Genomic DNA, 72089 nt, shown 5'->3' with positions numbered 1-72089 from the left:
GGCTCATGTGCCCCAACCTGCAATGCCACAAAGAAGTGCTTGGCTGCTCGGTTATTGCAACAACATGATCAAATACCCCTGATACATGTAAGGGATACAAAGTCCCACACTTGGCACCTCTGAAAGCCAAAAGTGGTTTGAAAACCAGCATCATCTAGCTGACCCACTGAAATAAGTCTCTTGGTCAACTTAGGCACATGTCTCACATGTTTCAAAACAAATGCAGACCCGTTTGCAAAAGAAAACTTTGTCACCTGCTCCCACTATGTCACATGCATAGTCATTTCCAAGATGCACACAACCTGTCTTTCCACTGTCATAAGTGGAGAACCATTTCCTATGGGCAGTAACATGGAATCAAAAACCAGAATCCAAAATCCAATCCTGGGAATATGCATCATCTGAAGTGGTAAGCAACTCTGCAGATAAACTAGACATGAAGAGAACATCATTGTCACTATCATGTGTGACTGCATTGATCTCCTCAATCTTCACTTTTCCTTTCTCCTCCCTTGGACTCTCTTCCTTTTGATTTGCACCCCAATTTGCATTCTTTTTCTTATCCTTTTGCTCTCTTTTCAGCTTGTAGCAATCCTTTTTCATATGGCCCTTCTTGCCATAGTGGTAACACTCAATGTTCCGTGCCCTGGATTTGCTACGAGACTTCCCTCTTTCTTGGGACTTCCCCCTGAACTGTGATCTGCCCCTTTGCACATTTAAGGCTGCATCCTGCTTGTTGCCATCCATAGACTTCCGTCTAATCTCCTCAGCCAACAAGCTACCCATAACATCATCAAATTTCAGTACTCCACTAGGTGCAGAGTTACTGACAGCTGTACAGAAGGTATCCCATGAGGATGGCAATGAACATAAGAGAAATATTGCCTTAATCTCCACATCAAAATTCATCTTCTGAGCCTGAAGCTGGCTGAAAATAATATTGAATTCATTCAAGTGAGAAGCAATGGAGACCCCTTCCTTCATCTGCAACTCAAACAACCTCTTCATGAGGTAAACTTTATTAGAAGCAGTTTCCTTCTCATAAGTGGCACACAGTTTCTTCCACAAATCTTCTGTAGTCTACTCATTTACTACTGTGAAATAAATTGACTCTGCAAGATGAAGTCTGATAGTAGACTTTGCTAATGCATCCAACTCATTCCAATCATCCTCAGACATTTGCAGGCTTAGCTTCAATCCCTGCCAAGGGTTTAATCTGCTTCTTTTGAATAAGCACATCCCTTATTTGTTCTTTTCACAAAGAAAAGTTTGTCCCATCAAACTTTTTAATGCTAAAAAACTCCTTTTCAGACATGGAAGAGGATGCCATGATGCAAATGAAACAAAATCCCAAATGCTAGTGCCTGCAAGAGAGAATCACACCAAATACCAAGTGCACCCAAATGTGTATGCCACAATAGAGTGAAATATCACCAAAACTCAAAGCTCAAAGCATCAAAAGATGCATCTGACTCATGTGCATATACTATGCATCCATATGAGCAAATCTGGCCCAAAAGAAAATGCCAATAAGTGCCAAATGACTCAAGCATAAACACCATCCACTAGCATATGCATCAATAATATCTCATCCAAGAGAGCATAGCACTATCAGTGCATCACCTGCAATGTGTCAAAGCTATCCCTCAGCATAAAATAGCATCCATGTGCAAAGCGTCCATAAAAAATAGCATCCCACAAGGCAATTTGGGCCTATCAGCGCATCCAATAAGGACCGTTATGCATCCAAAAGGCCTATAAATCATCCACTGCAACCCAATGCACACCACAAATGAGCGCACACTGCTCAAACTGCAACCAGAGTGATCTGCATAAGGTCTGCTCAAGAAATCATAGTCCCACGGTAATGACCGCTACTGAAAATAGAACCTGAGATGCCTCAAAACATGGGCGCCATTGCATAATCGGAATTAGCAAGAAAATCTGCAAATATCTCTCTTCTGCCAGAACTCCAAAATCCCAACCGATGAGTGAGAAATGGGAGTCAACACTTATCCACTGCCATGTGGCATAAATCTAAGGTTTCAAAACCTTAGAATGAAAAATGCATAACAGAGAGACGAAATCGAATACACAGAGATCTATAACTCTAAAAATCCTCCACCGAATCGTGCAAGAACTGACAGGTAAGGGTTTTTGGGTGTCCGGAACGCAATGGGACAGACAGTTTTGGAAACCGTGGTCTCAATCACTGGGTCCAACACACGGACTGAAAAACGTTTTTGGAAACAGAGCTAATTGTAAACTCCACCGGAGTGCAAATGATGAGCAACATAGAAGTCTTAGGACCTCCTGAGTCCACCGGAACTGAGAAATCTGCAAATGGTTGCTCCAAACTTGAGTTCCAACACCCGGGCAAAAAACGCAGAAACTGACACAGTGAGTCAGAAATCCAATGAAATGATCCCAGATTCAAGAATGAAGGTGTTTCCAAGCTCCTAAAGTGAAGTGGACACCAAAAGCAAGCAATAGTTGCCTCTACAAGTCAATACGAAGTCTCTGTCATCGAACGGAACAGGGAAAAGCTCAAAAAATGACTTTTTCTTTGAAACCACTTAACAGGCTCTCAAAACCACTTCACAAAGCCAAAGTGACTTTTCCAAAGGTTCCTCCAAGGTCTCTGCACACTCGGATGCAAGTAAAGTCACCCACAAAGCTTCCCACAGAGCTTCTCCTTCCTCCCACAGAGCTGTTGAGCTTCAAGCATTCACGCACGCTTAGCTAGTCACCCAGGCTCTGATACCAGTTGAGAGTGCTCTCAACGGAAGCAAGAACGGAAGAGGGAGCAAGAGAAACAGAGAGCCACACAAGTTTTGGTGGGTGCAGAACCACCCTAATCTTCTTTTTCATTCATTTATATATGTGTTTGAGTATTGTACATAACCGGGGTAAAGGCACAGTGGCCTTTAACCCCCACAGGTTTCCCATAACGAATGCATTCATCTTGTAATAATAGAGGCAAACCATAGTGCTGGTGACTATTCATATTCTAGTGCAACCAACTACCATATTGGCGATAACTTATCCTGCACTACTACCGTGCTATCCTAAAATTTTTTGCACAGTGCTAGTGCCCTTTAGACTGGTTATAGTTAACCGTCAGATTTCAACCACTGGGCTACTTAAAACATTTAAGTACTAACATGGAAGTAGGTTGATACAAAATCAAGTATTATGAGCACCATGAGAATATCCACAACATGGATGATTTTTTCCTATTAGATTCATTAAGAAGCGAACTTTTATATTAGTGTCAAAAGTTTGTATGCCCTTAAAAAATTAAAGGTTTGAAAAATTTGCCAAGATTTGAAACTTTTATGAGAAAAATTTTAAAGTTTCACCAGGATTTACAACTATTCATTTAAAATTCAAAAGAAAATATATAAAATTATATTATGTTCTACAAATATTGTGAAACTAGAAAAAGTAGCTCAATAAACTTTTGCAAGAACCACCAGCAGTAGACCGAACTCCTCCAATGGTGCTTGGGAGGATTCAAGATAAAGAAGAGGAAGAAGAGCCTGCAGAACCACAATGGCAATGACCATTCCCTAAGTGGGTAAAGTAGCTTTTGGATGGCAAAGAACCTCCAGCCATTGAGGAGGAACCATCCGAACACCACCGGTCCAAGAGATTAGAGGAGCAAAGAAGGGCGCAGGAACACTTGGTCAACTATGCTTTGATGACAGAGGTGATCCGTGTAGAAGAACCCAAGTGTCTTGAAGAGGGACAGGGTGATGATAGGTGGATGGAGGCTATGCAGTCAGAGTATGGCTACATAATGAAGAACAACACTTGGTGTTTTGGCTTTAGCAGCCCAAGGAAGTTGGCCCTTGTTTCAAATGGATATAAAATCCACCTTTTTGAATGGAGATCTCAAGGAGAAGGTATACGTGGAACAACCACCAGGTTTTGTGATCCCCGATTCAAAAGGTAAAGTCTTAAACTAAAGAAGACACTTTACGGGCTGAAATAGGCCCCACGAGCATGGTACTAGCGGATTGATGCCTACTTTCTGCAAAACAGGTTTAGGAGGAGCCCATCTGATGCAAATTTGTATATCTTCAGACAAGAAGGTAGGTGTATGATCGTGGTCCTTTATGTGGACAACCTTGTCATAACAAGGAACCATGAAGAGAAGATCTCACAGACAAAGCATTGGCTAGGAAGAGAGTTTGAAATGACAGATTTATTTCTGTTTGGGAACTGAAGTTTGGCAAGAGCCAAAACAAATCATCTCATAGCTGAAGTATGCTAGAGAGATACTGAAGGCATTTTGCATGGCTGAGTGCAAGACAATTGGCACCCCTATGGAGGTTGATGTGAAGCTCTCAAGGGTGTTAGATATCAATGCTCCACTCTCGTGTAACTACGTGGGAACCAGCTAACTCTCATTTCGTGTAACTACGTGGGAACCCCAATGTGAGGAGAAGGCATTTGAGTAGCTCGATTATTTGGTAGGTCTTGGTTTGGACACCAGATGGGGGCCATGTGTGGTCTGATGGCTGGACAGCTTCCAATAGAGTTGGCACACTACCAACTACGCTACATGCAAGTGCGGGAAGGCATCCCATGACTGACCACACTGAGGGTAGATAGAGCATTTCTCAAGGCAGCCCACTCTCGGGTTGCGGGGCCCGTTTAGAGCCCCAAATGATCTCGGATGGCTCTGGGCCAAACGGTGACCGTAGGTAAGTTGCTCTATTTTGCGCCATGATTCTATCATGTGGTCAATGGCCTATTTCAAGACCAACCCCCAGTCGGTCGTTTTGGGCGGACTAGGTCAGTCACCCAATTGGGTCTAACTAACTACGACTGGTGGCTATATAAGAGTAAGCCCGTGAAGCCCATATCATCACTGGCTATAGCAACCTTGATTCCTTAGCATCCAGCCTCTGTCCTCTACTATTTCCAGCATGCCATCGAAGCTTCTCACATAGGAGCACATGGCTGGGAGGCAATGCCATCTATTGTATCAGTTTTACAGTAATCAAATTTTTGATTCTCCATACTATCTGCTTTTCTCTCTTGCATACGAAATCCTATTATCTGTTGAGCACAGACGTATTGTTTTCTTACAGAAGCTAGCACCTCAAGCCAACATGAGTTCAAGACCAACCACAAAAGGGAGTCTAGTTGGACACTGTAGTTGACACACTCTGCAATGAGGCAGAAAAGGTATGTAGCTTTGCTAGCTTCATCATGTGATTCAAAATCATCAGTATAATTCTAGGTTTCATTTTAGCAACAAAAATCATTGCTTTTTTTTCAACTGGTAGGGAATAAAAGATAGGGTTTAGGGTTTAGAGTAGAAAACCCAACCAAATTTTATGATTTTAAACCCAAGACATTTTGCCAGTGCCTCTTGCCCCTGCCACTCCATTTTTGGAAACAATTAGGGTTATGGTTTTGTAATTTAGGAAAAAAATATTTTAAAAAAATCAAAGTTTGGGAGGCCATTGACACCCTAGCAACCATGTGCATCATTTTCAAGCCAAAACCCCCCTGAAAACCCTAAATCCGACATCATGCGTCTAGAGCCCTATTTTTACAAATCCGATATCATGCGACCAGAGGCATCTCTAGAAATACGCAAGGGAGCCTCCACAACTCTGCGCCTATAAAACCGAGACATTGGGCTAAGGTTGAGGTCTTGCATGACCTCACATACCACCCTTGCAAAGTTGGCGAGTTGGCCATCGGGATGAGCAGATAAATGGACTTCTGAAACTTTCTAATCTCTTGAAGTGCCACTATCCCTAGCTTGAATCTATATCGCCTCACTAGAGGAGGGCCTCTTTGCCCTTGATTTGGATGGCCTCTTCCTAGATGTTGAGGGCCTCCCTGACCTGCACTTGGAGCTCACGCACCTCTCCCCTGATGCCATGGACCCTGATTGTCTGTTCTTGCCTTGTCCTCTGCTCTGTCCTTCATTGTTCCTCTTTTGCACGCTCCTCCTCTATGCTCTCCGAGTCATCTGTCTCTATCAAAGGATCTTCTTGTGCCTTCCTCTGTCCCTCCTCTTGTGCCTTCCTCTATCCCTCTTGCTCCCTGTCTGGCTTCTAGATTAGCAGTTTCTCCCTTCGACGGGGATCATCAGGGGGAGAGGGAGGGGCTATCACTCTCTATCTCTAAGTCTGCTAGCTGTGCTAGTCTCCATGGTGTGTGAGAGATAGGGTGGACATGTTAGGGGCAAGTGGGAGGTGGTGTGGGAGTGGAGAGCTCTTTAAACAATGAAATGAAAATGAGGGCGCATTCTCTTATATAGGGACAAAAACCCTAATTTTTAAAAATATTTGTTTCAATAAAAACCCTTAAAAAAGTAAAATTAGCGCAACCTTGAGCTAAATACTTATAATTAACATCCAATAACACAAAATTTCTCATTTATATTGCAACTCATGTCCATTATACGTTGGCTTTATTGCAAATCACATAACTAAAATTACAAAAAAAATTTGAAACTTATGCATGGGCATCCACATTGGAAGAGTCTACACCATCATTTTCATCTGTCTCCACCCATATGCGCCCTTGTCTATGATGGGTTGCATGCCACCTTGCATGATTCTATCTTGCATTCGATGAGTTATATATTCTTCTTTGATGTTCCGCGTTAACATCTTGCACTACATGGGACACTAAGGACTCTTTGAATGCTAGTCTTGCAGCTACTCTTATTTTGATATGCCTATACCACCATTGAACCAATTAAACCATTGGGCTTCACTTAGTTCTACCACCCCCGTGTTGTGTCGCTCTATTATATGCACAACATGCTTGCCAATGCGATCTTTCCATGCCCTAAGTGGACCACAGTTTGATGCTTCCATAATTCCATGCCATGTATGGTGCATGAGCATATAAAATGTGCTACCAAATAGAAAAACAAATCAGTAAAATATAGGACCATTCAATATGCACATCTCAATGTCCAAGTTAGAGATTACCATGTGCTGTGTGAAATGATTCTTTCCCCAAGCTATCTCCATATTTTGGTTAAAGTCATTCATAGCATTAATGAAACACTGTGCATCATCTTCTTTGAATCTTTTCTTTTGTAGTAAAGGTACCAAGCTATCAAGAGCTAACCACACTTGTGCCTTTTCTAGTATTTTTTGTCCCTTCCCCCCTCATTCACAACAGGCATTGTGTAACTTTCTCCATACGTCAAACTCATTAGCACATTTGAGCTTGTCATCATTCTTCTTTGCATAAAGGAATTTTAAAGCCTTGACACCACCAAAGCTTGGCTTCCAAGGAACATTGTATGTTTTTCTAGATCTTTTGTCATCTTTTGTAATCTTTACTTCCCGAGAGTGTAGTCCCATATCTGAAAGAACCTTTTCAATTCTTGCAATCATCCTCTCACTCTCTTGTTGGGGCTTCAAGTTATATGCAACAATGATGTACAGATGCACCAACTTTCAATTATTCTCACAATAGCATGAAGTGCACAAATGTGTACTCGCTCAAGAGGAATTTTAAGAATTGGGCTCCATGATGGATCTTTCCCTGGAGCATCCCTATCTGGTGCCTTAGTTTGATCTATCTCTGCAAGTTCAGAGGCCCATTGCTTTTGATTCTTTTTACCACCCTTTGCAGGTACTCTCATGTGCATGCATAGTGGACAAGGATGGTGTGTATTTGCTCCATGTGCTACATTAAACATACATTTGATATTCTTGAGGTTAGCAGCTAGAAGCCATTCTACATGGTATGATCCATAGCCCTGAACTTCAAGTAGCTCACCATTACCTTTGATCACACTTGGGATATCAGTTTGGTCAAAAAACCACTTCAAAATTGAATGTGACTCTTTCGGCACCTACAAAAAAGCTCACCAACCACCAAATCTCCTATTCTAATTGCACACTGAACTATCTTGCATCATCAAGCTCAACTTCAAGGTCCAGTATTCTATTCATCATTGTCAAACTAACTCTTTCTAATTTTTGACCTTTGACCACCTCACTTTCATCAAGCTTTAGTACAATCTTCAGAGTACCATTGCATCCTCCATAGGCATATCATAAAACTTCACCATGGCTTGTAGAACTCTTTGAACATCCATCACAAAGTTATTATTGACTGTCAATTCCAATTCTTTAGTCTCTCCAGCCTTTGTTTTCAAAGTCAGTGTACTACATACATGCTGGGGCTCACCGACTAAATCAAGTACGCCCAAATTGAAAGCATGCCGGGCCTCATCAACATTAGTTAGTTTAGGAAGCGGGGCTTTAACTTTTGCTCCCACATAAAGAGATGTTGTTTTTAAGCTCTTAAATATGAGCCGATATGCACTTGTACTTATCCCTGCAGTATCACAAACTCCTTGTGCACTAGTTGCATTGAAATGCTCCACAACTTTGTTCATTGACTCAGATGTTATCTCTGATTTTTGACTTTTGAATTTTGGATGTTGCATAATAGACTCCAATATTTTTTTTGTGAACACTTCATCCATAGCACCATAGTGTTAATCATGGATAGACATGAGTTCTGAAACACTCCTACAAGCTCTCACTCGACGCTTCCAGTAACCACTTTTCTTAAATATTTCATCCATTGGACGCAATTTCCTCTTATGTAGTCTTGGACCCATTGGAGTATCCTTCATGAATTTTTCTAACTTCTTGATCTCATCCTTCAGAGCTGTATTTTGCATCTGCAATTGAATTGCATTTATTGTGCTCTCTCCCAATTGAGCATCTAATGTTTGAACCTTTACCTATAATTCCTAACTTTTCTTCTCTATGCCATCATATGCAAACATTTGAACACTTGTAGCTTGCATAGATCGTACCAAATGTTGATTCCAAGCCTCCAACATTGCGATCCTTTTGTCTCTTTCATTAAGTAAAGGTTGATATTGGCTGTGAAGGCTACTTGATCCATGACCAATCAACCTTCGATAATATCCTAACAAACCATTCTCACCCTTACATAAGAACTTTATTAAGCTGGTCAATCCATGGAATTGAGGAGTCTGACAAGTTTGTGGATCTACTAAATATATTTTCCCTTCTAACCACAAATCCATATGTGCTTTTCCTTGATTTTGAAGAGCTACTAAATCACTTTCACTTGCTAAGGAGAATTCATTCCTCTTTGAAAGTGGTGCATTCTCTGCATCTATTTGAAAATTGATATCCACCTTTTCTTTATTCTGAGTGGCTTGCATGATTTCATGCACTTTCCCCCTAATATAATATAACATTGACATCAACAAATAATATACAAACATGACATGTTTCAAAAAGTATCAAACCAAGCAAAAATGAAAACCCCAATTACATGCAAAATCTAACGATTGAAATCTACAAATTCAAAAAAACATTTACTTATCATCAAACACTGTTAAACTATGTGAATGAACAATGCCTCACAGGGATCTTTGAAGAAAAAATGTGATCAAACTTGTCCTCTTCAATGGTCCCTCTTATAATCCAAGATGCTGAAATTGATAGATTTTTCTCCAATACTAATTATATGCTTCCAAACAACTCCAAATCTATTTCAAACCATCTTCTATAAAAAAAAACTCAATAGTAAGAGTGTATCTTTTAAAACAAAAAAATCTTTCTTCCTCTTTAAATCATGTATTAAAAGAAAACAACAAAATTACCAAAACAAACAAATTAACTACTTCATCAAAGTTGCATCATTAAATCTCATTATTTTCATTGTCTTGCATTGTTCTAAATGTTTTCTCACCTGAATCTCCATGCCAGTTGCTCTGATAGACCCTGATTTGAGTTAAAAACTAAAAACATTCTAAAACTACATGAATGAATAGTACTTGATTCTTGGAGCAAGGTTCTTTGAAAGAAAATGTGATCAAACTTGTCCCTCCCAGTGGTCCCAAATGTGTTCCAAGATTGATGAAGTTGATGGTTCTTGCTTCAAAACAAATTATATGCTCCCAAACATCTCGAAATCTATTCAAGCAATATTCTGTAGAAAACCATTGATAGTAAGAGTGAAAAAGACTCATTTCTCATGGAATTTCTTATAAAACAAACAAATTTTTCAATGTTTTCAAACCATGAAATAAAACAAAACAACACAACTACACAAAATGAACTATGAACTATCTGTCTCTTCAAAGTTACATCATTAACAAATAAATCTCGTCATAATCACTATGTTGCATTGTTCCAAAGATTATCTCACCTGAACCTCCATACAAGCTATCTGGATGGACCCCAAACCTTCACAAATGGTTCAAAATCATGCACCCTTAGAGATTGCAAAGCAGGGAAAGTAACTAGTATTGAGAGATGGGCAAAAGAAAGATTGATTCTCATGCATCAGCACTGCAATGCCTGAAAGTCAATCTTCTTTGATCCTTTCTCAAAGAATCTCATCTAGTAGCTCCTTCTAAGCTCCAAACACCTTGCATCATTCATGGCTTGCTCAGAACATTGATTGCCTTGTCTTCCTGAATGAAATGATTTCAGATCATGGGAGAATCTTAGATGAGAGAGGAAGTGGCGAGATTTGAAGAAGTGCCCAAAATAGAGAAAGAAGAATGTAGGTTGTACCTCATTCAAAAATCTTGAACGTTTTAAAAGAATGATAGTAAAATGGGAGGGAAATGCAGGTAGAGAAGAGAAGTGATGAGATTTTGGCATGAGAGTCCATCCCATGAGAGGGAGAATAGAGAAAGAAGCTTCTTGCTCAAGAGCGAGCAGGAAATTTGAAAAGAGGACTGGAGCAAAGAAAAATTTAAAATAGTGCTCAAAAATGAGGAGGAATCAAGAGTAATGAGAGAATGAAAGGAGTGTGGTAGTTGGATGGGAGTGTGAAGAGAGTGGGAGAGAAGGAAGGAGTCTCACTTGTAGCTTTCTCACATATACAATGGGGGAATATACACAAAGGCGGAGGCTAAAAACAGTTTTCCTCTTCTTAGTTATGAAAGCCAAAAGAACTCTAAGTACAAAAGAATAGGTGAACCCTATATGTGGGTCTCAAAACAAACTCAGCTAACTAAGGTGGCATACTAACTGAGCCACTAACTAGAGTACATAAAGATAGCTGTCATCCAGCTATTATTCATGGGTGGTGTACCAACTGCATCTGTAGCTAATAAGTCAGTGACATAAATGCACAACAGTCACCCTGGCATATCAGGAGTGGAGCTCGATATCTCAACACTCCCCCTCGAGCTCAATCCCAATTCCTGCACACCAAGTAGGTCTCTGAACTTGTGTAGCTTCTCTGCACCCAATGCCTTTGTGAATATGTTAGCTACTTGATCCTTTGTGTTAACATAAACTAGATCAACAAAACCTATTAGAACCTTCTCCCACACATAGTGATAATGCACCTCAATGTGCCTTGTTCTAGCATAATAGAGTGGGTTATTTGCCAAGTGTATACTACTCATGTTGTCACAATAAATGACATCTGGCCCATCTATAGATTGATGCATATCATAAAGTAGCTTATGCAACCAAGCTACCTTACATGCAGCCATTGCTACACCCCTGTACTCAGCCTCTGTGCTCGACAAGGCAACTATAGGCTGTTTCTTATTGCTCCAAGTGACTGTAGCACTCCCAAAAGAGAACACATATCCACTAGTATATCGTCTATCAGAAATACTACCAGCCCAATCTGCATTAATGTATCCATGCAACTGTATCTGAACCCCAGTCTCATAAAATAGTCCATACTGCAATGTGGACTTCACATACCTCAATATGCGTCTAGCCGCATCCAAATGCAGTTTCCTTGGAGCCTGCATAAACTGACTTACCAACCCAATAGCATAGCTCAAATCTAGCCTGGTAATAGTCATATAAATCAAACTTCCTACTATGTGTCTGTACATAGTAGGGTCTTCCAGAAGCTCACCTACATCTGTGCTCAGCTTCACATTCTACTCCAAAGGAACTGAAATAGGCTTACAACCTGTCATCCCATATTTGGACAGCATGTCCAATCCATACTGCCTCTACAAGAGCCATATCCCACTGGTGGATCTAATCACCTCAATGCCCAAGAAGTAACGCAGCTCTCCCAAATCCTTCATCTCAAACTTTTGCAGCAATAGCATTTTCACATAAAGGATATCTTCATCACTATCACCTGTGATGATCAAATCATCAACATAAATGACAAGCAGCATAATACCTTTCTTTGTTTTTATCACATAAAGTGAGAAATCTGACTTGGAAATCTAAAAATCAATAGTGACAAGATATTGTCCTATCTTGTTAGACCATGCTCTGGGTGCTTGCTTCAAGCCATACAAGGCTTTCTTCAACCTGAAAACAAACTCAGGATGAACAGCATGAACATATCCTGGTGGTTGCCCCATATAGACGTCTTCGTGCAAATCACCATGCAAGAAGGCATTCTTTACATCCATCTGATGTAAACACCATCCCTTTGATGCAGCCATAGCAATGACTACTCTTATGGTTGCCATCCTTGCCACCAGACTGAATGTTTCTTCATAATCAATTCCATATGTTTGTGCATACCCCTTGACAACTAATCTTGCCTTGTATCTATTCACAGAATCATCTGCATTGTGCTTCACCTTATAAACCCACTTGCAGCCAATTGCATTCGTGTCTTTAGGCAAAGGCACCAATTCCCATGTAGCATTTGCTTCCAAGGCATCCATGGCTTTCTCCCATTTTTCTTTTCCCATGGCTTGCTTAAAAGAAATGGGTTCTGGCTCATGTATTACTTTGACCATATAGGCATAGTGAATGGTCATAAATCCATCATATTTTAGCCTATCCACAGGATACCTAGCTCTGGTAGACCTGTGCAAAATAGGCTCACTATCAGGTGCTCTCAAAACATCCCTTGTCTTCCTTACTCTAGGTGTAACAATAGAAGGAATACCCAACTCATCATCAAGGCTCTGTTCTGAGCCACTAGATTCACCATCCACATAAGAGTGATCTCCATTCACATCAACCATGGGATGATCTACTTTCTCTTTTCCTTTTCGTGATACTTGCATACCACTATCTGCATTGCTTTAAGGAGATCCTCCTGATCTCAATCTACCTATCCATGGTGAAGTATGTGAACCACTGCTAGAGGACACTATAGGTCCACTAATATTTTGTGATTATTGCTGTGAATTTTGTGTAGCATTACCACTTTGTGCATCTACGTCATCAATCACATGTACTGGTTTATACTAGCTGTTTATCTCATCAAAAACAACATCTCTGCTCACTATAAACTTAAGAGTAGAAGGGTTATAGCATCTATACCCTTTCTACTACAGAGCATAACCAATAAAGATGCACTTCTCAGCTTTTGGATCCAACTTGGATCAACTTGGATCTCAACTCATCTGGCACATGAACATAGGCAATGCAACTAAAAACTTTCAAATGAGAAATATCTGGTTTCCTACCAGTATACCTCTCCTCTGGCATCATGCCATGTATTGCTGCAGTGGGAGTCCTATTCATTATGTAGACTGCTGTAGCAACTGCTTCATCCCAATAATAATCTGGCAAGTCTTTTTCGTTGAGCATGGCATGAGATACCTCTCCAATATGCCTGTTTTTCCTTTCTACAAGTCCATTTTGCTGTGGGGTATGACTGCATGAATATTGCTGCTTTATGCCATGCTCCTACAGGAAACTTGCAAACTCATTTGAGAGGTACTCTCCCCCTCCATCTGACCTTAGGCGTTCTATTTGTAGGCCTATTTCTTTTTTAACCATAGATTTAAAAGCTTTGAAATGCCCAAACACTTCACTTTTCTTTTTCATAAAATACACCCAAACTTTTCTGTTGTAATCATCAATAAAAGTGACAAAATAATGACAGCCTCCAATAGATGTAGCTTTAGTAGTCCACACATCAGAGTGGATTAATTCCAATGGCCTCTTACTCTCTTGAACATGTCTAGGAAATGGTTTCCTTGCCTATTTTCCAAATTGTTAGGCTTCACATACCTTATGCATTTCTGCAACCTTGAACTTAGGCAATCTTGCAACAATATTTTGGGCCTGCATTAATTTAAGTCATTGTAGATTAACATGACCAATGCGTTTATGCCAAATATTAATATCTGCAACTACACCAGTCCCATGTGCAAACATTGCTGCACTCAATTTAGGCATGTCCACATCCAACGTAAACATCCTGCCCTTCGTTTTCCCTTTTGCTATCAAGCGACCTTTATTTTTCATATTCTCAACAAAGCATCCATGAGGATTAAATCTGACCTGCAAGCCCTGCTCAACCATTTGACCAACAAAAACCAGGTTCTTGGTGATATTCAGACATGAAATACATCAGACAAGTATTTCTTTTTTCCATCCTGCATAGACAAAGGAATTTTACCAATATGCACAATAGGATGTGCAATATCATCACTAGTCTCCACAAATCTTGGTCTTTCCATTTTCCTTGCATCCTGCATCCATTCTGCATGACTTGTCATGTGGTTTGACGCACCTGAGTCAACATACCACACATCATTGCTTCCTTCTGCACTTGTCACAGAATTGGTCATGTGCTGCACCATAAATAGATGCTCATTTCTGTCATCACCCTGTCTACTAGAGGATGCATAATTGCCTTGCTACAATTTTCCAATCATGATGTCATTCTGCTTTTTATAGCAGTCTTTAACCATATGACCCATTTTACCATAGTAGTAGCATTCAACATTGCTATTTGCATTTTGGCCTCTCTGCCATCCACCATGACCTCTTTGGCTCCCCCTGCCTCTAAAGTTACCATGTCCTCCTCCATAGGACTGGTTTTCTTGAATTTGCTGCATATTCTAATTTCTACCATGGCCTCCAAATCGGCCTACTCTACCTCTGCCTCTACCTCTTCCAGCATTTGAATAGAAGACAACTTCTTTTGAAGTTCCTCCTGAAGAAGATGCACCACCATTTCTCTACTCTTCAGAAATTAGAAGAGCAATCAACTCCTCAAAATCAGGAAAATTCTCACGAACAGCAATGGATGTCCGAAATTGGGCATAATCTTTTCCTAGACCATTCAAGGTCATAGAAACTAAATCATCATCTTCCACTGGTGACCCAATAGAAGCAAGTGCATCTGCAATCTTCTTCACCTTCATGTGTTAGTCATTGATGCTCATATTTTCTCTCTGCACATCATGCAACTCCTGCTTGAGCTACATTTTCCTAACTTGTGTATTTGTGCTATACATTTTTGTCAAACTATCCCATGCCTCCTTTGGCGTGCTTGCATCCTGAATATGCACAATCATAGAATCTGAAATACTGATAGAGACCCAATACATAACTTTTCTGGCTCTCTCATGCCAGCCTTTAAATGCCTACAACTATTGATTGGGAACATTAGGAATAACTGGTTCTTGTTCAACTCCAGTAAAGAACACCCAATAGCCTTTTCCCTTAAGGAAATTTGCCATTCTAAACTTCCATGCTTGGAAGTTGTTCTTGTCAAACTTTTCAGTGACAATCTGTGAAAGAGCATTAGACGCCATTACAGAACACTACAAAATATTCTGTCACTGCAAAAAAACACAACTTCTACCTCACAAGGGCAAATTTGCAAAACTGACGAAAGTGGTATTTGACCACATAGTCACTTCCTAGTGACGATTATGCATCAACAGGCAATAAGAATGATTCTGTCACTCCCAATATCTCTGCGCACAGGCATACAATGTAATTTTTGCAATAACTTTTCAGCGACCTGCAGAATAATGGTCGCATAGCAAAAATGGGACACTTTCCTGAGTGCTTGCGGAAAACTTCTGCCACCAAAACGGGCCCCAAAATGGCCTTGAATCAAAACGGACCCTTTTGCCACAACGCAAAGGGTGTCCCAATCTGAGACAGTGTACTCTTGCACTTTTCAGCTGTGCTACCTGTAGAGATTTGCTCCCAAACTCAAAAAAAAGGAAAGCAACAATGATCCTCTTACTAGGACACCGCGAACTTGGTTTGCTTTCTTGAGCTCCTTACCACAAACCGAGCTCTGATGCCATGTGAAGAGAGTGGGAGAGAAGAAAGGAGTCTCACTTGCAGCTTTCTCAATGGGGGAATATACACAAAGGTGGAGGCTAAAAATAGTTTTCCTCTTCTTAGTTGTGAAAGCCAAAAGAACTCTAAGTACAAAAGAATAGGTGAACCCTATATGTGGGTCTCAAACCAAACTCAGCTAACTAAGGTGGCATACTAACTGAGCCACTAACTAGAGAACATAAAGATAGCTATCATCCAGCTATTATTCATGGGTGGTGTACCAACTGCATCTGCAACTAATAAGTCGGTGACATAAATGCACAATGGTCACCCTAGCATATCACGAGTGGAGCTCAATATCTCAACAGGGAGGATTTGGTTTCAAGTCAAATGGTTCAAGTTTGGTTGAGAAAATAGGTTTCTTAGTTTGGTTACAATTAAAAAATGTGATGGGAGAGTTGAGGCAGCAAGTGGGTGCTCCACCTCATTGTTTGGGCCATTGAATAAAGAAATAGAGAAGTCAGGTCACTTCCAATATTCTATTGCCCTCCACCAGCCAATGTTCTATTAGGTTTTATTCACCTTATTCTATGTCACTAGCCTAAGGGCTCCCTTACAAGGGCCCTTTTTTAGTCCAAATTTTTTTTTAATAATCCTTGTGCTGTGCTCAAGATACACCTTGCCCTTTGTGATGAGGGCCTGAGCATCCTTGTGCTACTCAAGATACACCTTGCCCTTTGTGATGAGGGCCTGAGCATCCTTTACAAGATCCTATCCTACGTCCATAGCCAATTGATTTTTTTAGTAGAGTGTCTTGACAACTCTATTAACCTTTTCTAAAGACTCCTCAATTGATCCTTTCATTGGGTATTCAAATGGAGTTTTATCATCTGTTAATTCTCATAGCTATCTAGCTATTCATACCTATATAACTAGACATCAAATTCATTAGACAATCAAGAGGGAGAACCATATAAAGATTGATATTATCTAAGGCATGGTATTTTTGCTCTACTCATCTTGACCTTTGTATTTTACTCATCTTTTGGCTCTTGTCATCTTTTGGCTCTACTCATCTTTGGCCCATTCTCCTCACTGGTGATAGGCTTCTTCCTCCTTTTGGCATGCCTAGAGGCCTTTGGCTATCTTTGTCCCTACCGTGCTCATTGATCCCAAGATTTGCTCCCTCACTAGAGGCTCATCCTTTGGTAAATCAAGTGTACACTTCTAGTAGTTAAGTTCTAACCAGCCATGACTTGAATCCTAGGGTGCATTGCTCATGAAAATTGATGCAAGACTTTGTCCTTTCCTATATATCCATGGACAAATCTCATTATTGTTGATTTAGTGGAGCATTAATTGTAGTGATCTCTAGCTTGAAAGAAACCAGCTGCTGTTGGCAAGTGCTTGAAGTACAATTAACATTGTTTACCCTTGTAGCTACAACCTATGACAAATCAGACTAATAGTTTCATGAAAATCTCTTTTGGTGTTTGTACCTCCTTTCATTGACTTCTATCAAAAAGCATACGTTCTTTACTCAAAGCTAGCTTGAAAATGATACTTTTGAACTGTTAGAACATTTTCAGCATTTGGCAACTCTTGGCTAGCCAATCTCATCCCAAGCTTTAAATGCCATTGCTTTTTTTAAAAAATTGCTTCTCTATATTTTTTACAACCATAGCAATCATTCTACCATGATCATCTGTCTCTATCACTTCATCACACCTACATCCATAGTGAGTGGAAACCAAATAGGCAATTCTATCGAGATGCATATTATGTTGAGGAACCATCTCAACATCACATGTTCGATATGCACATAGCACTAACCCAATCGAGTGCTATAAAGGAAAGGGTTAGAAACCCTAATTCTAACCCTAAAGGGGTTTGTATATATTCTACATTTTCAACTAAATCTAATGTACGGTTAGTCATTTGTGGTGTGCTCTCTAGTTGTGCCCTCTCTCCTCATCTTCACTCTTCTCCTCTCCTCTCTTCATATTTGTTCATGGTATCAGAGCATCCTTGTGCTGGGCCATTGCCATCCTTGAGAGTGTGAGAGCGATTGAGAGATTGAGAGCAAGTGGTTGTTCTTTCTTTCCATTGATGAAAGTTTTCATTCTCTTCCATTCAGAGAAAATTTTTGTTCATTCCTTTACAAATTTTCTTCCATAATTATGTTCACTGTTCATTAAGAGTTCTCCATTCTTGAGTGAAGAGACTCAAAGATTGAGTTCTTGTGAGGATTTCTATTTGATTCTTTCTAAGAGAGATTTTAGAGTGATGTGATGATTCACAAACGTGGCAGCCCTTATCTCCATATGGTAGTAGCCAATCTTCATCTCCCACATTAGTAGACCCCGCCAAGGTGTTGCATCATCAATCAACATGCTTACATCACCATTGACAAGTGGATCAGTCATGTCATTAGCTGACTCAACCTGCCACATCCTAACTCAAAGTGCCACATCATTGCCAATCTACCACATCATCATCTGAGTTACCAGTCATGGAGAATCAAAAATTTGAATACTATAAAATTGATACAATAGATAGCGCTGCCTCCCAGCCGTGCGCTCCTATGTGAGAAGCTTTGATGGCATGCTAGAAAAAGTAGAGGATGGAGGTTAGATACTAAAGAATCAGGGTTGCTGTAGCCAGTGATGCATATGGGCTTCACGGGCTTGCTCTTATATAGCCACCAGTCGTAGTCAGTTAGACCCAATTAGGAGACCGACCCAGTCAACCCAAAACAATCGACTAGAGGCCACTGACCACATGTTAGAACGGTGGCGCAAAATAGAGCAACTAACCTACGGTCTCCATTCGGCCCAGAGCCATCCGAGATCATTTGGGGCTCCAAACAGGTCCCATAACCTGAGAATGGGCTGCCCTGGGAAATGCTCCATCTACCCTCAGTGCAGTCAGTCATGGGATGCCTTCCTACACTTGCATGTATCCTAGTTGGCAGTGTGCCAACTCTATCTGAAGCTGTCCAGCCATCAGGCCACACATGGCCCCCATCTGGTGTCCAAACCAGGACCTACTGGATAACCGAGCTACTCAAATGCCTTCTCCTCATATGGGGGGCTTACAAGTAGAGTTAGTTGGTTTCCACATAGTTACATGAGAGTGGAGCATTGATATCTAACACCCCCCCTCAATGTCCACCCGCAAGTGAACTTACTTTTTCAGCCCAATGCCAAGTCGATGAAGATGCCTCTCCAGCAAGTCTCTTCCAAGAGCCTTCGCGAAGATGTCCACAACATTCTCTGTAGTCAGACAATACACCAAGTCGACCTCTTCATCCATGATGAGCTCGCGTACAAAGTGATATTGAATCTCAATGTGTTTTGTGCGAGCATGGAACACAGGGTTCTTTGCAATTGCCATGCAACTCTGATTATCACATGATAACTCCGTATGCTTGTTCTGCACTGTACCCATGTCTCCTAAAATCCTCTTCAACCACACTGCCTCACAAGAAGCAAAACATGTTGATTTGTACTCAACCTCGATAGAAGAAAGAGCAACTATGGGTTGCTTCTTTCTGACCCATGACACAGCTCCTGATCTAAGTGAGAAATAGTAAGCTGTCACTGATCTCCTACTCTCCACGTCCCCTGCCCAATCCGAGTCACAAAATCCGATCAAGATGTTGCCCTTGGTATAGGTGATGCCATAATCAAGTGTGCCTTTAATGTATTTCAGCACCTGCATCCCTGCCCTCCAATAGTCCTCCCAGGGCTTATTGGAAAACCTGCTTAGTATACCAATCGCAAAACTGATGTCTGGCCATGTGTTGCACAAGTAAATAAAACTGCCCACAAGCCTTCTATACTTCGCTTTGTCTAGCAGTGGTGATGATTCCCCGTTTGAGAGCTTCACGTCAGTCTCCATAGGGGTGCCAATTGCCTTGCACTCAACCATGCCAAATGCCTTCAATATCTCTCCAGCATACTTCAGCTGTGAGATGAGGATCTATTTTGGCTCTTGCCAAACTTCAATCCCCAAACAGAAATGCATCAGATTTCAAACTCTCTTCCTCAGAACTACTTTGTCTGCAAGATCTTCTCTTCATGGTTCCCTGTTATGACAAGGTCGTCCACATAAAGGACGACGATCATACACCTACCTCCATCTCTGTAGATATACAAATTTGCATCAATGTACCTATGCGAATCCTTTTTCCATGAGTCGAGCCTTATACTTATCCAATGTGCTGTCGAACTTGTACTTGGTCTTGCATACCCACTTGGTGCCGATTACCTTGCGTTTTAGTGGTCGATCCACAAGGTCCTAAGTGTTGATCTTTATTATGGAGCCATATTCCGACTGCATAGCCTCCATCCACCTATCATCACCCTGTGCCTCTTCAAGACACTTGGGTTCTTTAGCACGGATCACCTCTGTCATCAAAGCATAGTTGACCAAGTGTTCATGCGCCCTTCTTTGCTCCTCTAATCTCTTGGACCAATGGTGTTGGGATGGTTCCTCCTCAATGGCTGGAGGTTCTCTGCCATCCAAAAGCTACTTTACCTGCTTCGGGAATGGCCATTGCCGTTGTGGTTCTGCAGGCTCTTCTTCCTCTTCTTTATCTGGAATCCTCCCAAGCACCATTGGGGGAGTTCGGTCTACTGTTGGTGGTTGTAGTGGATGGATATCCTGGTCTTGGTTGTCTGGAAAGGAAGCATCCTCCTCCAATTGATGCAACTGTTCTAAGAAGACCACATCGCAACTTACTATTACTTCTTGGTAACAGGATTATAGAGACGGTAACCCTTCGCCTCTTCACTGTAGCCCAAGAAAATACACTTCCAGCACTTCGATTCCCATTTGGTCCTATTAGCATCAGGGACATGCACCAAACAGTCACATCCAAAAACTTTGAAATGTGCAACTGAAGGTTTCTTACGAGAAAAGGCCTGTAGTGGAGTCATCCCATTCACAACCTTCGTGTAGCTATGATTCATAATGTAAACTACCGTGTTACATGCTTCAGCCCAAAAAGTCTTTGGCAAATCTTTCCCTTTCATCATACTCCTGCCCATTTCGCAGATGATGCGCATCTTGCACTCTGCTACTCCATTTTGCTGTGGTGTATGTGGCAGGGGTTTCTGCCTCTTGATCTTGTGACTTTTGCAGTAACTTTTGAATTCACTTGATGTGAACTCTCCACCTCTGTCTGATCTCAACTTCTTCACCTTCCTCCCCGTTTCTTTCTCGACCATTACATGCCATTCTTTGAACATATATGTGTATATAGTTCCAGGAGAGAGCATGTGTTCAGGCTGGATCAAGTGTTCCACATAAAGTATGATGTAGGAGGACAATTCAATCCATGGAAGTATCATTTGGGATGCTCCAAAATGAAATTATTGGGACATATAATGTCTCAAAATGGCATTGAACAAACCTGATCCAGAGAAGGTGAAAGCACTTGTCTTACTACTAGCTCCCTCAACATCTAAACAATTTCAAACTTTTGCACGAATTGCGATTGTGTTTGAGATTACAACTTTGCATGAAGGGTGAGGAAGTGAAGAGAGCAAGTGAGCAAGGGTATCAACAAATAAACCAACAAGGGAAAGGGAGGAAGTGGGTGAATGAACGGATAGTGACTGAGCAGGCTGTTCTGACACTAGAGTGTCACATACCAGCAACAACTATTTTTTACTTGGCAGTTCATGTATCTCTTAGCTAAGAAAGAAGCACCCAACACTTGCCACATCCAACTATGAGGCTGAGTATAGGGCAACCTTCACCGCTATAGTAGAGTGTGTTTGGCTTCTACAGTAACTTACAGATCTTGGTATCCACCAGACATCCTCCACTGTGGTCTACACTGATAGTAGCTAGAGTGCTTTGGCTATTGCATGTAATCCAATGTTTCATACATGTACCAAGCACATTGAGGTTCACTATCATTATGTTTGAGACTGGTTGTCAGTAGGAGACATGGAGTTGTGCTACCTTTTCATAGAGGACAACATAGGAGATATTTTTACAAAGGCATTTCCTCATCCCAAGTTTGAAGTCTTTCGACAAGCTTTACACTTGGTTCCCTTTGTTACATGATCTAGCATACCTTGTATATTCATAGGTGGCTATATCTCTTGGGATGAACATGTGCCACCATGACCAAAAAATACCATGTATTCTGAGACGTTTCTAGAATACTTCAGCCCATACCATGGAGGGGGGTTTGTAGGCCATCATCTCCCAGTCATATTGATGCCCTTTGGGCCCTGGTGTGTGCCATGTAGTTTTAGTTATTGACACTTAGGTCACTTAGTACTTTTAGTGTCTTATGACACCTAGTACTAGTGGTACCAATAGGACACTATGTCCTAGGGTTCCCTTTTATTGTAATTTGTACTTTCATTCTTTCATAGTTGATGTGACGGCTTTCAGCTCTTTGCTCCACTATTGTACCTCCTTCCGCTTCCTTGAGCCTATAAGCCTGACTACATTGTTAAGGTGATAACCACTCGGTGATTAGCCCAAATTTTGATTAATTCAAGGTGGCAATATTGACTTGCATGATAATGAGTGATTATAGGTGGTGGCATCTAAGATTCCCAGCCACATCTGTGGTGGCAGCCACTGGGATGGTAGATAATTACCAGCCACCGCAGTGGCCTTGAATTACTCACCTTCTAGTCACCACCATCGGGCTTACATGCATGATTACTACGAGTGTAATAAATTACCAATCACCGGGTTGCATGCTTAGGAGAGTACTAGAGTGCATGGTAATGAGGGATTAGAGGTGATTAGGCTTCATGAGTTACTTTTATGAAGAATACTACCCGGTGGTGGTGGCTCTCATCAGCCACATCTGTCATGGCTACGATTCCACGGGCTAGCAGTTAAAATTACCAGTCACCCCTCACCCACGATTGGACTTAAGCATGCATGATCACTACAATTACAATTAAAATTACCAGTCACTGGGCTCGCATGCACAGTAGAGTACTAGAGTGCATGGTCATGAGTGATTAAATCCACGTCTGTCATGGCTACGATTTCCCCGGGCTGGCAGTTAAAATTACCAGCCACCATCTCTCACCCACCACCGGGCTTAAGCATGCATGATCACTATGAGTGCAGTATGAATTACTAGTCACTGGACTTGCATGTGCAATAGAGTACTAGAGTGCATGGTAATTAGTTATTATAGCCAAGTCTATCATGGCTATGATTCCACTGGGCTGGTAGTTAAGCCACCGCTCACCCACCACTGGGCTTAAGCATGCATGATCACTACGAGTACAATAAAAATTACCATTCATCACCAGGCTTGCATGCCCAGTAGAGAATTAGAGTGCATGGTAATGAGTGATTAGAGCTTCATGATTTACCTTTGTGGGAATTACTCCCTGATGATGGGTGGCTCTCATCAGCCACGTCTGTCATGGCTAAGATTCCATCGGGCTGGTAGTTAATTACCAGCCATCGGAGTGGCCTGCTCACCCACAACATGGCATCTTCTTCATGATTATCAGATCATCTGGGGTGGCGCCTAACATTCCACCACGATGGCCTACAATTAATATGGATGGAACCCTAAACTCCAGCCACCACGGTGGCTTGAACTTTATAATATATAAGATCCGTGGGATTTGGCATTTTACTATGTTGCTCTCATCTGCTCCTGCTCTGCTACTTTTCTCCACATGCTTTGCTACTTTGCTCCACACCCCTCCTCTAGCTCTTTTTTGCCCCTGCTTTACTTTTCTCCAAGATCCCTCCTCCAACTCTCATCACTCATCTGCTCCCCTGCTCATCTGCTGCTCACCCACTCATCTTCACCATGTGTACTACCACCCCCCCTCGATGCTCTATGATCGCAATGTTATCTGCCTTCTCATATAAGGTGATTGTGTTGCACTAACCTAGAGTAGAAATGCTAGCACTAGTGGATACCCTTCATTCCCACAATTGATTCCCCCCATATCTGCATGTCACCACCTTAGATGACATGCTCACATAGGGCCTCTTAATGGCTATGTTGTATGGGTTCCCCCTAGATGTCAATGAAGGCCCTAGTATTTTTAGAGTAGAGTAATCTCGACTTGTTGGGGAGGTCATAATCTAAGTCATGGCAATGTGCATGGTCTTCGGCCTCTCCATCGTTTCCTCCTTTGGCTCCCTAAAACTTAATGCAACAAGCTAGATTGGTGGAAAACTGAGTTGTACAAATTCCCTCTTGCTTAGACAAGGCTCTCAGCAATGGCTCGATGTAGTCTTTTGGCCTCTAAGGCTCTCAACAATCTTTTGGTTCACTGGCTGTAATGTTTTGGTCTCTAAGGCTCTCAGCAATTGCTGAGTTTTTATTACATTTGTGTAATCTCTTTTTGTTCAATTTGAGACTCTTAATATGCACTATTGTTAACTTTTATATTTGAATGGTTATGGTCGCTAGCTATAATCTTTTGGCCTTCAAGGCTCTCAGCAATAGTCAAGTTTTTATAAATGTAAGATCCTTTGTTCAATTTTTTCTCGGTATATGTTGTTAATGTTTATATAACCTATTATAGGACATAAATGTACATTGTTATCTCTTTTGCTCAACTTTCACTCAATAAATTGTACTTTTTGCCTCATTTATATTTACTGCAAAAAGGATTGAAATACTAGGAAAGGACTACAATTTCCTTGGTTTATGACCAAAATAGCACTAAAATAACTCTAACGACCCACTGTTGTGGCTGCATGGAGATACGTCTAGAAAAATACAATTAAAGATCATCTTGCTTGAACCATGGTGGTGATGCACATGCTCCATCTCACTGCTCTCCTCATCCTATATAATGACACAAGGTTAGTGTGTGCAACAAGGACAAGCAATAGAAATATTCATGAATCATTCAAATATCATTGGTTTACCAATGATGCACCAGCATGTCGACCAATATCCTCTTCTGGTGCTGCCTCTCCATACATCTGCAGGTGGCACATGACAATATAGTGCTGATAAGGAACCCCTCACCTACAATGCATGCAAGGACAAGGCAATCTCTCACGAAGCCACTCCAAACTCTAGAGAGATGGCCCCCTATTCGATGAGCTATCACTACTCATCCTCTCCGTGTGAACACATTCAAAACCATACCCCCAAGTCAAGTCAAACACCCAAACACCCGAATCCCCCAAATTCCCTCAAACCCCCTCTCTCCCCTAATCCCCTCCCTTTCCCCAAACACCCTAGGGCCTAAATCCCCCCTAAATCCCTTAAAACCCACTCACTCTCCAAAATCTCCCAAGCCCTCCAAACCCCCCCAAAAGCCCTAAACCCTAAACCCCCAATAAACCCCTGTTTGGCCGATATGGGTGTCACTATATACAGATTCCCATGCTTTGATTTTACATACCCACTTTGATATCGACGGACTCTGGGAACTTAAAACCCGCGATCTTCGTCCCGTGATGCCATTCGATTTTTCATTTGTTCTCCTCCCTCGCTTTTTCTTTTAGCTTATGATTGCCCACAACCCTTGTCTCCTCCCTCCCCCTCCCACCTCTCCATCCTCTCCTACATTCTCCCTTTGCACCTACAAGGCTTGCTGCAGCTCCCTCTCCATCTCAAGGTATGAATTCCTCTCTTCTACTTCTATTTCAAGTTTGTTTGGTTTCTTTGTCTTTCTTTCTACCTCTCCTCTTGTTTCCCTTCCTCTTCTTCCCCTTCCTTTCTCTAAAGTTTCTCTCCTCCTTTCCTTTTCTCTCTCTCAAGGAAGAAAAACAATACATGAAAAACAATCATGAAATAGAAGAGTATGAAATCTCTACCTATTGTTTTCGTGCTTTCTCCTTGTTTGTAGGCTTATCTTTGTCTCCCCAATCCATACCCTTTGGAATGTTATTTCTCTAACTCCTCCTTTCACTAATTAGTTTTCTGAAAATGGTATGTTTCCTCTCTTTTATAGGGCAATAAACATGAAACACCTCCTCTTCTGAGCAAGATCATCTAGTGCCAAGACACGTACTTTCCAGGTAAGAACGTTCTTCCTCTCTTTCATGTTTTTCTTTTCATAATACATTGGCCTGCAACTAGCACCTTAAGCGCTAGCTGCAGTGATGGCCTTAGGAACTCTCCTCTCTTTTCCCTCTTTTTCCCATCTCTTTTTCTCTCTTTCTCTCCTCTTTTCCCTTGCTCCCCTCTCTTTTCCACTTCTCTTTTTTGTCTTTTTCCCTTTACTCTCCTTCTCTGCTCTCTTTTCCCTCCCCTCTTTCTCTCTTATTTCCTCTCTTTCTCTCTTTCTCCCCTCTTTTCCCTCCCCTCTCTTTTACTCTCTTTCCCCCTCTCTTTTCCTGTTTCTCCCCTCTCTTTTCCTCTTTCTCTTTCCTATCTCTTTCTCTCCTCTCTTTTCCTTCACTACTGTCTTTTCCCCTTTCTCCTATTTTCTTTTACTCTCTTTTCTCCTCTCTTTCCATCCTCTCTTTTCCCTAACATCCTTGCTTGCCACACTTATACTATACAAATTCTTAATTGAAGAAGCATAATGACAAAGTCATGCAATTTTAGTAGAACAACTTTGCATTCTGGCTCATATTTAGCCATGCCTGTAATTGACAATTTAATTTTTAAATCTCTCTATCTACTCCCCCCCATGCCCCCCCTGTGTGTGTTTGTGTGTGTGTGTGTGTTCCAACTTTAGGGCAAAAGGGGTTATACTCTTTAGTTGAGGTTTCAAATCAACCTTGGGTCAATTTGTAGTTCATAGCATGTGAATTTGACTAATCTATGTGTTTGATATATGAAGATCACGTGTTCATACTTTTGAAATTGTTGCAAGGTCGATTTGCAAATTCTCTCTCTCTCTCTCTCTCTCTCTCTCTCTCTCTCTCTCTCTCTCTCTCTCTCTCTCTCTCGATGTTGGCCAAGCTTGAAAATCGACCTTGGGTCGATTTGATGATCGCTCACACAAACACAAATAGATTCATGTTATGTTTTGAGTTGTCAAATTGACCTTAGGTCAATTTGTACTTCTTGTATTCACGATCACACAGACGCACACACACCTACCCCCACACACACACACACACACACACACACACACACACACACACACATACACACACCAACAAGTTCTAAGGCACACCCACACCTACCCACACACACACACACACCCCAACAAGTTCTAAGGCACACCCACACACACACACACACTAGCTTTGGTGCAATGTGAAATAGAAATGGATGAGTGAGCGTGCACATGCACCATGAGATAAGTATAGAGAGAGGAAATCATTTATAGTAGTTGAACAACATCAAGCTAAACAACAAACATCATCCCATATCACATGCTTTTGTCATAACTTGTATTCTAATCTGGCATGCCCATCCTCCTTGCAAAAGAAGCATTTCATTTTCCAAAAAAAACATTATCTTGGCCTCAATCTTGAGATGATCACACCAACATCTTGATCACCTTAGTCTTGGTAGTCAATCTTAGGTCACTTGAACTTACCCTCATTTTCACAAGATATTGATTTGCTTGGAAAATCAATTTTGAGTAAGGCAAGATGATTAGTCCATCATTAACCACTTGGCTTGAGCTACGACAAAGTGCAAAAACTTTCCAAATCCACCTTGCTGAGAATCATATCATGTGCATTGAGCCCTCTAAAATTCCCACTGTTGGGTGGCATATTCATCAAGATACAAGGGTTTATTGTGTGTTTTCTTGCCTTTTTACTCTATGTGGGATGGTCAGATAGTCACATTTCTTATGACATGACACTCTGAATGTCTGAAAGGAGGATGCAAGAAGAGTGATGAGAAGCCATTGGCGAATGTTTGCTTGGTAGAGCTCTCTCTCTCTCTCTCTCTCTCTCTCTCTCTCTCTCTCTCTCTCTCTCTCTCTCTCTCTCTTAACTCCACCTTTTATCTTCTACATTGAGATCACCTTTCATCTTCTGCATTGAGATTTTCTTTTTGGTCTTGGCGGTTGGGACACCTGATGATTTCAAAGAGGTACCCTTTCTAGCATTAACCATTCATGATGCAACCTCAATGCATGATTATAATTCAGTTGGCCATGTCTGCAAGCCACCCATGTGCTTGTAATGATTGTAGTGCTTGTAAGAAAGAGTTGAATAATGACCTAGTTGACTCAAAAGCTTTACATTCGTATCCTAAACTTCTTTGTATGTGACAAATTACAATGAAACTGTAGAAATTTTATTTTAATTGCACAACGATATTTTCCATTGAGGCCTGTCAAGTATGTAGCTGGTCAGAATTTTTCATGCTTTACATCTATGATTGAGTGTCACATGGAGGAATAATTGTGACAAGCATGAAGATCTACTTTTCTCGATACCATTGCAATGTGGGAAACTCAATTTAAGAAACAAAATTTTTCTTAAGTGAAATAATGAAAGGGGACAAAGCCCACCTGCATCCCTATTGGCCATGTTTCCATTAAGCCTTTTGATGTATCTAATGGTTATTTTTCCATGATTGACATCTCTTATTGACCTCTCACTCGTATTAAGAAAGCACAAAGAGTACTTTTTTCAACCGATTAACATGAGAATTGATGTATACAGCCAAAGCTTGTGGAAACTAAAATGTGGGACAGAAGTTTTATTAATGCCTAGAAAAGGTTTATGAGACAAATCGAATACAACTATAAAGCACGAATACTACTTTTTTCAACCGATTAACATGAGAATTGATGTATACGACAAAAGCTTGTGGAAACTAAAATGTAGGATAGAGGTTTTATTAATGCCTAGAAAAGGTCTATGAGACAATTTGAATACAACTATAGGCTATACCAACATGAGAGAATGGATATGCTTTGTCCCAAGCCTTAATGAAAGAAGTAAAAATTTGAAAATTCCATGAATTGCTAATGAGATCTCAGGTGTGGTCCTCTACACGAGAATCTACAAAGGGAGACGCCAATTGGGGAGAGAGAGAGAGAGAGAGAGAGAGAGAGAGAGAGAGAAAGATATATTAACGTCTTTGGGAGGCCTCACAGTCCTATGAGACAAAGTGCACACCAAAAAAAGGGTAGCTACTACATCTCTTGGAATCAAAGAGTTGAGGAGTGCCCATGGCATCTCAACTCGAAGTTATTTTAGCACACAACTATATTTCTAGTCTTACAATAAGTGGCCTTCATTACATCAGTTTAAGACTAAGAGTATTTGGGTTTGTATTTAAAATCCTTAATTAAAGCTTGCCCATCTTGATAGACTGCCCATTTGCCAATGTATTAATCATTCATTATAGTGGATGAGTGCATTATCAAGTGCTTAATAGTCTGTGCATGCGTGTGTTTGTGTCCATGTTTGTCTGTGACTGTGACTATGGCTGTGGCTGTGACTGTGACTGTGCGCGCGTGTGCGCACACGTGCGTGTGGACTATCATAGGGTCTAATGCACATCTCGTGTAGTCCTTAAGAAAGACACATCCAAAGCAATCATAACAAAAATCAACAAGTTGAATGACTTTTGTCATTCAAATGGCCTACCCTATGGGTGAAATAGTAAGTTGGGAGTCCATCAATAGTTGGGAGTGAAATAGAAAGCTGGGACGTGGAGAGGAAAAGAGCAAGAAAAAGGTGGAGACCATGTGGAAATTCAAGGCGTGGATTAAAAAAGGATTGGAAATTAGTTTCGCATCTCCAAGCTGGGCCGCCATCAATTAGGCTTCCTCGTGAGACATGGCAGGCCAAAAAAATTGAATCTTGTTTTCTTTTGCAACAACTTGGAAAGAAGCAAGTGGGATACTTCAAGAGGGGACTTCATTAATGTGGAATTTGTGGACTCTAGACTTCGTTCCCAAGAATGGAAATGTGGAATTTAGATAAAGCAATTAAATGGTCTCCTTCATTATAGTTTTATAGAATGGCAATGATTTATCGCATTTTTTCAATAATCTTGGAGTTTCTTTAATACGGTGCCTACATCTTGGAGCATCCCTTCCTTGCTTGGGGTCGAGACTCAGATGTAATGGGTGAAGGAGTGCCAACATGACATGCAATGTATAAATAGGTTCTATGAGGGCTTACAAATGACGAAATAGGACTATTTTTGTACCAATATTGGAGTGGGCATTTTCTAGGAGTCAATGTAGTGTGGATCCACATTTGGTTAAAAGCTCTTAGCTCGGTTGTACAAGGAAAATGGTCGCTATCTAAGATAAGAATATAAATAAAGTAACTAGCCTAAGAACTTCCTCTCGTTTGTTAGTAGGGTGTAGGTGGATGATTTTGCATTGCTAGTGAATCCCCTTGACTTCACTACTTGTTGGGGTCAGTTCAAATGTGTATCTCCAACTTTGTACAAGCGGCACCAATGCCACAAGATTTGCAGGTGGTGAGTAGAAGCTACACATAGTCGAAGACTAATGTGGTCTTGGCATGATAGACCATATCATGGGCTTGCAACCTGTGAGAGAGAGAGAGAGAGAGAGAGAGAGAGAGAGAGAGAGGCAAAGGCTATTATTTCACTTGAAGATGGATAGAATAAAGGACTAACTTTTTAACAGATCTCCTTTCATAGGAAATTGGGAGGCCGTCGTCCTCAATAACTACATGGGAAGGAAAAAGAAGGGGACTTAGGCAATTGAGTGTGTACACACAAACCTTCATGTTATAGCTTGGCATGTTCAAAGAGACAACTCTCAAATGGAGCAAAAGAGGTCACCCTAAGGGATAGAGACCATGTATTCGTGGAGCAACATAGCTAAGAGGGCAAGTTAGAGCAAAAGGGCACAATGTAGTATACCCTCAAAGAAAGCAAGAGAAGGCATGGGGTGATTTTGAAAGGCTGTGTGAAACCTAAACACTCCCCTTTGCATTCTATGAGAACCAAGACGACTTGGGAGACAACATTGCTAGGGTTTAAGGAGCTCCAAAAAGATTGACCAAGCAGCCCAAGAATCCAAGCAACACAAAGAAGTTTGAATCTATTCCACGGCAACGTTCGAATTGATCTTGAAAGAAACCTCCCATGAGTGATCTTTAACATTGTACTCGTTTGAAGACCAATGAGAGAAAAAGAAAGGGCAAGATGCAAAATGTCACTAAGCCATGAGCAATGGGAAGCATCCAAAATGGCAATCTCACCCATGAGTTGGAGTTCTAAGGTTGGAGTATAGGGATCTTTCAAGCCATTATCCAAATTTCGCTGGTTAAAACAATAAGATACTCAAAAAATCATACCATATACTTTCTAGAGGAGACTAAGAAGAGCAAGATGCAAGAAACATGTTAAATAACCCTTGGCAAAAGAAGACAAAGTCAGTTGACGACTTTGTGCTCTTAATGAGGGCTCTAGCTAAGTAGAGAATTATAATACAACCATGAGGGTTATTGAGTGGGTTGGATTTAGACTTAAGTTCCACAAAGATCTTGAATCTAAGGCTTATGAGGAGCTACGTTAGAGAGAAATTGAAAGTATATCCTTAAAGGAGGAACGTCACTTTAATGAACTCATTGCAGTAAGTGGTGTGCAAAGTGCACCAGACCTGGCCATTTAGCAAATGAACATCGAGTGGTGATGCAATATTTACACCAAGGTCGTGCATGCTATCGATGAGTGTTGATGAAAAAAAAGCAATACTACAGTTCAAGAGGCATGGTTGACTTATGAGAACATGGCTACAATCAGAAAATAGAGACTTACTTGACAAAGGGGGTTCCGTAACATAGTCAATCACACTGGTCCATGCAATTGGTGGGAAAAAGTGAAACTTTGAGATAAGAGCCACTGTTGCATTCCCTGCAAACAGGCTGATGGCTGATAGACTTTTTCTAATGTTAAAACTATTCCTTGTTTTACGAAATCACGTACAAAGAGATATTGCCATAAATATAGCACAAACAGCATGCCAAGCACCAGCAAATACATATCGTCATTTATTGGAAAGGCAAGCTTGCATATTACTACGACCACCACATCACTTTAAAATTTTATTTGCCTGCATGATAATCGCATGATAATCCTGAGATTTCATGAGAGGAATAGACAGATTTGTGAATTTCGAAGAGATACCTCATACTTTACAAAATTCTTTACAGGAGATTCGATACCAACAGAACCTTGACACAGCTGCTTGGTAGGGAAACTAGAATTCCTGAGCCTCTAAGAAATAATCATCTTGGAGACACAAGTATACGAGGATTACAAGCGTGTTGAACAATTCTATAGGAAACTTCGTAGATTGGAATTTGCTTGGATAACTAAGCTCCATTAAAAAATGTATGCCTGCTACATGGAGGAACTCCTTGTCTTTCTCTGCGGCAGTTTGAAGTACAAAATCTGCAAGAAAATACAAAGAGGAAACAAGCAAGTCAATTTTCAGATCTTCACAAGATGTGTAATGAATCTAACTATGTAATACCTGCTAACATGCTGTTTCGATGCTACCAGTCAGGAACTCAAAATTGCAAACATATCTTTCCCTGCAAAAGTAAACAAATCTTTTCACTTATGAGAGACCAGGTGAAATTTTTGAGTGTCTTGTCCTATTAAAGGTTTTGCTCCCATTAAGCCTCGACAAGAGAGCTTTTGACAAAACAAAACTCCAAATGCTACACCTACCATATTATGTGACTGCGTTTACACATACGCAACTGTTCATGCATCGCTCCAATCATCATCATCGTCATCTTCGTCACTGCCAGCAAATGCCTGCAAACAAGGCATAGTATCAGAAGTTGCTTGAACTCTGAGCACCAGCCAAGACAGAAATAGAATTTTGGGCCTGCAATCAATGCCAAAGTTCTCATATTACCATGGAATAAGGACATAATGGGAGGCTTTGAGATTTGGACAACAACAAATTCAGAGCACCACATGCACTGGAAGACTGAATAGGATGTCAAAATCTAGGGTATATATTCTAATAAATAATGAATCATAACATTATTATACGTTTAATTTATCACATGGCATGTGTTAGAATAGTCAGCATACCATCTCATGGTAATGTATTATGCATAGGTTAGCATGTGGGTAGAGTGGTTTTATACTGGTAACGGGATAGGGGGTCAAACCTTGTCTTAATAGAAATGTACATTGTAGGACTAAGCTCTTGCGTATGGACTCGTGTGGTTGTGATGCTCTACAGTTTCCTCTCCTTCTCCCTGTCTTCACATGGTATTGGAGCCTGCCTTGTACTCTTGTCACTCCTCTCAATAGTTGGTACTTGAGATGACCCAAGGAAAGAGTAGCTCACAAAGCTGTAAAAGTCGTGAGTAGAGCAGTGGAGAAGACTCGGCACTGCAAGCATCTACGGCTGAGAAGAACTGAGGCTCTCATGACCTTGGGCTGTAAAAGACAGTTGTAAGGGCATGGAGGCTCATTCAAAGGCCTCAAAAGCCTTGTTGTACATGTAAAGTCCCAAAAACCTTGTAAGAGATCGCACAATGGGCGCTGCAAGCCTGCAAAATGTCCACAGTGCTCAAGAAGGCCAGCAGCATAAGTGCCATAGAACAGAGGTCAACGTTGCCACCAACAAAAGGCCCAGAGCTCTAGCCTCACGGGCTACCTGGCTATACTTTAAGACCTTCTTACAAAGTTAAAGACCTTATAGAGATTAGAGTTACAGCAAAGGGCAGTGTGGATCACTCACATCAGCACTCCAGCTCACACTCCTGCAATACAGGCAGAGAGAAACACACTCAAAAGGTCACTGCTACAAAGTTGAGTGTAACCGCTACTTCAACAAAGTGCCAACAGCTCCCCACTGCATAATCTCCACCATAGCTGGTGCCTGAGGAGATATGAGGTCAAACAATCTCACAGAACATGCAGTCCAGAGCTCTATGTGAGGACAGAATAGCAAAGTAAGTAATCAAAGATGCTGAGCGGTGGCCGGTTGCAGAAAGAGCTAGTGAGGAACTTCTTACAGATGTTCATACAGCAGAAGTAATTGGCCACGCTGCATACGAGTTGATGTGAGCTGAAGCAAGCCAATGAGGTTGCAAGCAAGGAGAGTAACATAAGGTGCTCAAGGTTATAGAGGCTGCAGTAGCCGATACGCATAGCAATGGCTGGAAGGCCCAAGACAAGCTATGGGCTAGGCATCTCAAGCCAGGGAGGCATGGATTGCAGGGAGTTAATCGCAGGAACTAAGAAGAAGCATAACACCTGATTATCTTAGATCATTGAAGCAAGAAATCTCTATGAGGTTGAGAAAGCCAGCATATCCACATACATTCATGCAGAAAACTCAAAAGATATCTGCATTGTCTGATTGTTAGAAACATGGTGAAGGGAGACAAATAGAGAGAGTTAGTGTGTGAGGAAATAATGCTCAAATGAAGACATGACAAAGGCTTTCATTCATTCATCAAGTATATCAAGACAAGTGAAGTACAAGCCTTATATAGGCTACTCACTCACACACTAGCACCTAGTGCATATGGGATGAGTCCCATGAACCAAGAGAAGATGAAAACCAGGAAAGCCCTAATTTCTGAAAGTTAAGGTTTGCAAAAATTAGGGTTTTCTGCTGTAGGGCAGAAAAACCAGTGTAATCCATGAAAGAATGGCTTAGGACAGCTCCAAATGTCCTCAAAACAGGTTGGAGCAGCTGAAATGAAACCCCAAACTCTATCATGCTTCGAAATCTTTTGAATAGTCGACCTGTTGAAGTGCTCTTGTGGGCGTTCAGCAACTAGTCGATGGGTGTAGGTGTTCCAAAGCGCAACAGCAGGTCTGAAATCTGCAAAGCGGTAGCTGTAGACTGCTCCAAGTGCAAAGGTAAGTCTCGAAATCTGTAAGGCTGCTCAGTAAGGGACTCCGAATTGCTGCAGCATATCACCAAGCTGAAAGTCGGCTGGTATTTGTATGATCAAGAGCTGGAAATAGCTCGGAAGTGGCTCTGTTGAAGGCGGCTATGCAGCAGCAGCACATGAAACCCTAGATTCGGCAATAGAAGGCTTCAAAACGACCTTGAGGAACCACACGTGCAGGCACCTGTTGCAGAAAGTGCCGACCAGCAAGCAAAGAGGGAGACAATATGCCGACCAGCTATCCGAGAGGCTGCCAAGAGCCTAGCTACAGCTCCAAGAGGGCTTGAATGAAGGCGGCTGGCTGCAAGGACAGAAAACGGAGGTGGGGTAGCTATGAAGGAGGTAAAACAGGGCAAAATGGAGCAGGGCTAAGGCAGCTGCACATAGACTAGTACTAGATCACCTAATACTACACACCAACACACTCTTTGGCTATGATATCTCCAACAATGATAACAATCACAAGAAACTCATGTGATTTCAAAAACCTTGCACAAATTTGTCTGAGTTTCTTGCAAGATTTTAACCCAAGGTCAAACTGACCCAACCTCAGCCCTACTCAAGGGTAGCCAAGCTTAACTTCAACCCAACCCAAGGTTCCTTCTTAGGTTAGAGTTAACCAACCACAGCCTAGCTAACAATTGAGGTTGAGTTAAAGATTAAGACAACTAGTTAATGAACTATATTTCAACTTAACCAAACCTCCAAAGGTTCAATTAGTCAAGTTGCCACATCATTTAGTACAAGAGTATTCTACCATCAATTGAAGCCTATTTTGGTATCACCCGCATCGACAGCCTTCATCTTCATGGATGACGAGGTACCAATAGTTCACTTGGTCCTAGAGGGTTTACATCGAAGGTTACATTGGAGACAAGGTGATTGGTCAACGGGGGAAGATTGTTGAATTCCCATCATATTGTCTACACATAAGGAGCTTCATAGTAAGCAAAGCATTGCCTTTGTTTCTCAAGCCTACCACCCATGGGTCCAAAGATACCTCAACAGTCTACACAATCCGTGATCTTCCCCCCCTCAAAGGTGGTTCTAGACCAAGGAAAGAGAGCTTTGGATCCCCATCTGGAATAGGAAGAAAATTAGATATGCGGTGAAGAACGTAAGGAAAAGGGGTTGGAGAAGACAATGCACATAGGACAAAATAGACATGGATCTCTTTGGAGGAAGCAAGCAGCCAAGTCAACCAAGGGCTCAGCCGCAGCCTTGTCCCATACCACACAAGTAGGTATAGGTACCTGGATAAGTAAATCCTATTGACACCCTGCAATATTCCCTCCCTAAACTAAGGTCCACAAGGAGCCGCCATAAGCTGTCGGGAACAGCCGCCATCACACACAGTCCAGTCACACAGAAGCAACTGCCACCATGAATGAGCAACAGCCAAAGTCACACTGTTCAAACTTGCCCAAAGACAGCTGCCACCACGCATCAACCACGTGCAACAGTTTGCCAACAGGTCTAATACCACTTAAGACACATGTAGCCAACCGAAGACTGCCATATGTCCATTTGAGTGCCGAGTGCAAGGTGTCCCACCCCCGCCTCCTAGCCACACAAGCCTCTTTACATCCAAAAGAGCTAACTGGGATGTGTAATCAAGGCCTTATATCCAAGGCCACCTCCAATACCACTTTGTATGTGGGATTAAAATCCCCATTGTACATGTGTCACAGATGTGTCGAGCTCTTCAATTAAGGTACATTTTAGACAAATGCCCCACGCACAAATGATGGGTGAAGGCCATAACGCCAACACTAAGAAAATTCAACATGGATATAATATGTGTTTATATATACCTTTGTAAGACTAGAATAAGTTCAATCATACAAATTTAGATTCTTTGTTGTTCTAAAGACCAAAAATCTACACTAAAAATAAAAGAGAAAATGAGGTAAACAAAAACTTTTATGGAAAACAAAAGGAAGACATACTTAGCAAGCAAAGCAACACTTATGTCATCATCAGTGCCCAAGCATAAGCAGCTATACTGGGTTTCTAAAGACTTCAACAACCTAGAATTCATGGAAGACAAGCATAAGGGCAACTTATCTTTTCCATAAAAGTTGGCGGGAACAAAAGTTATCTCAATTGCAACGCAGCCTTAATCTTTTTTTAAAGGCAACAAAGACATGAGGGCCTCCAAGAGAAATTGGACTCGTTTTATAGCAAGGATTAGGCCATCGAGAGCAAGGGTTTCACAAGAATCTTCGCAGGCACAATGATGTCCGATCACTTATCAATAATACTTTTATTGAAGCAACCACACTAGATATTACCGCAATGCGGATCCTAAACTTCCTTAAACAAGAATAGGAGGTTGAGGAGGATATTTCATAGATATGGTGTGTAATTCCTTTCCACATACTAAATGGGCGCAATGGACAACGAAGACTACAAAGGAGCTCGACCGCACTAGTTGGGGGATCAATACATGTGCATTAGAGTAGACCTTCACATGACAGGCTAGGCTACGCAATTCTCCTACATTCCATCAAGAGACAAATGGGTACGGCAAGGAGATAGGATGACCAACCAATTTTCCCAACCACAAGGCATAGATCAGCAAGGACATAGCTCCAATATCTCCCTGTTAAAATTGAATCCCTACTAAGGGTATCTGCACCGGAGGACTGATAGACCATCCCCAAGAATTACATGCGGAAGTGTTTGAAAATGGAATCAAATACTTCTTTACTTATGTGTACTTCAAACCATGGGTGTGTGTGCAAGCTAGTAAATAGACAGTGCTCCAAGAAAGATATAGAATCCAAAGAGGTATATTTCTATCCAAAACTAGATACAATACAAAAGAGAGAGATGCAGAGTCCCACCAAACTGTGGGCCTCTGAACTTAACAAAATCTCTCCTACTATCTGCTTGGCACTCCTAGATCCTTGAGCCCGCGTACTCTTGTCTAAGCTCATGTAGACTCTCTGTCATCAAATTGGTACTTCTCCCAAGACTAAAGAAGTCTCTGTCATCAAATTGGTACTTCTCCCAAGACATAAAGACAAATTGATACTTCTCCCAAGGAATCTTAATTGCATTGACGATGGTCAAGAACGTTGACTTTGGTTAACTAGAATAAGTTTTATTGTTTTTACTTTTGCTTTGCATTGGTAAAAGAGAACTCTGGGGATGCCCACAAGAGACTAGGATTAGTCCAAGAACTAGGAATGCATGCATTTTGCTAACCTCTAATGGGTTAAAGTGTTGGAACTTGTTTGTGCGAGGTGTACAACCTAAGAGAGTGCAAAAAGGACCCAAGAGTGGGGAGAAAAGCACAAAAAGCAGGTCCCACGAGGCCCAAAAGCATGGACACGGGGGCCCCTCTTTAAAAGGATGGCCCACAAGATTAAAAAAACGTCAAAAGCACTAGATTTAAAAAGAAAGTCTAAAAGGCTTGGCTTTTATGTAGAAGTAGCTTTTAGAAAGCAGGCCCTAGCTTTTTGCTAGGCCTAGTCTATAAAAGAAAGGCCCTAAGCCTCCCAGATTCATTCAAGAGTTGTACTTAGCTTCATGCACTTTTCAGAGCCAGTTGTACAAAGTATTATTCTATTGCAATAAAGACCTTCGGGGGGGTCCAGCCCTTATTTCTGGGCCCTAGTGTTGCGCGTGCGGAGTCTCCTTCTTCTCTCCCTCTATTCTCTCACGAAGAATCTTTAAGATAAGTGCTGCAATTCTGATTTTTAGATTTCAGTTTGTGTTCTCCAGTTCGACCTGCTCTAATCAGTCCCATACACGCTGACATGGACAGCAGGACACATGCTGACATCATTTTCCAGGTCAGCGCAGCCTTTCCAGCCTGCAAACCCTGCGCAATTCTGTCCTCTCCATCTGTAGACAGCCATGTGGCAGTGCCATGCCTTTGCTGTCCTCCATGTTGGCTTCCATCTGCCAGGTACATTACTCTTTGTGCTGCCCACATGGCAGGCTGTTTGCTGTCCATGTGGCAGCCCCAAATATTTCTTTTTTGTCCTATGGTCCATCCCCCCAATGCGGGGCTCACAGCTGGGAGGTGACCTCTACTATCCCAACACTCAAGCCCTGAGATATGTGTTGGAATGGTCACCTCCCCATCTGTAAGCCCCCATATGAGGAGCGCATGGGGGAGGTAGACCTGGAGATAAAGGGGCTGCCACATGGGCAGCACATGAGCTGTCATGTGGACAGCACAAGAGACCTTGTGCAAGAGAGATGGCAGGCGCATGAAGCCCTGGATCTGACCTGGCAAGACAGAATTGCAGAGCAGGTGTACAAACTGCAGCAGGGCCATATAAAGGGCGCGATGACATCAGCAGGGTGTATGGAACCGTACAGCACTAGAGAAGGGCCTGGCAGAGGCGCATAATGGCAGCGGTTACCAGCAGCCTGGTCGGCCAGGTATAGGGCTGGTAGGGCTGGTTCCAGCCAGCCTACCATGCCTAGAAAATGGCAGGGCAGAAGGAGGCTGGACCCTGCATATATAAGAGGGCATCAGCCCTTGAAGTGAGGGCCAAAAGCCCTAGTTTTGTGGGCTAGGGGCCCTGGTTATGAGAGACCTTTTAGGGCAGTTTTGCAGCAGCCTGGTCGCCCTGTTTGGGTTGGCCAGATTGAGGCTGCTGGTCGGTTTCTACAAGGGGCCCTTGAGGGCCTATAAAAGGAGAGGCCTCAGGCCTCATTTGAGATCCAGCCAAGCAGCTTTGGGAGGAGCAGAAAGGAGCAGCACATCCACCATCCTTGGGCCTCTACACAGGAAGTGAAGGAGAGAGGTGTTGCTGAAGACTTAGCTCCAGGGAGAGGCTGAACCTAGACTGTCTTCTAGGGCAGAAGGTTGCTGAGATCATCATCTTCTGGAGCAGCCATTCACAAGCAGTTTGGAGCAGTGGAGCAGCTATCTTGGAGCCTACATTCAAGAGGACCAAGGGGACCTGTGTGCTGCAGACAAAGCTTGACAGGGGCTGCCCACCTAGGCTGATTCACAGGCAGTAAGGTGGAGAAGAACACACTAGACAGAGAGTTTACAACCGCTCGAGGTGGAGCACGCGGGCTTAGAGATCTAGAAGTGCTTGACATCTAGTAGGAGAACCTTTTGGTATTGTATCCTGTCCTACTTTGTGGACGGGCAGAAATATAAAGAGTTGCTTCTATATTTGTTTCTGAGCATTGTCTATTTACTCGCTTGCACATCTTTGCACATTAAGTTAAGAATCCACACCCCACACGCACATTATGTGAGCTCCTAGGCAATACTATCAGTCTTCCGCTGTGCGTACCCTCTGTTGGGTCATGCGAATGTCCCCAGGGTGGGCTTGGATACCATGATAAGCTGCTTGGAATCCCCCTTCACAAACAATCAGTTGCTTAAGGCACTAAAGGCCCATCTAGTGCCAAAATGCCCGAAAGATGATGGCAATATGGCATCTTATAGGCACTCACCTTTGACTAAACTACCAAGGGATTTTTTATTCCAAACTAATGACACCCTCCACTCCCACGTCTGGATATGCCCATCCCAACAAGATCTAGGCTCTTGCCAACAAATAGAATATTGAGGCAATGTGAATCCAATGCATCAACAAGCCTCTATGTATTCAAAATTATATCCATTCTTTGTAAAGGAACTCTAAGAATTTATTTACATGATCAACCCCCACATCCTAATTCATCTATGATAACTTCATTCATTAATGGTCCTACCAAAGGAGATTAACAGTGTTCCTATCTTACTTGAGCATGGCTCAAAAGAAAAGTCCTCCAAAATACCAAAACAAACTAAACCAAACCCTTTTGTTACCGAGCTGAATATAGTAGTCCAAGGGCTATGATTTCTTGAACCACTTCTCAATGACAACTAGCATAGCTCAACGCCAATTTCATTGTTATGATCAATGATAACTACAAATATACTCATATTGCTAGTTGAGCATTGACGGGTACCACAATGGCGTACATTTAATTAGTATTACCATGGATATGTGATGAATTGTAATTATCGATTTGGGGGGTTTTGATAGAGCTCTCAGGTCTTGATGGGACCGAGTGGTACAAATGGTATCAACAAACAATATATACTAACTAATATTTATCAATAAGGATATGCACTCATATGTCTAGGTCTTAGGGGGTGCAGGTAAGGGAAAAGGGTGCATTAAGGTGTATGGAATGGTAGGTCCAAGAGTCTTAGGCTAAAGGTAGATTCAAATGGAAAGATGGTCCTTGAGTGATCTCAAGGGGCATTAATGAAGAGATACTATCTCAATGTGTTACGTGCATTTTCTCTCCCACATTGTGTAACTTCTTCCCACCTTGCATTTAGGTCACATAGAAACGAATTCTTCATGAGGGCGCTCTTCCCCAATCAGAGGGCCAATATTGTATCATTTTATGCATCATTGCATTGCACATATTTAGTTCGTAGCAGATTCGTGCTTGTGGTGGTTGTTTGTGGCAGAGGACCAAGCAAGCGGGTCATACATGGACTGAGAAAGATAAACTGTCCATGTATGACCAGGAAGTACTTTCTCGCTTTTGGAGACTTTCCTTAGAATTAAGGGAGAAGAGTGAGGAAGATAAACTTGTTAAGTTCATGACAGGTCTTAAGCCAAGCATTTGTTGTGAGTTGGAATTGTTTACGCTGTCTAAGCTGAGTGAGGCTATCAAGCTCACTGAAATTGGACGAAATTGAATCTGAGGAGATATGAGAATATGTATGAAGCCCTACATTCAAAACCCCTTCCAGTCCACCTTTCCACTGGGACAGCAATTTATAATACCATCTAAGAAGGGACAAGTCAAGGCTGGAAATCCTACAGCAAGGAAGGACATTTCCAAATCTTATGTGCCATTTCCACCCAGTCTAAAAAGAGAAAATAACTGTTTTGGATACAAGATGGTAGCTTCTGGTCACACATTTTACGAATGTCCAATATCGTGGGAAAGTGGAGAGTCAAACAACCAAGAAAGAGGGGGAGATCTAATTCCTCATCAAGTGAGTAGGGTAACCAAGCCTTGCCATCCACGCAAATGTACCTTTATCCATAAAGGGGAGAAGACTCTTATAATTTATTCAAGGAGATAAAGATGTTTTTCCCATAAAGCTCATTAGCACTTCTCAAGCAAAGCAAACCTTCAAAAAGAGTACGAGTTGTCATTATTGTATCGTAATTGTGGAAAGGACCTCTTGAAGAAAAAGAAAAACATGCCTTTTATCGACCATATGATGAACGTTGTGTGGATAATTCTAGAATTGTCATGCCTATTAGTGGAGCTGAGGATCATAAAATTGAACTAGAACTGGGATCTATACCTCCATGTAGAGCTCATTACCGAATAAATCATATAGAACTAGAGATATTTATGAAGCCTCTACATTCAAAACCCCTTCCAAGTCCAGCTTTCCACTAGGACAGCAATTCAGAAAACCATCTAAGAAGGGACAAGTCAAGGCTGTAAATCCTACGGCAAGGAATGACATTTCCAAACTTTATGTGCCATTTCCACCCACGTCGAAAAAGAGAAAATAAGCATTTTGGATGCAAGAAGGGAGCGTCTGGTCACCCATTTTACGAGTGTCCTGTATCGTGGGAAAGTGGAGAGTCATACAACAAAGAAAGAGAGGGGATCTAATTCCTCACCAAGTGAGTAGGGTAAACCAAGCCCTGCCATCCACGCAAACGTACCTTTATCCATAAAGGGGAGAAGACTCTTATTCGAGGAGATAAAGATGTTTTTCCCATAAAACTCATCAGCACTAAGCAAAGCGAGCCTTCAAAAAGAGTGTGAGTTGTCATTATTGTATCTTAAGGATAGAAAGGAACTCTTAAAGAAAAAGAAAAACATGCCTTTCTTCGACCATATGATGACCGTTGTGAGGATTGTTCCAGTTTTGTCATGCCTATTAGTCGAGCAGAGGATCTATACCTCCATGTAGAGCTCATTACCGAATAAATCATGTAGAATTGGAGGAAGCGAAGTGTCAGATTGCTGAGTTATTGGACACAGGATGATTCAACCCAGTAGTATTCCATTTGGTGCACCTATCCTACAATGCCCCCTCTCCCCTACCCTCTTTGGCAACGAGCTCAAATCCTTTGGATGCTTTGGGAGAGCACGGACCCTCATCTCTACCTTGCACTATTCTAATGATCTAGTGCTGATTTCAAACACAGCAGAGTATTTACATATGCATTTGACAGCTCCACATGCTTTTTGTGAGACCATTATATAGGTCAACCCATGTAATACCAAGGTAATAAATGATGTCAGTAGGGTCATTCACCCATGGAGGCGAACTGGTTGAGATCGTTAGGTCCTACATGTTCTTGTCACAGGCCCCAAGTTCACCATCAAAACCTGCAGCGCAGGCACATTCGACTAGGGGAAAGATATCACTAGCAAGCTTGAGTGACAGTGCTTTCAGACACCTCCATCTGATTCTTCTATGACACCTTTCCTATCACCCAATGGTTTGACAGTGGATGCAATGCCCTCACTGAATCCTTTATCCATGATCTCAAGATGCATATACTGTAGGATTGACATGTTGGAATGGTCACCTCCCCACCTGTAAGCCCCCAAATGAGGAGAGCATGGGGGAGGTAGACCAAGGAATGATTAGGCTGCTACATGGGCAGCACAAAGAAGACCTTGTGCAGGAAAGATGGCGGGGGTATGTAGCCTGGATCTGCCCTGGCAAGACAAAGCTTCATGGCAGGCATACGGCCTGCAACAGATCCCTATGAAAGGCGCGATGACTCAGCAGGATGTACGTAGCTGTACGGCGCTGAAGAAGGGGCTGGCAGAAGCACAACATGGCAGGGGTTACCAGCAGGTTGGTCGGCCAGGTGTAGGGCTGGTAGGGCTGGTTCCAGCCAGCCTACCATGCCTAGAAAATGGCAGGGCAGAAGGGGGCTGGACCCTGCATATATAAGAGGGCATCAACCCTTGAAGAGAGGGACAAAGCCCTAGTTTTGTGGGCCACGGGCCCTGGTTAAGAGAGCCCTTTTAGGGCGGTTTTATAGCAGCCTGGTAGGCCTGTTTGGGTCGGCCAGATTGAGGCTGCTGGTCAGTTTTTTCCATGCAGGCCCTGGGCCTAAAAAAGAGGGCCATTCAGTCCTCATTCACTTATCACTTGAAGCAGCAGTTGGGGAGCAGACAGCAGCAGTCAAAGGCCTTTTGGTATTGTATCCTGTCCTAGTTTCTGGGCGGACAGAAATATAATATTTGTCTCTGAGCATTGTCTATTTACTGGCTTGCACATCTATGCACATAATTTAAGAAGTTTGTGATTCCACACCCCACACACACACTGTGTGAGCTCCTGGGCATTACTATCAGTCCTCCGCTGTGCGTACCCTCTGTTGGGTCATTTCTAACATGACACTCCTATTACGCTTAGCTTTAGAAGCTATTATGCTTCAAATATTGCCTACACACTCTCTGTCACAAATTTAGAGATCAATGTAAAGGGTTTTAGAAGGCCAAATCATTATTTTGAGCCATTCAAAATACAAAAACTTGAATGCAATCCAACCTATGTTCAGAATATCCATCAAATTTTTCAAAGCTTACTAAGTGCATCACCTGTCTGATTGCATTTGCTTTCTCCAATATAGCAGCAACGTTGATGTTTGTGATGGGACGGGGGGGCTCCTGCTTTTCTACTTTAGTGTGCCGCAAGCTAAATGACTGTTTCAAACAAAACCAACAAACAAAGGGCTAAGAAGAATATAATGCTAAAAGGAATACCAAAAGCATGTAAAGGAGATTAATATGAAATGTAAATCAAATAGCTTTTTGTCAAGAATAAGAAATGGTCCATCAAGTACTAAAGGAAGTAAACCTGGGTTCTGATCTGTTCAAGCAACACCTGCCTGTCATCAGAAGGCACTGGCCTAGCAGAGTGACTGTGATCTTGAACCTTTTTCAGCTGCCAGACAACAGTCACAAGAATGCCAGAGCTTACCAAGAAGAAATTAAATTACATGTTGAAGATCTCAATGTTTAAATGTTCTAGCTGGTCTGGCATTTCACAATAACAAAGCTTACCGTATTCCTGTCGTGCGATGAGATGGATTCTATTAGGGAATCTTTCTTTTCCGATATCAAAGGTAGCACTGTTTGTGACTCCTGAATAACTTTGCCAGGCCAATGTGGAGCAGTCAAAGATTTTTTCCTTCCAGTTTCTGTAGCCCCTATAGCAGGGCTTGAGTTAGAATGCCTTGAAGGAGAAGAAACAGAAACATTCCACTCAACAACTGAAGGTAACACCAAAAAATCGGGATCACTGCCAGGCCTTTCTGGAGTAGGCATGTCTGATATTTCAGGACTAGGAAACTTTTCTCTTTCAATTTTTGAAGCCAAGAAAGTATTTGAGCCTTGTATAGTGGAAGAGGAAGGAGAATCTTTCCGATCATGTTTTGAAGGCACCTCAGTAGATTCAAAAGCCTGCAAATTCTCCTCAGGCCTCATGAGGGGAATAGGAGGGGCAGGGGGGTTAGAATGAATCTCCATGGGCCTTAGAGAATTTGAAAGAGTACTATGAAAGCGTCTCATCATTCGCCATTCTATTGGCGGGAGAGGTGGAAGGGGTGGTGAATGTTTTGGTTCAGCCATCACATGACTTGGACTCTGGGTTGGAGAGCATGCCTTCAATTCCTCAGACTTGAGGTTCCAGTCGTTTGAGACTGTTGATGCTAGGTTATCAGGTGTGGGACAAAATACAGGCGAATGATGTTGAGCAGCCATGGGAGACATCGGAGATGATCTGATAGATTCATGACTGGAAAGGGCAGACATCAGCTCGCCTTCTGAATCTATGTGGAAGACAGTCGTAGCCAACATTGATGGGCGAGGGCTAGATAGCATTGATGAGCTTGAAGAGGGAGAAGTGGATGAAATCTGCATGCCATCTAGATCATCATCTGTTTCCAAAGTGTCAAATTGAGGTTTAAAAAAGTCCGTTGCCCATCTCCTTCTAGTCCGAATGGTAGGTTCAGTTGGTGAGTGTGGGGAAGGATCCTCAGGACTCTCAGTTGGTTCACTGTCAGACCCTTCAAAATTGTTTCTTTCCGGCACCAAACTAGTGGCTTTTTCATTAAGAAGCTGACTCAATTGTGCTTGCATGTGTGAGTAAGGATCGTCATGACTCTCAGTTAATTCACTCTCAGATCCTTCAAAACCGTTTCCTTCTGGCACCAAACTTGTGGCTTTTTCGTTTAGAAGCTCACTTAATTGTGCTTGCATATGTGAGGAAAGAAAAGCCAAATGTTCGGATGAACCAGACTGAGCAAAATGTTCAGATGAACCAGACTGAGCTTCAACTGTTAATGGAACGGACTGGCATGAAGCTGAAAGAGTTTTGTTCTGAACGTCATCATGATTGTTGGACTCTGAAGGTTGGGGTGTCTCTGAGATGTGATCAATGCTTTCTGAATCTAGGTGATACTTTGAGCTGGAAAGAGTAGCATTCTGAGTAGGGGACACAGAGAAATTCTTGGTAGGGGAAGGAGGATTGCTCTCTTGAATAGAAGGAGAATTTAAGATGTGACCTAGAGGAGGGAACTCATCCTCTCCAACAGAAGACGTTTCAGACTTTTGTGGGCTCTTATGGGAAAGATGAGGCTCAATATCTTCTACCAAAGGTTCTGCATTCTCAATGTCCACCTCAATGAAGGTGGCATCCTTTTCTGTGTCAAGAACTTGCTCATGCAGTACCCTGGCTTCATCAGAATTTGGATAGTCTGATTGTCCAGAACCTATCCCTTGCTGCTGCTCTAATTTGAATTCACGATTGAATTCAATCTTTGCATTTGATTCTGAACCTGTTTCCTCTTCTGAATCCATGGTTGTCAGTGCATCCAACTTTCCTTCACCAGAAATCATGTGGTTTGATTGTCCAAAAGATTTCACTTGTCTCGTCTCTAAAGTGAAGTCATGCTCAATTTCAGGCTTTGCTTTTGATTCTGAATCTGTTTCCACTTCTGAATCCATGGTTGTCAGAGCGTCCACATAGTGGTCAGTCTCACTTGTAACGTCACCAGCAGCATCTTCAACTACTTTCAAGCCCAAATCCAAATCTTCTTTCTGCACCACTAGATTCTCACAATTTTCGTTTACAAACTTATCTGACAAACCCTCAGACTCTACTCCCAGGGGACTGTTCACCTGCATGCGGGAAGCATCGTCGAAATTGAGGTTATCATCTTGCTCATAAGCCTTCCTTCTGTTGTTAGAGTTGTCCACTTCATGGTGAGGTAAGAGGTTGCTTGAAGAAGCTTGCAATGGCTCATGTGCCTCCAATTTCCCTAATGATAAACCTACTGAATCTGTTTTGGATTGCAGTACTGAGTCCAAGTTAGGAGATTGGACACTTGAACTGCTTGCCAGATTCTCCACATTCAATGATTTAGAATGCACCCTGCACCAGAAAGAGGGTAAAGCTTAATCTATATTAGCAAACTCACAACTATGACGCTGCATTATGTTCTTTGGTAGTGCACATGGCCATGAAGTTTTGGGCTCAGCACATAACATACCTGGGATGCAGTTGGGAAAAGAGGCTTGTTTCCTTGATTTCCCCATTTCTTCGCTGTCGGCCCTTTTTCTAAAGACACACAACATTGTTACGTTTGCCACCATACAAACACTAAGGAGATAAACCAGACCATAGAGAAACAAGAGCAGCAGCTGCAAAGACATTCATTTTTCCATGAAGACTTATACATCATATCATGACTTTCTAAATCCCATGCAATCATTACAGTCCAAGAAGGACAGAGATTTCCCATGTGATTCAACTTAATTCATTATGGATTGGAGAAACAGAGGCGAGGACGAAACTGAAGATACCCAAGACTACTAGTGACAGCAACACAATGGCACCACTAGAGACAACAAGACAACATTGATGGTAGAGAGCCTGTCCAAACAGACCTTCCAAACAAAGGAACAAAATGCCAGCTGCAAAATACCAGAGAGAGAACCAGGCAAGACCTTAAAGAAGTAGCAAGCTTCCATAAAGGGAGGAAGGAGAGTGGGGTAAGGGGGAAGCAAGCCCTACAATTAAGCAGTGGCTCAGCACCCTCCAGTAAAAAGCGAAGGTGATGCATAGTGCCTAGGTATGAGCTGAGAGAGCGATGGCTTGGCAAGTCTGATTTGCTGCATGCAAGAAACTAGAAAATAAGGAGACACCTTCGAATTCTAGAACAAGGTTACCTATGTATATTAGCTTACACCCAGAACTATATATGATGCAGTGTAAAGGTGAGCCTTCTTTCCGATAAGCTAAAGTTTGTGTACATTTTTGCTTGTCATGATGTCCACAACCCAGAGAAAAAAGCAAAGCGCACCAGCCATAGAATTGGCAACTAGATTCCAAATTTCGAGTTAGCGTGGCAAAGGCATTAGCAAACAAGAAGACAGACCACATTTACAACTAGACACTGGATATAACAAGCTAAAAGACACCCATATATCCATAGTCTACACATTACACTATAAGTGAAAGCACAGAAAAGCAGCAAAGAATATTCTAGGTGAAGTGATGTGCCCATGCAGGGAAGTTTATTGCAATGTTCATATACATCAACACAAATATGGATGTCATAGTTTAAAGCAGATAACACATTCTCTATCTTATACTATTAAAAATCTTATGACTGCAAGGTTCCACTACCGATGTATGTGTGATGGGTAGCATACACACAAAGACACGCAAGTGAGCCCTTTCTGTGTGCATAAGCAGGTGCGCATGCATGGTGCATGCAATTGTGTTGCTATTACAATCAAGCTAGCCATGAGGTCTGGACACATTAAGGATTCTGCCCACTTTTGGTCAAGCTGCTTTCAGATGAGCGCAGAAGAACACACCCACATGACCTAGCCCTGCAATATTGACACATTACGCATGCCAATCTCTTAGAGGAGAGCTTCTTCCCAAATGCACATGGAGGAGACACCTGCACAATTGAGTAACCCTCCATTAAGGGCGAGAGGAAAATTGAGTAACGCCCCATTTAAGGACACACCCTCTAATGTAATAAAGGGGAAATTTGTTGTAAATAAGTGGGATTAGCACTACCTTTCCTATTAGTAGTTTAGCAAAAGAGGTCATGTTTCAGGCCATCAATGGATTTCTTAAGTCGACATATGTAGCACTCTCCCTCTCATCGTGGCAGTACAAAGCTGCTTGATTGCACCAAATATGCCTCCTAATCAAAGTCTTCTTCTCGAATATAACATTTAAGAACAATATGAGCTTCATACTTGTCCACACTACGATTGGAGTCTTTACTTGACCGCCTCACAGGAGTTATTATTATTTATAAAGCAAATAATACTCCTGGACAGCAAGCTGCCATTTAGGTTTATCCTATGCCTGTTTGAACGACTTGGACCCAATGGCACCCATAATGGTGGACACTAGGAATAACACATGAGGGGATGTTTTGCTGTCCTTCTAAGCTTGGAAGGTGATATTTTCTGCATTTGTTCATCCTCCATTCTCTTTAAGTAACATTTATGGAACTTAGAAGCTAATTTCTGATCTGAGGCAAATCTAAAATTCGACAAACTGTGGATAGATGAAGGGCATCGAGAGAAAGGCATCCCCTTCTTTCGTTACACGGTCAGTAATGCCAGGAAATTCCAGCTCAGCTGTAGGGGTTGGAGGCCCACCAGAGCTCCTCATTGGGAGAATTATCAGATTTCTGCAGACTTGCATAAATTTTTTTGGCAAAGGCTCTGGAAATCCCACAGGAATAGAAAAATCACTCTCTTCTTTTGGCTTTCTATTCATGGTGGGATAGCAGTGAATCATTGGAGATCCAGGTTTGGGGTTGACCCTACTTGCCCTCGTTGCCTTTCTGCTTCGGAGACAGTACAGCACTGCCTTTGGGATTGCAGACAAGCGAGAATCATATGGAAGGGGATTGCAAGACTTTTCAGCACTTTTGTTCGCCTCCCCTTCTATATGACCTAGGGATCAGTGGCTTGGCTCACTCTTTCAGGGCCCCAGGTTTTCTTCGAGAGACATGACTTGTCTTGGGCTCTACACATCCGACGACACCTTGTGGAGTCGTGCTCTTTAGAGGATGTTCCGGCCACTCTCTTTAGGGCTGCTCATTCCTCAGTTGACTCTCCATGGGAGGTTTTAGCTAGCATTGCAGCATGGCACATTAAGAGAGCCAAATGCACTGAGGCCATGGAGGGTTCTCAAGTTCACCCTTCTTAGAACTTGGCCAGTACTTGGACAGAGACGGTACACACTCTGATGGCCATATGGGCGACCATGCAGGGATCCTCTCTAGCAGTCTCCTCCAAGAGAGTTACTTTTCTCAGGGATTGGATCCCCCTTCCTTGCTGAGACATCTACAGGGTTGAGTTGGCATTTTCAGCCTCAGCCTTGGTTTCTTTCTACTTCATTTTTCTGAGGTGTTTTTTAACATGCTTAGCTTGCTCTAGCGAGTTTCTTTCTTACTTAATTGGCCGTCATCAGTGCCATTATTTTGCTGTGTAGAGGGCATCTAAATAGGCTGCTTACTAGCATTCAACCCATCCAAATGGTCGTGTTACAAACTCTCTTTTGAAACTGCTAAAGCTCTCGTTCAGGTGATTGATGGCTGTCATTAATGCCATTATATTGCTATGTAGAGGGCATCCGAACAGGCTCTCACTAGCATCTAAGGAGCTCTCTTTTGAGTGGATTGACGGCTGTCATTATTGCCATTGTATTGCTATGTAGATGGCATGTGAACAGGTTGCTCACTCGCATCTAAACCATCCAACTGTATGTTTGCTGACTTTTACTGCTTCATGACAAAAGTGATGACCTCTAGGTGTCACATGCACCAAGATCAGCCCAGGTGGCAGTGACAACTGGCTGCCTAGTCAGCGAATCGCAACATATCTGGCAAGCTTTTGGGGTTCCCAAGGGTGGCACACAGTGTGGACTGAGGGCAAGAGGGGTACCCTGCATAGGCAACCCTAAGGCCTTCGTGAAATGGCCCAAAAGGGCCTGGTTTTATAGGCAAGGGCCAGCAGCCTGGTCGGCCAAAACCGACCAGCCAGTCGGTTGTGCTGGCCCAAGGTTGGCTGGTTCCCAGCCCTATATAAGGGCGCCTTCAGCCCCCCTTTTCACTCACTCAGCCTTCCTCATTTCAGGACTCAGCTCCCAGCCTCCAGCAGTGCTCCCAGCCAGCATCTGAGCGAGGTTTGGGTGTCCTAGTTCCGCAGCATAGTTCCATCTCCCACATATCGTAGTTAGGGGAGTGGTCTCAGCACAGTTTTGTATGCCGATTCGGCAACCATGTATAAATAAAGCAGTGGACTATAGTTAGGTAGATCTCTTGTGTCTCTCATGCTTGAGTTCTCCTGTATGTTAATCTATGTTTCCACTCAGCCAGTCCCCGCATGTTACATTGGTATCAGAGCAGTATGGTTCCTTCTTATCTGAGTTAGGTCGGAGGGAGTCCTAGCAGCAAAGCTTAGTTATGGGGAGTCAGTCAGCAGAGGAGGGAGCATGTCTGGGGTTCTGTATTTTGTCCCCACCCCGGATTATGGGGACTCAGTTAGCAGAGGAGGGAGCATGTCTGGGATATTATCTAATTCTGTATTTTTCTGTATTTTGTCCCCACGCTGGAGTAGTGGTAGTTCCATACTCCATTAGCCTCTCCCTCCCAACCTTCATTGCGTATCGGGCCGGCTCCCGTCTTCACCCATAAGCATTTACACCTTGCAGGGCAAGGTTAGGGAGGGATTTTTTTCCCTCTGGCAGTCATTATTGCAGCAGTTGATGGGTCTACCAGCCTTCCATCATGGACCCATCCAGTAGAGCAGCTCTTAGGCAAGCGTTCAGGGAGCAGGATCATCTCCTTGAGCAGAATATGCTCTTTTTGGAGCAGCCCGAGCAGGACAGGAAGACAAAGGGGGGTGCAACGACTTTGGACCGTTTCTGGCTTCTGATGGAACAAGAACGCCTTGAGACAGCCACACATCGATCCAAACGTCGTGCCGACTTGACAATATATGAGGCCCAATGCAGGCGAGACCAAGAGCAAATGCTTGTACAGCACCAGCAGTTTCTCATGGCTTGCTCACAGTTCCTCTCCACATCCGCAGTACCCACAGACTGTGCATCAGCAGGAAGTCCTTTATTTGCTCCGGAGTCTTCCATCTCCGAGCACAGTTCAATGGACTGTTTTGCAGCGGCTCAAACAGTGGTTCCCTTGCATCTACCAATCCAGGGGATCATTCACTTTCCACAATAGCTACATGCAGTGCCTCGGGGTTTTCCACCCATGGGGTATACATGGGGTGTAGTGCAGCCATTTCCGCAGCATGCTCTCAGGGGTCTTCCATCCTTGGGGCGAGCTTAGCTCATTCCGCACGCCCAAATGATGAGACTCTTGGGTCTACCACCCACGGGAATCATCCAACTTCAGCAGCCTATTCTCTTGGAGTTTCCACCCGAGAGGATTAGTCAGTTCATGCAGTTACGTCAGATGGGTCTTTTACTCGTCCAGCAGTTTTATCATATCCAGTTAGTTCCTCTGGGTCTTCCACCCCAGGAACTCAATCAACTGGATCAGCTTTAGTAGGGGAGCACATGGTTTTCACAGCTATGAGGGGTGTCTTCCACCTTTGGAGATATCTCAGACCCATTAGCATTGACCATAGATGAGCCTCTTGGGTCCACCACCCAAAGGAGTTGTCTATCCCCACAATTAGGTGTCTTAGGGCTTCCACCCAAGGGGACACCCCAGATGCAGCAGATAGGTGTGATGGGTCTCTCACCCATCAGGCCTCTTAATCAACTCCGGTCAGTTCCCAAGGGGCTTCCACCCCTGAAGCTCAATTGGCCACATCAGTTTTAGTCGGCATGACTCACATTTCACCTTCTCATCAGGAGTGTTCAAGACTAGGGAGCTCAGTTTCCAATCCCACTGGACGTAATGCTCAGCAAGAGAGGGCGTCTCAGGAGTTTGCCAGACTAGTGTTAGGCCTAGCACGAAGCAGCGCCCTCATAACAAGAGTCGCAAGTATATCTATCAACAATACGGAGGTTGATGATTCCTCGACAGTCCGTGAGGATAGTCATGCAACTCCCTCCACGGCACCCCTTCCTCAGCAATTTAGGGAAGCAACAGTTGCAGTACCACTCAGCAGAGAGGTTGACGAGGCCTTCCCATTATTGTGTCCTTCACTCCGAGAGGTTAGTCATACAGTTTCCTCTCCATTAGATCGCGAGCCACAAGCAGTAGCAATGACCAGTTTCTACATCGGCATTTCCCTTGGTAATGACAGCCTGGATTCATCAGAGCTGTGCTAATCAGCCCGAGTACTTCCTCAGTACCTCAAGGGGACATGCTTAGTCCCAGTATCCCGTCACGAAGAAGCTATGCCAGCCACCTCTCACTTCTTTCGAGAGGCATACCAATCATTCATGGTAGACGAGGTGTTCAATAGTTCTGGACATCTCATAGTTCTTTCAGGCAGCATCCCATTCAGTTGAGTCATTAGAGGGGTGCCCAGCAGCTCCTCCGTTCCTTCGGGGAGCATCCAGTACAGTCTCCTCCTTGGAGGGGTGCTCTACCATGCCGATCACCGCGCAGCTCCTTGGAGAGACAGCCACAATTCCATCTCTCTTGGAGTTTCTCAGAGAGACAGCCACAATTTCCGCAGCTCCCAACATTACGCAGGTTTTTCAAGAGACATTTCCATCCACAGTTCCGGAATCCAGGAGCGTGACAGAGTTTTTACCCTCAGCAAATATCACACCAGCACAGGAGATAGGTTCATTCCAGCTTTCCCGCACCGCAGTCATGCGGATAGTGGTACCACAGTTTCCAGGTGTGCATGTGAGTATTCTAGAGTTACCAGGTTTTCAGTTTTGGTTGCCTAGCTTCAATGGCTTTATCATCACCCCAGCAGTTCCTAGAGTAGCACTAGCATTTCTAGGTCATTGGATCTTCTGTAGCAAGGAGAATGCATGCCAACAATTGGTAACGAGTTCATGCCATTGGACTTCCAACATGCAATGCCTCCACATCAGCAGCCCAAATAGTCCTCAGTAGGTCACGCGGATAGCATGCAGTTCCTATGTCCAGAAGTCTATCAGAGTGCCATACCACCCGAGGATCAGGAGTTCGCAGTAGTCACGTGGTGGGATGACTAGTCTCAGCTTGTCTTCACAACAGTATCCGTTCTCATGAGTTTTTATTGAGCCGCCGTGTTATCATAACAGAGCATTCGTTCCTCAACCTTTTGGAGCGGTACCAGATCAGTCCCAGTGCCAAACTGTTGTTCCCCAGTTCTTTGGGAGGACATTCAAGTTCTTTGGGAGGCCAAACTATTGTTCACCAATTCTTTAGGAGGACAATCAAGTTTCGAGCGGTCATCGCAATCACATTTGCTTCGCAAATTCACTCAATCCCTCAACAGATATCATCATCCACAATTTAAGCAAGAGGAAATTTCGCATGGACCCCAACACTAGGAAGCATGGTGACACACACTCTGACCCATTTGTCGTACGCCGTGACCCCGTTGTGAGCCCTAGTCCAAGGACAAGTCAGGCACGAGCTACAAGGGTTTGTTCCAAGTTCCCAAAGTCACAAGCCATGGGGGAGCAGTTCGGGTCGCCAGGGCAAGGCGTTGCAAGGTATCCACATAGCAACAAGTTCAAAAGAGGGGAATGTCACATGCACCAAGGTCAAGCCCAGGTGGCAGTGACAACTGGCTGCCTAGTCAGCAAATCGCAACATATCTAGCAAGCTTTGGGGGTTCCCAAGGGTGGCACACAATGTGGACGGAGGGCAAGAGGGGCACCCTGCATAGGCAGCCCTTAGGCCTTCCTGAAATGGCCCAAAGGGCCTGGTTTTATAGGCAAGGGCCAGCAGCCTGCTGGTCAGCCAAAACCAACCAGCCAGTTGGTTGTGCTGGCCCAAGGTTGGCTGGTTCCCAGCCCTATATAAGGGGGCCTTCAGCCCCCCTTTTCTCACTCAGCCTTCCTCGTTTCAGGACTCAGCTCCCAGCCTCCAGCAGTGCTCCCAGCCAGCATATGAGCGAGGTTTGGGTTTCCCTATTCTGCAGCATAGTTCCATCTCCTAGACGTCGTAGTTAGGGGAGTGGTCTCAGCACAGTTTTGTATGCCAATTTGGCAACCATGTATAAAGTGTTCTCTCATGCTGGAGTTCTCCTGTATGTTCATCTATGTTTCCACTCAGCTAGTCCCTGCATGTTACATTAGGTGTCTTCGCAAATCAAGCCTCATATGGTGCCTTCAGGTCATGGCTTCAATTTCACGGATTTGCTGGAACACCGCTTGCATATATGATTTGATGTTACAGACTCTTCCTAACAAAAGTAAGAGAGTCCATTCACCGTCATGCATCCATTTCCAGATGATAAAATCCTCACAGCTGATCATGAGGTGAGATCAAAGAGATCCAAGGGATCTTGAAGACAACACATCTTGGATCATTGCATTACTTTCTCAGGATTGAGGTGCATCAAAATAAAGATAGCATCTTTATCTCACAAATAAAGTATACCAGAGAAATTATGAAGGCTTATCAGGATTCAAATGGAAGAAATGCATACTAGCAGCAACTCCAATGAAGGTGCATGTAGAGCTGTCCAAGGAAGACTTATCTACATCGTAGAGTATCAGAGGTTGATTGGCAGCCTCATCTCTTTCCAATGCACGACCTGACATCAGCTTTTCAATCAAGTTTCTGCGTTAGCTTTAGATAGTGTTGGGGCAGCCACAAGCTGCCATGTGTCGACCGAAGAAGGGCACCAAGTACAGGAGTCCCACACCCTACCCATACACATGCTCAAAGATGAATGTGTTGGAAAGGTCACCTCCCCATCTGTAGCCCCCATATGAGGAGAGCGTGGAGGAGGGAGACCTAGACCAAGATGTGCCCAAGAGAAAAAGAGAGGGGGCTGCCACATGGGCAGCACTTCACATCAAAGAGACCAGCATGGCTGCAACGGACGGAACCTGTGGAAGGAGCAGATGGCGAGGACAGCAAGTCCTGGATCTAACCTGGCAGGAGGTCAGTCAGGGGCAGCAGACATGGCACGGGATTGCACAGACAAAGGCGCCTATGTGGAGGGCATCTGTGTGCAGATGGACAGCCTGCGACAGAGCCTACAGGTGGCGCAGCCATGGAAGGGAGCAGCGGCACCTGGGTCGGCCATTGGCTGAGGCTGGTGGGTCTGGTTGGAGCCAGCAAATCAGGCCTGGAGATGGGCTGGCCAGGGGGGCTGAATCCCTGGAACAAAGGCTGAAAAAGGGCCTAGAAAAGACCCTTATATAGGGCCCTGGTTGGGCTGGTAGGGGCAGCCAACTAGGTCGGTTTTTAGGCCAGACAAAAGTCGGCCAGGAGGGGTCTGCCAGTCGGTTTTTGCAGCAGGCCTTGGGGCCTATAAAAGGGGAGGGCCTAGGCCTCACAATTCATTCAACAGCTCAGCCATCAGAGGAGCAGCAGGAGCAGTTACACTTTCACCCTGAGGCCTACATCTAGGAGGCAGAGGAGACTAGGAGTTGCTGCAGACAGAGTTCATCTAGGGCTGGACCTTGGCTGTCTTCTAGGGCAGCAAGGTCTTTGGACCTGGATGGAAAGTCTACTTACGCTCGAGGTGGAGCACCCGGGCTCGAGTCTAGAGATAGCCAGCAGATAGGAGAAGTACCTTGTGGTAAGATCAGAGGACCACACCATTGGTGGGACTCTGGATCTATCTCTTTTGTATTGTGTCCATAGTTTTGGACGGAAGTATATTATTTTGGTGGTTTCTCTATCTGGCTGGTTCATTGTCTATTGATGACTCTGCACATCTATTTTATGCACATAAGTTAAGAAGTTTGTGATTCCACATCCCACACCACACTGGGTGAGCTCCTGGGCATTACTATTAGTCTTCCGCTGTGCGTACCCTCTGTTGAGTATTTTCTAACAGAATGAGCACCAAGAGTCCCCGTGGGGATGCTCAATGGGGGCTCAACCTTTTCTTTATAGCCTTGGTTTATCAATTGCCCACATTATATGTTGGACTAATGTCCCCTTAATTTCTACACATGTCATCATGAGGGGTGAGTTCACAAAGGCACTCACTAGGGAGACTCAAGAGTACATGCTGAAGCTTCCTGACATTAAACCAAAGCCATAATCCAATGTGTGGACATTAAGGGGAGATGTGGAGGTCAATGCTCCACCCTCTGTAATCCTTCATCGGAGTATAGTGGCTCAACTATAAGGACCCATATAAGGAGAAGCCATGAGCATGATACCATACATGAAGATGGCATCAGAGGGCAGCCACCTATCACGATGGGGCTTGCAAGATGAGAACAGTCTATTGGGGTGATGAGGTGGCACAGCCACATGGACATCAACGTGGTGATAACATTGCACACAGGCCAGGTGGACTGTACAGCTGCTGATGTGACAAAACAGCCATGCATGTGGTCAATAGGTGATATGGCAGCAGTCACATGTCACACGCAAGATGTGGCTGCCACATGGCACAAATCCCATGTGGCAGGCAGCATGGTCTGGTGCAGGTCATGTCCAGGGTCATTTTGACCAGCCCCGGGTCGGGCATATGTTGTCGGCTGGTTGGGGTCAGCCCAGGCCTAGACCTTTTGAGGACTCTATGAGTGAGGTTTACACTCTCTCTCCACAAGTAAAAGTCACATACTTCACCCCTTCATCCCTTGAAGAGTGCAACAGCATCAAGCATTGTGCATCCTAGCCCATTGTTGCTTCACATCCTGTCTCAGGAGTTGTGCACGGAATGCTACAGACATCCAGTGGAGGAGAACCTGGTTTCCAGAGCTTCAGTTTAGACCCTGACAGGGCTCAATATATGCAAATCTACATTGTCTCTTCTGTCTCTATCTCTTGTGTAAACTATTATTAGTAAAAAATTACTTCTGCTGATGTGCACTGCACGCATTCTCACGCTGTGCATATAGTGGGTCTCATAGGTCCTATGTGAGGCGCTGGATGAAGCACTATTTCATCCTTGTAATCCTAATCATCCTTCATGTGCCAAATCATGCATGCTGTAGAAGTTCGGAGGCCAGATCTATCAAAAGCGGTTACTGGTTTCATTCAGATGCTTGTACCTTTGTAATTTCTACAGAAGAAAAGCTCAAGGCTCTCTATCTGTTAAACAAGGCATGAGCTGGTCATTCTCCTTTAAAGCCCTCCACCAGTCCGCAGTTACACCAAAATTCCAATTCCAATGTCTTTTAGACATAGTCATACTCTCCATTGGCATTTGTGTAATACACAGCCATAACTTTCCCAGCCTGATTGTTCTCCATTTATTTCCTTCTTGGTTTTTCTCCAGGATTTGCTTTGATGTACACGGTTAACCAAAGGCAGTGTTACTTTATGCTGTTCCCACTAGTCTGCACACCCTGCAGACCTTCCATCCAAGGCTTCATAATATGGAGTGCATTTTACCAGAAAGACTTGACAACCAGTCCTCCCCTTGCTCGTACAAAATTTGAATTTGTACCTATCTAATTCAGAGAAATTAACAATTCAAATCAAAAATCCCTTGAACTCTTACAAGACCTTTAGAAAAAATTATAACAAAGAAATTGAGCAATCAAAATGTGCAGACATTAATGTGATGGACAACTAGTAATAAATTTACAGATGCTGTATACATTTATTGAGACCTACCATAAACAGGAATTCCACAGTAACACAAATGTCATGCTACCTAATATGATATGTATAATTGCAACGCACCACATTATCCCAGAACAACACTAGATTCACCTTAATCCTTCTCGCTCTCTTGTCTTGTTGTTCTTTTTCTGCTTTCAACAACTCTGAGCTTGCCCATTCCATTTTGAAGAAAGACGGGTCGGTATACCTCTTTAAGCAAGCCCCAGCACCTGCAACATCAAACCTGATAAAAATCAAAATATCAGTACACATTGCCAGCAGGAGCTAATTAGCCAACATAAATGCTGAAGCACATGCACTGAGTATCACCCAGTAAACAGAAATAAACCTTTTCAGCCCATTTCTTTATTTTTACTCATGGCAGTAATGACATAGAAATAAAACTTACTTATCTAGAAGAAAAAGCCTGGGCGGACCTCTGCAGTCCTCATAGGAATTACGGATGAATCGAGGTAAATCTCCCTGGGTAAGGTGATTCTGATCATTGCGTATACTTGCATGCCATTCTACACCTTCAACCATGTAAATCTATGGTTTAGTCTTTATAGGCTTGTGCAGCAGCTACAAACAATCTTCTTGGCTCAAAATTGGTGTTAGAAAAATGGTAAGTCTGTATCATGGAGCTGTAAACCTCCGAAACAAAGATCAACATTAGAAAGCATAAATCCAACTCTTGGGGTAGAATAAGCCCCAGAAACCCAGTTTCATGCCTTCAACTTTACATCCTGTTTAAATCATAAGTATCTTTCTCATAGAAAGCTCCAAACACCTTGTCGTTTTAATACGGAGTTATGTACCTGGTGTGTAGGCAAAGTTAATTAGATTGGTCTCAGTCAGAATCAATTTCTCAACAACTGGGAGCTCTGCCTCTAGCTGCTGAACACGGATCAACAGTTCATGTCCCCTTGCAGCAGTAGCCAAGACCTCCTCATGCAAGTCATGAAACACTTCAGCTGCAAACCTGGTACAATGAGATCACCAAAACAATGGACTATCAGTAAGGAAAGAAGGAATACAAATTCCAGCCTCCCATGAAGGACCATCTATACATTCGGAAAGGCTTGGGTATGAGGGATGGATTGTATTGGTTCAGCTGCTATTACATCATTATTTAATAGAGTAATCATCTTGAAGGCACCTTGGGATTCATTTAGTATGTGGTGAATCTCTTGATTTGTCTTTGAAAGATAGGAGGCCAAGTTACTCCATTTGTAGCAGGTCCACACCAAACCCATCGTATGTAAAACTATGACAAGTTAACATTCAAGTTTTCAACACCATACAGTAATCCTAGAACCCTATGCCATCACGAAAAGAGGGTCACAAATTTATAACAATAAACAAGCACAAATATCTAGGAATAGCATTGATTTGAAGGTGTGAGATGGAAAAACACCGACAGTAAGTACTACATTCATGAAATGTGTAATGAAGGTGGGAAATAGCAGGGAATTAGGTGGGAAATAGGTGGGGAAAAAGAAGGGAAATTGGTGGTAAGATAGGAAAAAGAAGGGGGACTATATAAGTCAGCCCCTAATGATTTGTATGGTACCCTTTTTATGTGACATCTAATCCTATCTACTCTCCCTCCTTCCTGCTACCTGCTGCCTATGCTCACACTCTCTCTCTCCTCCCTCTCTCTATCTCTCTACCCCCTCATCCTTCTCTCTCGTCCCCTCTCTTTCCCCTTCTCCTCTCTTCTCCTCCCTTCCTTCTGGTATTCTCTTCCCATCTCCAAATCTGCCCCTTCCCCCTTCTCTACATCAGTGCCAGAGCACCTTCCTAGGGCCCTGTTCGGAACTAGCTTCAACATCAAGCTGTCGACGCCAAATCCTGCCCAGCCTACTGAGACCATTGACATTAGCCTACAGCCTACACCCTGCGTGCGCTCTAGAGCGTCAGCATCAAGCCAGGCTGCAACGCAAATCTGTCAATGCCAAATCCTACCGTACGATGAACGTGAGCAAGAAGGGTAGAAAGCAGGACTAGCAGCATCGACTTGCTACCACCCCCTTCAAATCCAACCGGACGCCTTCAATTTGTTGACGATCATGGCAGAGAGAGAGAGACAGGGTCGGATCGAAGAGGCTACACTTGATGCCACTTAGCCCTGCGTCGCCGCTCCTTTCCAGCCCATCATCCGGGCCCTCGCTCTGCTGCTGTCAGCCCTTCGTCCGGGCCCTGCATCGCCCATTGTTGCAGCTTTTTGCACACATTCCTGTGCTCAGGAGTCCATTTCTTGCCACATTTAAAACATAAGTTGGCCTTCTTTCTGCTGTCCATTATTGCCCGTGTATGCTGTTTTATCTCAGCCTGCTCATTTCCAGCAGTAGGCTTGCCCCCAAGCTTGGCATCAGTATACCTGTAAGGCCTGGCAATACATCATGCATGATAGACAGGCGTTTGACATATTGTGGTTGTATCAGCTTTATGCTAAAGCCAACTAATGCACTTTTATGGCAGAAAAGGTTGAATTATCTTGAGCACATCATGAGCCATAATGGGATCAGACTGGACCCCTTAAAGGGGAAATGTGTTGAGGGAATGACCACAGCCCGTAACGCCACTCAGTTGAGAGGAATTTTGGGCCTTGCATCATTTTACAGGCAGTTCATATGGCAATCTGCTGAAAAGGCAGCTCCTCTCACAAATCTCCTGAAGAAAGATGTCTTCATGTGGTCAAAGGAAGAAACCCACTTTTGAAGATTTGAAATTTGCTTCAACTTGTGCGCCAATGTTGGCATCCTGAGATTTTCAAGACCATTCATCATGGAGGCGGATGTCAGTGGCAAAGTATTGGAAGACATCTTAAAACAGGAGCATGGAGTACTAGCTTTTGAAGAACAAAGTTTCATGGCAAAGAGTTCAATTACCATGTGCATCACCAAAAATCCTCCAATCAAAGTCAAGACAGACTATAGGACTCCCAGATACTCTTTTAGTCGTTGGTCAAGCAAAAGAAGGGGAGGCAAAGGATATGTAGCTGCAGATCCGTTGCACCTCAATGTTTTGTTTGCTGATTCCACTATCTACAAGGGGTGGAGACATGGCCTTCAGGAGGAATACAATCGGAGTTTTACTTCAGATTTGCAGGACCTGTCATGCTAGAATCATCCTGAATTTAAGTTGGAAAATGGTTCCAATACAAAATAACCTTGTTCCAGACTCACAATGTAAAATCTCAGTTTTGAGAGAATTCTCCGACGGCAAGGCAGATGGGCATCAGAGTCAAACAGAGCTTCTATTGGAAAGTCTTTAGGAAGATGTGGGAAACTCTCTCTCAAGAAGGTTTGTCATGCCTGCAAAACAAAGTGGAAAGAAGCTTCCCGCTTGCCTGTTGCAGCCATCTGGGGGCCAATGGAGAGATATTGCCATTTTCATCCCAGGGCTACCTTCAACAAGAAAGGATGGAACAGCATTTACGTGGTGGTTAACATGCTTACCAAACACGCCCCTTCATCCCCAGCAAGATACATTAATCAGCATCTCAGGTTGATACCATGGGAGCAACCGTCTGCAATCAAGAAACAGAGGAGACTAATCGACATGCCCTTTTTAGATGCCCAGCATACTCCCTATACAAGGCAGATTCTCATCTTAAGGGGCATGATGCTATTGCCCACGACATGATACCATGGGAGCAACCGTCTGCAATCAAGAAACAGAGGAGACTAATCGACATGCCCTTATTAGATGACCAGCATACTCCCTATACAAGGCAGATTTTCATCTTAAGGGGCATGATGCTGTTGCCCACGACACCATGTTCACAGTGGGCCATGCAAATGTTAGGGGCATTTACATTCCCTGGTCGTGAAAGCTAGGAAACAGGTCTTTGAACGATCTCAAAGCAATGCACATACTGGTAGCAGCAGTCATTAGGTTCTGCTCTCGCATTGCACAATGTTAACATCGTTGTAATGCTGTTGTTGGCCCCATAATTATTTCGGCCTCTCTTGGATGTGAAAATGATCAGTGTCTCCACCTCTCCTTCCACTACTCTATCCTCCTACTACCCCTAAGGCAACTCATGCATGAAGATTCTCATCCATACCCCGTATGATTAGAATTTGCGATGAAATTTCTTCCTACATATACATATTCCTCTAGCAGTGAGGACTTCTATAGCATGCAAGTCTAAGCAATGTTGACAACGTATACCTAGATGAATCCAGGAACATTCCCAAACTCATACTCTAAAAACACAACATAGTGCAGTTTCAATCTCATGATAGTCACTCATAAGATCGAAAACCATAAACTCCATCACGCATAGCAAGGACTAGCTACTATGACATCCCCACTTACGTCATCAGCGCCCGACAGTGGGTGTAGACCATAGTATAAAAATATGCTCTCACACATACAAATCCACACACCCACACATACTTGAGCATCCATTTATACAAAGTCTTCGTACTGAATTTCTGTCGGCACTCCGGAGGCGAAGGGCAGACTCAGCCATGACAAAGGCTAGCACTAAAGGAGAAGGCTAATCAAAAAGTAGTCAGCTACAACTGCTTGTGAAGTCTAAACGATTTCATTTTAGTCTATCCCAAACGAGCATCTAAATCTGGCTGTTAGGGCAACGCACCATTTAAGAATTGTCGCAATACCAGCAGGCCGCAACATGGACGAAAACTTCACAAGGTAATATGTCAAAACAATAATTTGCAAACCTCCAACCTCAGGAAATCCAGAGACTCAACATCCAGAAAGCAGCTCAACAAGTAAACGATTCAAAAAACACTTAAGGCTGAATCTGATACCATGATCAGCCATTCTTCAAGAAGTATGACACCTTAGTCGCCTCTAGAAGGTATGAGGCCCCAGAGTAGCATTCAAAGCCGAGCACATCTCCCTCTGCTCATAGATGGCTCGCATGATTCTACAACCCTGACTGTGCGTTACAGTGGTTATGCATGGCTTCCACAGAAAAAGATTGTGCAAGTAGGTAGCGTCTGTGTACCCCTTCGTTGGGTTAACAGGGTAGACCAAATAATCTTAACTCCACTACAGTGGCATGAACTATGCAAGGAATAAGGCAAACTTGGATGGTTATACATCGTGAAGGTGATGCATCCTTGCTCGTCTTGCAGTGGAGCAAACATATGTACCTCAAAGTGCCCAACAAAAGAGGTTGTGAAACTCTGTGTATAGATGCTTGGGAACCTGATGACAGGTTTTAAAGAAAGATACATGGAAGCTTGTTTTCAGCTCAGAGATTCCTGTTTAGAAGGTTGCAGAGTGAAACCTTCGATTCCTTAGAAGACAGTAGAAGACAGTTTGAGGAAATCAAGGGATGAATGCAAGAGGATGGAAGGGATCAGCATTTGTGCACTGAAAAGAGCCATAAAACGAGGACAAAATTCCAGATGTGTAGACATGAGATTAGAAGCGTTTGGCTGCGCTTATGAGAAATTTCAGCTTGAAAACTAAAGTTTGACGCATAATTGCTTGCAAAAAGGCCAACGAGCAGTTTTCTTAGGCAGCTACAACGTAGAAAGGCCATAGGTCTTACTCTGCGAGATCTCCGAGCTGCCGGACGATACCCACCAGGCCAGCCATGGCCACTCCTTCCAACAATCCCTCTGGATCATCCTTCGCCGCTGCCCTGTACAGGTCCGGATTAGCAAGGCTGTATTCATTCCTGATTTCATATCGCGTAAGTGGCATGGCTGCTTGTGTTCCAGTCTTTCAAGGTCAAATTGCAAATGCCAATGTCCAAAAGCAAATACGCCTCTGAGCTACATGTTCGGAAGCCACGGTATCAATTTTCCCGACACGCCATGAGGACCTACAGTCTCCGCCTTCCCGCTTCAATTGTAGTGAAGAGGTTACGGAATTCCATTGCCACAGGAGTCTTCCCTCTGTTGATGTTTGCTGCAAACCGGTGACACGCAGTAGAAGCTGTAGTCCAACAAAATTTCTTTCCGCAATAAGCTGTTAGAGATCCTCCGTGCTCGTGCGGCAGATTTGGGGGATCAGCTAACAGACTAGCAATGTAGTGGTGGAATTTGAACTGTGCACGTCTTATGAGGGCACGTAATCCTAGAAACTGGAGATCTAGCAGAGGGTTGGGGAAGCAAAACGAGGCCAAAAGCTGCTACGTGTGGCGTCAGGGCAAAAAAAGGTACTGCGAATTCGCCTGCCAGGAAGCTGAGGAGAGAAGATCTCGCTGAAAGCATTTCATGAAAGGATAGGACAGGTGCGGAGAGAAGCAAGAGCAAGGCTACAAGTGGTGCATGACCGGAGCAGCAGCAGCAAGAATTGCTACAATGGAGGTGCAATTGGTACAAAGACGATTGAAATCTTGAGAGAAGGGGTTCCTGATCGGTGGAGAGGGAGACGCAGGGAAGTATTTCTGCAGACGAGCCGTAACGTGAAAGGCCAGAACGCTCTCGAGCTCTCTCGTCTTCTCTTCCTTCGTCTCACTCCCTCTCCTTTTCCTCTCTCTCGCTCTCCTTCTACTCGTCTCTCTATCTCCTCTTCCTCGTCTCCTCTTCCGCGTCTCTCTCGCTCTCTCTCTGTCTCTCTCTCTGTCTCTCCTCCTCCAGATATATATGTATATACTATACTGCAACTTCTCTCTCTCTCTCTCCCCCCTTCCTTCCTTCTTCTCCCCACAATCCCACCCGCACGTCGCACCACTGCCTCGCTCCGCTACCACGCAAATGCCGCTCAGATTCCCTCCTTCCTCGGGAGGAGAGGGGGGGAGAAAAAAAAGCCCAACAGCCTCTCACCGCCGACGCGAAAAACGCAAGACAACTGTGTCTCCAGCCACGAGACAAGGGCGGGGAGACCGGGAACAGGCGACAAGGGAGACCCAAATTAAGAATGCAAACAGGAAAGCAAGAGGGGAAGCTTGACTGTGGAGTGAAGCAAAACCAGCCATCGCTCCAGAGAGAGAATGTGGAAGACGACGTGGGAGCTAGAGAGAGAATATGAGTTTGTACTTTTTTTATGCCTTTTACGACATTTAGGACAGCCGCCGTTACTATGACAGTGGACACTGGACACCTTCAGACCACTAGGACCCAACGAATTAATTTCCTATGACAGATTCCTGGCCCTCCCTTTTAAGGCACATCCCAGATGCATATCCTAGTCAAAACTTTTTAGGTTTCACACTCATCAAGAGGAGGCAGGCACACCCGGATGTAGGATCCCTCACCTCGCTTGTCCATCGGATGATTAGAGTGTTTCAGAAATCCATTCCTGCACAAACGAGCGGACAGTTGTAATGTTATAAATGCTAAGAGAGAGTTTGATATATCAAGCTCGATGGCTTGGAAAGGCATCAAATTTTCTACGTGGAGAACCAGGTTCGAATCGCTCTCTGTAATAGCAAAATGTGATTGGTTGCTATTCCAGAGCGAACACTCTCTTGGGCACCGCGTATCAAGCACCCAACTTTTGCAATCTGCCAAGAGTGACTTTGTTCACCAGCTAATTTTTTTGATGTCAACGAGTGAATGCATGTGAAACATTGGTTAAGGAGGTGCACTTTTTGATTGGTAGTCATCCGCCCATCTACAAGCAAATCGGTATGAAACCAAAAGGAGAGAGAGAGAAAGAGAGAGAGAGAGAGAGAGGTGTGGTTGGGCCGTGTGGTTGCACAGGTAGCGCCCAACAGATAAATAAAAAGCATGATGTGCAATAACAAGGAAGGAAACATGACGCACATGGTTAGATGCTAAGGTTTCTTTTTGGCTCAATGGGCAAGGGTTGAAACTACCTAGTTGCATGGGTGCTTCGCTTTTAGAGCAGCAATCAATAGCTAACACATGGAACCACATCAACCCTATTGTTCAAACATGGGTGCTTGGTGTGTACAAGCCCTTATACCTCCTCCCTCTACCATCTCCAATGTTAATGCTCACATCAGTATTTCCATCTCCATACCTATTATTCTGATGATCTCTTTGAGTTGATCGCTACTACGGACAATCCCCCCAATAGTGCTTAAACTCAATCTGCAAGTGCAAACCAAAATCCATTGTTAGTATCGGTCACCCCCTCACCGTGTGCCTCTTTCATGGAGCACTTGCCTCCCACAGGACACGAAACATTTAAATGCCGCAAACGTAATGCCATCTTCGCCGTCTAGACTAATCCACCCTTGTTAGATACCCAACCTTCCACACACTTCCCCAACCCAAGTACATCCATCCATAGCATCCAAACCTCACTGTCATTAGCACCCATACCTCACCGTCATTAGTGATGGCTAAACTCTAGGTTAGATGGCATAGTGCGGAATGTCCACCTTGTTGAATAGGTCCCTTCCTTACGAGAAAGAATTTAATGTTCTACACTACTCAAATTTCAATGTTGAGCTTGCTCAATTGTGAACTAAAGTCTATGACAACTTGGTTGCATGAAATCAGAATTTAGAGCATACCCTCATGCCTATGATGCAAGCATCGACCTCATAGTATTGGTGGGGTGACAAACAACAAAAGTTCGTCATGCTTAGCACCCTCTAAGGATCCAATTATACGGAGCCATTACTCTCAAACATCGAATGACAATTACTCTCGAACATCCACTGAAAATTACTCTCAAACATAAGAGCCTAATGAAAGCTCATTTATTAGTTCTTAATTTCACCACTTTCAAAGCTATGACTTAAAATGAGAATTCATGTGGATGTATCGTAAATGGTCCACTTTCATATTGTTGTACGGTTGTACCCCATCACCAAGGGTTCAATTACACATAGCCATTACTCTCAAATATGAGAGCCAAATGAAAGCTCATTATTCGTTCTTAATTTCATTTGCGAAACCTATGACTTCAAATGGAGATTCTTTTTTAATGTATCATAAATGGTCCACTTTCATAATGTTGTAAAGCAATGCTAGCCTAGTGTTTCAAGGCTTTCATCATGACTATGGAGTTGTAGGTTGAAGTCTCACACCCATTGTGGCAATAGCAATTGCCCATAATAGGAGCATTTGTGTGGCATCATGAGTCGTCTACGCTCTTAGCAGTGCTGCATGGTGCCCACTAGAGAAATTCCAAAGGTACTCGTGCTTGTGTCGAGAATGGGGCCCCTGAATTACTCCACCAATTGGGAAATTACCTATTTTTTGGGATTACAAAGTCGATTCTCATTAGCAGTGACCGAATTTTTGAAACACCTATTATAGAGATTTTCTTGGAAAAACCAACAAGCGCAAGAATGATTAATCATTCACTACAAATATACGATGTGGATTACCACATTCTACTTGAAATGTGGTTTTAGTCAAACGATTACATTAGAAATCCTCACATTAAGTAATATGAAAATCTTGCTACCTCATTAAAGTAGTGTAATCCAGAATTTAGCCAGTATAGGGACCCTACACTACTATCTGCGTGGATGCATTTCTAGCACACCTTCTATTTCACATGGGTCTATGAGAAATTCTCCCACCCACGAGAAACTAGACTACCCCACTTTAAGTTCGCTCAAGTCCCCTTCTTCACTCAATCTCCTATGTACCTACACCTTATAGTGCATGCAAAATTGTCTTATCTTAGCTTACTTTATTGTCATAGTAAAGCAATGAAACAAGACAATCACTCATGTAGAAATGATTACAAGCCTTGAAGCATCAACCAACAAGAAAGAGTGGTCCATTACACCCAATGAATCTTTATAAACTCCCAAAATGAAGTTTTGTGGGGCTTCATTAAAGGCTCCACACCACCAAGCGAAACTCTCTAAGCAATATGAGACCTTGCCAATCCTGAGAAGTGATGGTGTTGGTGATTATGATGATATTTTAGCCCCCCCCACCCCCCCCCACCAAATCCCTCTATACCTTCTCCACCAATGCCTCTATACCTCCCCCACCAATCCCTCTATACCTCATCCATTGCTCCTTCCTTACTCCCTCTTGACCATGATATCTCATCCACTCTTTTGCTTCCTTCCCTTCCCATTCATGATGATTTCTTCCATTTGAAGTCTCTTACTAAATACATTAGTCACTCATCTTGTTCCCATTTTTCAATTTTGAATATGCTCATACATTTGCTTTTAGGAAAAAGTCTAAACTTGTTAAAACTCCATTTTTATCGACAAGTACATGCATCACTTCCATCAACTTCCACGAGAATAATGACTCCGAATGAGTTGAGAAGTTTTCATTCAATACAAATCGCAAACCCCACACGACCCTTCAAAAGCACTCAATTATTATATTACAAAATCTACACTGCCAAGGATATTATGAGCCACATATCACATCAAGAGATGCAATGTTGGTCCTTTTTGTTATGTCCTCTATATTTGCATTGTTGGCAATATGGTATGACCTTAAAACTCTCATCTTCATTGTCACTATCATCTCTCTCTCTCTCTCTCTCTCTCTCTCTCTCTCTCTCTCTCTCTCTCTTTCTCTCTCTCTCTCACTCACACACACACACACACACACACACACACACACACACACACACACACACCACACACACACACAAGTGTGTTAACATACGTACATAAGTGTGAATGCATGCATGTACGTGCAACATGCAAAAAAGGTGGTCATTAAAGCTGGTATAAATATTGCTTTAAAATTTCAATGCAAAGAAACATGCATTGTGGATTTAAACCCTTATACTTTCTACACCACATATCCATCAATTGATTTTGATCCACGATTGAAAGACAATGTTCATAAAAGTTGAAGTTTATACCAAGGAGCCTTAACATAAATATTATATATCTAGTATCCCCAAGTGAGAAATACTTGATACTAGCGTTAAAAAATGCATAATGACCGAGATTTATCACACCTTATAATGCTTGTGCCATGTTTAGCTTAACCTAATGCTATTTCATAGACAATTAGCCTCCTATGTGAAGGAATTCCCTATGCATATGTTATTAGAGCATTTGAGTTGCATAAAGTGCACATAACCTTTTCGTCCTCCTTTTTTAAGGTTTAAGAATGATTGGGTGTCATGTTTCTTCTAAAGTATGGGATAATTTTTGAAACTAAGGTTTTCTTCCTAAACCTTAGATGTGCATTGATTTGTACCACTAAGGTGAAAAATGAATATACATATCCATGTCACCTCATCCTATTGATTGTCAATCCCCAAATTAGACTGGGTCCAATGTGTATTATATTTTTTATAGTATTTCATTAGAATCCATGCCAAGATACATCCCTTGATCTTTGCATGCTTGACTTCAACATATTCCACCTTACAATTATCCTCTATGCTTTAATATTTTATAATTATTAAATTTTTAAAGGGATATATATATTATCAAAAATGGGGGGGTCAATCTCATACCTCAAGACCCGGTACAAAATTTGGCCAGAAAGGGGGGACACGCCCTTGACCTATGTTGGGCGCAGCTCTAACCTACATTGAGGTTGGCTTCAATTGCATACAGAGCCATGCTGATCATTGGTTCTTTAGAGGCCACAATCATTGCAAAGTCTTTGAGAAGGCCCTTCACTTTCCTCAAGATAACTGTCTCCTTGTGGCCTATGCTAATAGTCTGCCAGAAGACTATATTGTTCCGCGTTTCCCAAATTGCCATCAACCCAGCCATGCGGATATAGGGCCACGTCGCAACGAGGGTGGATGGGATCTTGGAGCTATCACCTAGGAGAACTCTGCGCCAATTGGATCTGAGGTAGAACTTGGCCATCAGGCCTACCTTTCGCACTGCCAATTCCATTTTGGACCACATCTGTCTTGCGGTCAAGCAACTCCACAGGGTGTGAGGGATGAGCTCCTTCACTTTGCCACACAACGAGCATGCTAGGTTCAATTTGTTTCTTTTTGCCAACCGGCCCCTGATAGGGAGCCATTGGTGCGCAATTTTCCAGAGGAGGAGTCAGGCTTTCCTGATCTCATAACTTTTCCAAATTTCCTGGAATCTAGCACGCTAGATCGGACCCTGCGATCTTCAAGGGGAAATCAGAGACCCACTTATCATACCATCCCGGCCCAAGTCCTGACACCTTTGCCGAAGCCTTGCTCAATGTAGAACTTTATGATTTCAACCCACAGGGGGGATTCGGTAAGCAGCCTGGTAAGCCATTTGCTAATGAGGGAAAGGGATTTAACCCCTACATCAGGGAGGCCAAGCCTGCCTTGCTGCTTCGGGAGTTTCATCTCGTCCCAAGGGATATAATGCATGCGCTTCTTCTTATCCTCCTTGGCCCACAAGAACGCCCGCAGCATCCTTTCTATCTCCGACCAATGGGTTTTCTTCAAATTCTAGATTGTGGACACATACATAGTCATGGCGGCAAGGACATGCTAAACTATAAGAAACCAGGCATTCCATCCCATGGGGAGGCCATGCCAGGCCCTAAGCTTGGCTCTGACCTTCTCCTTGAACCATTGAAAGTGTTGTTGGAGGGTGCAACCAACCCCAAGGGGGGCTCCGAGGTATCTAACGACTTCACCTCTTTGGATGGGTTGAACTTGAAGGTCGCTAAGCTAGATTGGGGGGGGGGGGGGGGCATTCACCGTGTGGATGATGAATGTCTTCGTCTAGTTGCACTTGGAGCCTGACGTGATGCAAAAGCATTCCATAGCTTGCATTAGGTAGAGAACACTCGGTTTGTCTTCGATTGTGATTGCCATAGTGTCATCTACAAACAACTAAGCGGCTAGACTAGAGTCTGAGGGGAGAATTAGGCCATTGATCCGGTCGGGGGTGACGCCTTGTTTAAGAAGATGCATTAGCGGTATTGTGCCGAGGGCAAATAATAGGGGGGCGAGCAGGCATCCTTGGCGCACAGATCTCTTGAGATCATAGCGACCCACTGCCCCACCATTCAGACAAAGTATTGCTGAGGCATTGCCAAAGAGTGGTTTGACCATACTTATGAAGCCATGACCAAATCCCAGCTTCTAAAGAAATGCAAGGAGGTAGTCCCAACAGATTTCGATCATAGGCCTTCTTGAGGTTGATGCCAAAGAAGAGGGTAGATTGGCTCGACTTGCTCGTGTAGTCCGTGGTGAGTGCGACATTAAGAATGTTCTAAAAAATGTCCCTGTTTCTAACCAAGCCGTTTTGCTCCCAATCCACCACCGTAGTGCATAGGTTCCTAATCCGCAAGTCTATGGCTTTGGCCCATTATCTTATAGAATACGTTAAGCATGGTGATGGGGTGCAGTCCCCCACCTTGACTCTATTTGGCTTCTTAGGGAAGAGCTTGGCCAGGCCTGCGTTGACATCCTCCAAGAGAGACCCTTTGTTGACTGCGACGATCATCTGTGTGAACTCATCCCCTAGCACCGGCCATAAGTGTTGATAGAATTTGGTTGTGAGCCTATCCGAGCCTGGGCCCGGGCCTTGTCCTTCTCCATGGCATCTAAGGCTTCTTTAAGCTCTTGAGTCGTGAAGGGGCATGAGATTACTGCTCTCTAGTACTCTAAGATTCTTAGCTCTAGGCCATTAAATGCATGCTGGAGGTTTTCTAACCACTCCTCGTCCTTGGCTTCTTCCTCACCCATGATCACACTTAGATTGATCACACTGCTATTTGCAGTCTCTCCAAGCGAATCAAGGAAGTGGAAAGGTCTGTAGGGGCCCATCGAGAGAACATATTTAATTTTATTAAAGATGCATACAAAGCCATTGCCCAATAGGAAAGAC

General features: G+C 43.2%; 1 protein-coding gene across 1 annotated transcript; it reads right to left on the bottom strand.

Moving 5' to 3' along the window:
* Nucleotides 1-31898: 31898 nt before the first annotated feature.
* On the bottom strand, nt 31899-65317 carry LOC147898697 (uncharacterized). The gene is made up of 11 exons (XM_087378896.1): nt 63987-65317; nt 59263-59426; nt 58854-58977; nt 58556-58688; nt 47288-47355; nt 44799-47169; nt 44593-44679; nt 44334-44438; nt 32554-32643; nt 32354-32414; nt 31899-32271 (listed from the first exon to the last, which is right to left on the bottom strand). The coding sequence occupies exons 1-9, from the start codon at nt 64139-64141 to the stop codon at nt 32590-32592; spliced, it is 3261 nt and encodes a 1086-aa protein (XP_087235022.1). The 5' UTR covers nt 64142-65317; the 3' UTR covers nt 31899-32271; nt 32354-32414; nt 32554-32589.
* Nucleotides 65318-72089: the final 6772 nt, after the last annotated feature.

Source organism: Dipteris shenzhenensis, chromosome 9 (genome assembly GCF_047967505.1).
Source record: "Dipteris shenzhenensis isolate YYH24624 ecotype China chromosome 9, Dip_SZ_1.0, whole genome shotgun sequence".
In the NCBI taxonomy this organism is placed as follows: Eukaryota; Viridiplantae; Streptophyta; class Polypodiopsida; order Gleicheniales; family Dipteridaceae; genus Dipteris; species Dipteris shenzhenensis.
Note: the sequence above shows the minus strand (reverse complement) of the source record. Positions and strands in the feature narration are given on the sequence as shown.

Excerpts from the sequence above, each read along its gene's own strand:
- LOC147898697 (XM_087378896.1), bottom strand. The coding sequence starts at position 64,141 with ATGCCACTTACGCGATATGAAATCAGGAATGAATACAGCCTTGCTAAT. Across the intron at positions 47,356-58,555 it reads AGAGAGCGAGAAGGATTAAG|AAAAAGGGCCGACAGCGAAG; the intron begins GTGAATCTAGTG and ends GTGTGTCTTTAG. Across the intron at positions 44,439-44,592 it reads TTGAACAGATCAGAACCCAG|TCATTTAGCTTGCGGCACAC; the intron begins GTTTACTTCCTT and ends TGTTTGAAACAG.